The 69992-nt window shown below is 46.8% G+C and overlaps 3 protein-coding genes across 11 annotated transcripts in view; 2 read left to right on the plus strand and 1 right to left on the minus strand.

The window, feature by feature from the left end:
* The first annotated feature begins 12261 nt into the window (after nt 1-12261).
* Nucleotides 12262-34708, plus strand: PRKAA2 (protein kinase AMP-activated catalytic subunit alpha 2). Of its 9 annotated transcripts, none has more exons than XR_014226676.1 (11): nt 12262-12528; nt 18063-18204; nt 20165-20258; nt 21583-21727; nt 22600-22687; nt 25159-25383; nt 26385-26889; nt 28628-28754; nt 28985-33010; nt 33192-33291; nt 33406-34708. XR_014226676.1 is itself a non-coding variant. In XM_082287673.1 (10 exons), the coding sequence occupies exons 1-9, from the start codon at nt 12435-12437 to the stop codon at nt 29221-29223; spliced, it is 1659 nt and encodes a 552-aa protein (XP_082143799.1). In that variant the 5' UTR covers nt 12262-12434; the 3' UTR covers nt 29224-29246; nt 30203-34708. The 9 variants fall into 9 exon arrangements, 4 of the variants coding, with proteins under 4 accessions (XP_082143799.1, XP_082143798.1, XP_082143800.1 ...); XR_014226678.1 differs by having other exon boundaries at nt 28985-32756; nt 32964-33010; nt 33192-34708; XR_014226674.1 differs by having other exon boundaries at nt 28985-33516; nt 33805-34708.
* A 3058-nt stretch (nt 34709-37766) lies between these two features.
* On the minus strand, nt 37767-57701 carry FYB2 (FYN binding protein 2; the record flags this gene model as incomplete). The annotated part of the gene is made up of 19 exons (XM_082287402.1): nt 37767-37804; nt 37932-38088; nt 38503-38587; nt 40355-40447; nt 40983-41043; nt 41789-41817; nt 43057-43140; nt 45002-45071; nt 45367-45410; nt 45521-45647; nt 47446-47599; nt 47901-47985; nt 48816-48847; nt 50030-50058; nt 50810-50898; nt 53444-53477; nt 54540-54734; nt 55684-56416; nt 57684-57701. 19 exons carry the CDS (start codon nt 57699-57701, stop codon nt 37767-37769), a joined length of 2157 nt encoding a protein of 718 aa, XP_082143528.1.
* Nucleotides 57702-66939: 9238 nt separating this feature from the next.
* Nucleotides 66940-69992, plus strand: part of C8A (complement C8 alpha chain) — a gene marked incomplete at both ends in the record, with an annotated part of 18695 nt that continues 15642 nt past the window's right edge. Inside the window, 2 exons of the mRNA XM_082287677.1 lie at nt 66940-67052; nt 69028-69124. Of these exons, the coding sequence (XP_082143803.1) occupies nt 66940-67052; nt 69028-69124 (210 nt within the window). The remainder of the gene's footprint in view (nt 67053-69027; nt 69125-69992) is intronic.

Genomic DNA, 69992 nt, shown 5'->3' on the forward strand with positions numbered 1-69992 from the left:
CCTGCCACAGTAAAGCTTGGCTTAAATTGTTTAGGAATTGTTCTATGATGAAATGAAGCAAAATCTGTCAGAAACAGGTGCATTTATGCACAGTAGCTCTGGGCAGGAAAACAACAGGGCATGGGCAGAGCCAGTCTCACCACTTACATTGGAATGTAAACGTGGTCTCTACAGGGCATGGTTGGAATCCCCAGCCTGAGGGCACAGGAGAAGATCCTAAGGGTGTGCTAGCTGGATCTCCTCTCCAGAGTCAGCTCCCCCTTAGAACAGGGTCCCAAGGCAGCCCCCTGAGCACTGACCTCTCCTTTGGGTGCTGGCTGAGCCCATCTGTGTGACAGCTCAGGAATCGCCCTGAATCAGGAGCAAACCAGCCACCCCCAGATCAAAACGAGCCTAATCTTGTTCTCATAGATTAATTCCATCATTCCTCATTTACAAAAAAAATCTCACTCCTTTTGTTCTCTCACATGAGCCAGCAAGCACAAGCACCATGCTGAAAGGGGTCTCTTTCCTGTTAGGAGTTGTATTTATTAGCTGTGCTTAGTGCATTTGGTGTGTGTGTTGCTGATAAAACACAGGCTGTGGTTTAACAAATCAGTGCAACAGCCCTGTTCACAGCCCCTCTGAGCAAAGGGCTGCTGGATGCTGGATGTTTCCTTATCTAATCTTTCACACTTCAGCATTTCTTCATGTAAAGCATCGATAATTAAAAATGCAGAAGGGGATGATCATGAGGAGAGATTAAAGACCTTGAACAAAATAGTTGTAACAATAATAGCGTTACATTACAGGGAACAATGTCTTCTATTAGCTGACTGCTGTGCAACAGTGCTGAGGGATCCCAAGCTGTGGCTCGAAATCCCTCTGTGTTAGGTGACAAGAGCTGCTATAAAAAGCAGACAAACTCCCTACAGGATGCAAAAGGCAGCCCAGCAGCTGTTTACATCTCCAATTTCTCTGACACAGATCCTTAATTTCTCCTTAGTTTTTTACTGAATTCCAAAGGTTGATAAAAAACTGCCTGAATCAAGATTCCAGGCGCTCTATTCTTCGAGCTACTCTGCGTTTTATGAAATGAATGTGAATCTTAAAAAAGAGATTTACATGAGATGATACATCGGTTAAAAATAACTGGGAAATATCAAGTAATCATCAGTACATGTCCCACAGGTTTGCATATCTTGAATACTGAAATGACTCTCACTGAGCAATGAGTCTCATTTTTGCCCTTGGAAATATCATACACAATTCCTTCTGTTTTCACGGGGGTTTCGTTTTGGAAAGTTGTCTTAATAGACACTGCTCAGTGTTTATGTCAAAGAAGGCAGACCTAAAACCTCTGCTTTGCAGCTGGAGAAGGATGGGATATGAGATCAGTTCTTGTGGGATTTTTCTTAGGATTCTGTGCTGACTTTGGCTGAGGTAGAGTTAATTTTCTTCGTAGGAGCTAGTATGGAGTTGTGTTTCGTATTGTGCTGAAAACTGTGTTGATTATACAGAGCCTCATCCTTCATAAAATCAAGAAAGCCTTGGACTGCAAATGAAAGATATGCAGCAAGGAATCCAGACTTCCAGCGATGAGTTCCACAAAAAAAACCCCACAGGCTTTCTTCAGTAGGGCTCAAGAAGCACCAGAGCTGCCTTAAAAGTAAAAATTGCTCCTACTGCACGTGGAGACCCAAGAACATCCTGCATCATGACCCTGCATAAAAGGTTGGTTACTGTGGACTGAAGAGAGAGATGGAATTCAAAGCCTGTGTAGATGTCACAGCTCTTCTGCAAGACAGAGGAGGTGAGTGGTTTCGTGTGCAGTTCAGAGTGAAGGCCTGGCCATCCAGAGTCATTTCACTGCACAGCTAAGCATGAGAGGGGTCTGGTTTCCATTTCTTCCTTTTAGCCATGATACAGCTAAATCAGTTCACTTAAACCACTGGAATCCCTGTAGAAGAGCCCAAACCTGTCTTAAACTGCATAAGCAGCCCTTAGCCAAAAATCCCATCTACCATGCCTCACCAGAGTAGCTGCAATCACTTTAGAAAGGAGAAAAAGTAGAAGACACCTTTTATTTATCATTTATTATTATGAACACAATTCCTCAACACAATTACACTCCTGGTAAAGAAATGCTTCTCAATGTCCAGTCTAAACTTCCCCTGGCTGAACCATTCCCACATGTTCTATCACTGGATACCAGGGAGAAGAGCTCAGCACCTCCTTCTCCATGCCCCAGCAATCTGAGACAAGCCCAGCATCCTTAGCTGTTCCTCCCAGGATATGCCTTCCAGCTTTGTTACCCTCCTCTGGATGCATTCAAGGACCTTCAGGAGGAGCAGGACAGCTCAAAAAAATAATAATGGAAGAAAAGAGTCAGACTGGGCAGTTTATAAACTGAGAATAAAGACTCACAGCAAATATGGTCAAGAGAATGTAGAGCATGAGCTGGAGGCCAGATGACTGAGATGTAAGAAACAATGAGGAATTCTACAGATAAAACCCCCTCGATGTTAGGATGCATTAATTTGTTCAGCTAATCCCTCTGATTCTACTTGGCCTAACAAACCTAATCCCTAAACCAGAATTTGAGATGCAGGCAGGGCAAGGAAAAGGCACATCAGAAGAGGTGAAAAGGATCAGAAGCAGCATTTTTTCCACTATAGCCCCTCATATTGAGCTCTACCTCATCAGAGCCCATGATCACACGTGGGATAACCTTCAGCAGCCGAGTTTGCAGGTTGTCCTACAAGACATGCTGTCAATCACTATATCAGTCATTGCTCTCTTTATTTTTCTCATGCTTGTATTCCAAATCAGACTTTCTCAGCAAAGCTGCTGCTCAGTCTCAGGGAGGGTTAAATGGTTTTCCAGCTGATCCTTGGCCACAGTTTCTTTCCTCCCCTCTCAAACAAGGGCCAAATCCGAGCTTGGCTCTGCGCCGTCTGCTCTCAGTATTACTTGATAAGTTCCTTTTGTCTGGAAAGCCCTTCAGCTTTATCTCCCACTCCTCCCATGCAGAGATAAGATCCAAATCCCAAGCACCTTTGCTGAACATGTGCGGCTCAGATGGTCAGGGAACACAGCAGGGCTCCATTTCCATGTGCACATTTACAAGGCCCAAAGTCATCTGTTGTTTCCTACTTGTTACACACCCAGCCTGGTCCAGATATGTCACTGAGGGACCCAATGAGACCTCATTTTGTACTAATTGAGCTCTGTCACTGTAATTCCTGCACAGTGATACGTGCTGGTGTAGGGCTCTCAGGGGAAGCCCACGAGATTCCACCTACATCTGCGCCTTCCAGATTTTCCCTCCCGGACCAGCAAACTTGGCAAAAACATTTTGATTTCTACTCAAGTGGGCTGTGAAAAATGAAGATTCTCATCTGAGAGCAGGTCTCCAAAGACTTCTGCAGAGGATGCAAGCACGGCTCCCACGGCCACACCAGCCCCAAGGCTCCCATCCCAGAGGGCATCCTCAGGCTGGAAGCATTCCATGGCCTTAGCAGAGCAGGAGGGATTAAACCAGGATGGCTGACTGACAGAAATGATAAAACCAGATTAGGAGATCTAATCTCGAGGCAGCAGGAGCAACTGATGGGAAGGCCAGCTGTGAAAATCGCTTTCATTTACACAAGGCACGAGAACGGGCCAAAAATGCTACTGTAGGATGATGTCTGGTATCACATGAGCTGGTTAGAAAATATTTGCAGGATTATTCCAATATAGCATTTCTCAAATCAATCAGTAAATTCCTGACACAACATACGCTGAAGTCCATGGGAAAAGCCAACTGCATTCAGCAGGCATTGGGAAAAAAAAGTGGAAAATTATCCTAATGCACAAACTCATAACAGGACACAAGTAAAATGATATCCCTGCTTATAAAAACAGCCATAGCAAGGCTGTAAAATTAAATTAATGCACAAACACACAATACAGCATAAGCAAAATATGATATCCCTGACTACCTAGCACTACTGCTGCACACATCTAGTCAGGGTGTCATGAGGCTGCTGCTTAGGAACACAAAACAGAGACAAAAGATTGTTATTTCTCATGGAAGAGGCTTTGAGTTGTCTGTTTCTAACATGGATGGTTAAATTTAGGTTTATTTTCCCAATACACTGCTGAGTCAGTAAAGAAAGCATGGGATAGAGGTTAACTCAGAAGCCTGGGAAACAGGGAAAAGACCCTTTGATATGCGTGGTTTGTGGTTTATCTTCTGATTGGTAAAATAAGAGTAACGTCCTTTCGGTGACGAGGCTTTGGCCCTTTGGCCCTAACTCTTTATGATTTTTCCATGGCAGTGGGACACACAGGTTGGAGGGGAATTTCCCTTAGGAATGCTGCAAGCTGCTGTCTGCACACACATTTGAGAGGGTTTTGTACATGTCAGGTTGCTGTGCTGTGAAGTGTTCCCCCACTTCAGCTGATGGATCATCACTGCCCATGGAAGAGGTCTCACCTCCCTCTGGAAGCACAGGAATTCCAGGCTACATCGACGCCAGGGAAAACCTGGTTGCACAAAACTCCCAGGGAGCAGCCGAGGGACAACAACAACTTGGACAATGGCAACTTGTGCTGAGGCCTTTAGCAATTATTTCTCATCAGAGCTTCTGGATAATTAAGGCTCCTTTCCAAATGAGCGCGGCAGCTCTCACACATTCCCCACCGCGGCCGTGCCGAGCTCGGTGACCCACATAGACAACGCTGCTGCAGCCTTGGATGAGCCTCCAGCTCACAGCCACCCTGGAATGCCAGTCATGGAATCAAAATCTGTTTAGTGGCAGCCTTTGCACGGCCGTTACAGACATGGAACTTCTCATCCTCAAAGATGATCCTACCAGGATTGATGTGCGATGAGGGAAACATACACTTTCCCTGGCAGTCAACAAAAATCAGAATTTCTGAGTGTATGTCCCGATGCAAAGGCATTGATGGCCCTTTTGGCTAATTTTCCATCTCTAGGAGGCTCTGCAATTTATCTCTGATCTGGTTGGGATTCAGGCTGATGCGGCAGAAGTGGAAAATCTCTACTTCTCCTGCAAATAAACTTGCAAATAAATCGAGCCATCCTGTTGCCACGCCATCCTGATTCATAAGGCAAGATTTGCTCTCAGTTCCACCTCTCCGTGCTGTGCACAGGTCTAGAAATATATGAGAGACCATTCAATGAATGTCTGCAACTTACACCCACTCCATCTTCATGCCACTGCAACCTACACACAGCTAGATTCCACTCCCGGACACATTTTCTTGATTCATGTTCAAAATCTGAGTGAGTGAGATTTTTCATTTGTCCAGACATTTTTCCTTGCCTTGCTGGCTGTCCCATGGCTGGAATACAGATGCACAAAATGTTTGGGAAGGCCCTGATGAGCCCGTGGCCACAGTGTGAGCCCGTTCCCTCCTGGAAGGTGATCCCTCTGTCACTGACTCTGGATATCCAAAGTTATTCAGGCTGCTCTCTCAAAAGTATATTCAGGGGTTGAGGGGGAGGGGGAAAAACTCTGCTGTCAGAAATGGATTTTTAATTTGATTTTTAATCAACCGTCTTGCTAATGCTGCTGTGGTTTCCCACATCTCCTACCAGAACTCATTCCCATGATGGAACCTAAAATGCTTTTCTCAAAAGCTGTAAGATATTCCTATGCACAGAATCGTCTCAATCTTTTTCCCCCAGTAGTTGATTTATTAAAAATACTTAATCTCAACTGGACCAGTTCCTCAAGAACTCACCCCAATGGCTTCTGAAGGAAGGGGAAGCCTCCATAAAATATCAGAGACAGAATTTCACAGCCATAACAGCAAGGGAAGCATCAACTCTAGGGACATAATCACATCGAGTTCCTGATGAGCCTTATAATGTGGGAGATTATTTAAAGTCATACATCTTCCAGATTTTTTTTTCAATTTAATAATATTTGAAAGAAGCCACTCAAGCCTCTCCAACCAAGATTTCTGATGCAAGAACTCCCCACCGCAGACCAAAAATAGCAGAATTATGAGCGCTGAAAGTGTCTAGCAAGGCTTTTAATTTTAATTCATATTTGAGAAAGGTTTCTAGCAGCTGGAGAAAGTAAGTGCTGTATTCATAAAACCTTTGGCTATTTGCCACACAAATGGTGCTTTTATTGAGCGGGGGGCAGTGGGGGGGGGGAGGGGGAATGCGCCTATTCCGCATCAGGAATGTGTTTCTCCGATTCATAAATCCTCCTCCTCTCCCCCAGCTGACTAAAGGAAACCTTTCTCAGTTTGCCACTGTGATGAGAGAGGGCGAGAGCGATTCCCTGAGAGTGCCAGGGCCAGGGAGAGAGAGGCATTTCAGTTGAAACAACACTGTTATTAAAAACACACACACAAACAGGACTATGTGCTGCGGCCCGGCCCAGGGACAACAGTGGGGACAAATCTGTCAAAGGTACAGCCAACCCATCATACTCACAGCCTGCCACCGAGTGTAATGCCCTGCCATAAATACAGACATTTTTCAGAGCAGGTCTGAGAGTTTCCAGCCTAAAATGCCCTCTCAGACACAGGTGGGGAGAAGGAATGAGTTACGAGGATGGGGAACTGAAACATAGACAGATTGAGGGCTAAATAAAAATAATATAATACCTAGTTTTACTTAAAAAATGGTGATTGGAGGTGATATGTTGACATAACTGGAAATGGGAACTAGAACTCCTGATTTCCCCCAGGTAAAGCTTTGTCCTGAACCGCAGCTACCACAAGGCACTAAAGATGCTCCTAAGATGCAGAAGAATATCAGCTCCAAGGGTTATTCTGGGCTTAGTGACCTCACAGCTCAGCCCTGTTAAAAGTGGAGCAGTTTGGGTTAATGAGAGAGGTCTAACGTTTGGCAGATTCCCAGGTGGGGAGCTTGAAAGCAAAAATAAAATAAAAGCCACTTAAACGTTAGGGCTTGGCAGCAGCCAAGTGGTTTGGATGGGGATTTTTCAACTCTAGCTCAGCTCCATCTCTCCTGCTTTGGGCACTCCAACCCTTAACTCCACGGAACCCTTGACAGCTTGCCCAGCATCCCACAGGGGCTGAGCTGAAATCCTGAGGTCCTGGCTGAGACATGAAGCAGGCACTGGACGTGCAGGGACTGAGCTGCAGCATCCCTCCACCCCAGGCAGGAACATCTGCACTCCACAGTCCCGTCCAAATAACAGATTCTGACACTTAAGTAAGCCTCACTTCAAGTATTTCTCTGTCTCATGCCATCTGTGTGTGGTTTAATTTTAGCCCTATTCTTGTCCTGGCCAGTGTGGATGTGGAGAACATGCCATTCCTCCCTGTTTGCTGCAGAGCTCTGGTGCAGGAAATGCTTCAGACGAGGCAAGGGAAGAGAGGACTGAGGCTGCAAGGTCACGGATCTTTAAACAGCATTTCATATCAAGGGCAAAAAAGGTTGGATCTATGCACAGGCAGCAGACCAAAGCCTAAACTCTTCCTCAGTCTGTCCCTGGAATAGATGCTCATGGGTGTAAAGCGAAGGGTGAGGATAAACTTCAAACTCCTCCTCAGCAGCAAGTGCTTTCCCAGTGGAGCTGGGATTATCTCACAGATTATGCCCCAAAAGAAAACATACTCGGCAAGCCACTGGAAAAAATGCTACAAGCTGCTCACAGAGTCACTGATTTTGCCTTCACCCTGCTACAAGTTATCTTCCAGGATTTGCTGCTGAGGCTACAAAGTTTCTGTAGGAAATGTAGTGTGCACAACTTGTAAAGAAAAGGAGGGTAAAACTGCATGAAAATAAAAAAACACCCCCTGACCTTTCCATTTAGGTCACCTCACACCCATATTTGGCTTCATATATGGACAAAGCCTAAAAGATTGATTCTGTGATTGCACAAAAAGGACTAGTGCATGGAGAACCATAGAATTGTTAAGGTTGGAAAAGACCTCAAGGATCATAGAGTCCAACCACAACTATCTGCTTTAAAAATAACCCCCCAACCAAACCATCACACTAATCACAGAGCAAATAAAAAGATAGCAGGAATTCATTACTGTTACATTCTAATGGCTTGAGGAATCCAATTACTCATTTGTGCCCTTAATAAAATCTTATCCAGAAGTCTCATTCTCGTGTAGGAGTAATCCTCTCAGAAATAATGTTCTTCTCTAGGTGCTGGGTAGTGCTGTGCACCCAGTGCTGGCACCGGCAGGTGGTCTCTCCTCAGCAGCCTCCTCATGAAATGGATGTTTATCATGTGCATGCTTAAAATGTTCTGTTTTCAGTGCAAGAAATACCACACTCCTTCCCCACTCTCATTCAGAGTTTTCAGCTCACATCCCCACCTAAGCATCACATATTGCCACACAGGTTTTCACCCAATACCAACAAGAGGCCGTAATAGCCTCTGGACCCACACCCATTACATTTTTGGAATTACGCTTCTTGTTGTTCCATTACATTGCACTCACAAGATTGTATTTGAATAACTAATAATTTTAATAACCCCAGAAAAGTTAATTTCCAGCTCTGTAGCACAAATGGTTCAACATCTGCTCTTAGCCGCTACGTGGAGTTTGATAAATGGCATCACTTACATAATATAAATGGGAATTGCTTGGTTACAAATCTAATGTGCATAAGCTGCCTCTGATGCATGCAGTTTCTCCAGCATTCAAAAAAACCCATTTCACATGTCATGGTTTACCCGCTGCTGCATTATCTCATTAACTATATCCTCCCAAAACAAACAGAATGCAAATCCTGCTGGAAATCCACAGATTTAGGGTACTTACAAGGGTTGGATAGCACGCCCCAGAAGTTGAGCTTTTGTGTTAACAGATGCACAGCATCTCTGGCATTTTTTTTGTCACTTTGAACTGGAAAAATACAGCACCCAAATGTGGTGAAAGGGGCAGGGTGCTGAGGTGGGAGGCTGGACACAACTTGAGATGTTCAGCTGCAAACCCTTCTGTAGGTTCATGATGGCGACTGAAGCCAGCGTGGCAACAGGCAGCACCCAGCTTTTCTTTGCTGCCGTCCCAGCCCTTCAGCATCCTGCTGCTTTTCCAAAAAAAATCCCTTTGAATATCCAGAGAAGGCAGCTTGGTGCCTGAGAGGAGCACCAGCAAAATGTGAGCATGTGGCAAAGCCTCTGAGGGAGCTGCAAGGGACCCGTGTTTCTGCCCAGGACTCCTGCATCCCACAAAAGGGTGCAAAAATATTCCACACGATTTTAGCACTCAGACTGAATTCCTCCTGTAAATCCAGCCCTGGAAGCACACCAGGGAGGGTGAAGGTATTCCATGGCAGCTTTCCCCGTGCCATCACACAGTCCCTGCCCATGAGGAGGGTGAACGTGCAGCCAGCTCGGATGGCGGGGTCCTGGCTGGCACTGGGGTGTAAAAGAGGCACAGGCAGCAAATCAAGAGAGAACAAGTCCTGGCAGGATGTATTGAATAAGCTCAAACCCAGAAAAACTGACTGCTAATTCGCAGTGTCTGAAAAAACAAGGGACAACTGGCCACAGAAGAACCTGAGGCATGTGAGGATGCCCTCCCCTAAAGAGAGACAGATATCCTGCTGCTCAGACAGGGCATTTCTCAATGAGCAGGGAAAAAGAAATAGAAAGAGAAAAAATTCTTGGAGATTGCAAACACCCAGCCTCCAGCTGGACTGAACAACACACAGTCTACACTTGATTTGTGTTTTAAATAAGCTGCAATGCTACTACAAAACCAGATCATTCAGAGACGAATGTAAGCAGGGAGAAGAGATTTCTACCCTGCTTCACAATCAAATACCATTTTGTGTGATCTGCACCAAAAATAAAAACGCCACTTTGCCAGACACCGGAGTCTCCATCTCCTAGCAACACGCCCCACCCAGCCTTTTCCTTGAGACCCTTCAGCTCCTGCCTGCCAGCACAGCTCCCTTCCCCCGTGTCTGCAAATGAGGTACCCATAATAGAGATACACACACATATATGCGTATTCTTTAAAGCCAGAGGGAAATTAAGTAAACATTCTCAAGCCTGAGCCCTGGCACTGCTTTCCAGGAGCATCCCAGACTCTGCTCTCAGCTCTCACCAACAGTGGGGAGGGTGGAAGGCATTCACCCACCCGGGGACATCCCTGCTGCCAAGGAAAGGGCTTTCCATGAGTCTCCTGTAAGCCTTAGGCCCCCAGAATATACCCTGTAAGTGAAAAACCTGATTAATATTAATTTGATGTTTCTAGTAGACAGCTCCTCTGTGTCAACAGGCAGTGGAAACACTCATGACATCAGCTTGCTCTGAGATTTAGTGACCAGCTTTCAGGAAACGAGCACGACAGCAAAAGGGTGCATCTCCATACAGCAGCTCTTGTTCAACATATTAGTTTAACCATTAAACAAACACCACTCGAGTTCACACCTCTTTGTGTTTCATTCAGGCAGAGCCGGGGCTTGCCAGGACTGGAAGTGGAGATCAAACAAACCCCAAAGACAGAGCAGAGCTGCCCAGAGCTTGCAGGGTAAAGGCTTGCATGGGCTGACAACTTTGCAGCTGCCTGAAGAAGGCAGAGCTTTCTCAGGCGTTCCAGGAGATTGTAGCTTTGCTGTCTTATCCAAAGTTTACTGTTTGTAAGGGCTGTTTCTCTTATGTCTTCACGTACATCAATAGTTCTGGTTGAACAGAGATGGTTTCATTACACTACAAACGGTTTTGTGTTACAGCAACCTTCCCGTTCTACCCCCAGCTTGTTATTTTAGTTATTTATGTTATTGGATTTCTTGAATTAAGTTGCCACTTTATTATTTATGATAGCACAGTTGCATAGGCTGGCCATTATTTTATCAGGGACCTTGTGTTTACGCACACTGTTCCAGCTTCCCAAACAGCTCTTTATTACCTTGGAGCACAGATTGCATTTGTGACTGCCTTCTGCTACTTCGTGCAGCTGAATGAGGAGCAAAGAGCTACAAATTAATGCTACTAAAACGTGGCAGGACCACTTTTCAGCTATGCTAGGTGCCAATTTTGGTGCTCAGCTGTGCTCCTTCTTTGGGATGAGCATCCATTCTTTTTTTTTTTTTTTTTTTTTTTTTTTTTTTTTTTTTTTAATGTGAACAGTTCATGAGGTCCAGACAAAGTTTATGTTCTACTTAGATGAGGGAGAACATCCTGCTTTTACTATGAAATCTTTTGGAATTCTGGCTGAAACTGTCCACTGAGTGCACCTTGTCTCCCAGCCCGAGGCACAGCTGGGCCTCAGGGGGTGCATTTGGGGTCCTGCCTCTCATGCCCAGCATCCCTCCTGTGGGGATGTGCTCTTTGTGCCGAAAGCAACTCCCCTGGCTCGTGAACAGTGTCACCCAAAGGAGGGATCAACCCAAGGAACCAGCATCAAAAGCAGGGCATACCCCAAGGACAGTGCCACCCTCTGACGGGTGCATCCCCGGGCAGGTGTGACATCCCTCACAGGCAGAGCAGGGTGTGCCTCAAGGACAGTGTGAGCCTCGGGTGGGTGTCACTCCAAGGAGGGTACCACCAGCACCCCTCTGACATGTGCCACCCCAAGCCAGGCACACCACAAGGAGGGTGCCCCAAAAGGCGGGTGCGCTCTAAGGACCGTGTCCCCACATCAGACAGGTGTACCCCGAAGGAGGGCGGAGCCTAAGGGTGGCACCACCCCGAGAAGGATGTCACTGCAGGCAGGGAGGGTGTACCCCGAGGACAGTGCCACCAGAGGAGGCTGTCACCCCCAGGCATGGCAACCGAGGGTGAACCCGGCGGAAAGTGCCACCGGAGAACCATGTCCCTTGTGACAGATGCTGCTCCGAAGGGGTGTCACCCCCCGGCAGGTGCATGGCAACAGAGAATGTACGCTCCAAACAGTGTCACTGGGGGAGGATGTCACCCTGGCAGGCGCATGGCAATAGAGAATACACCCCTGACCAGTGTCACTGGGGGAGGTATCACCCCGGCAGGTGCATGGCAATAGAGAATATACCCCTGACCAGTGTCACTGGGGGAGGTATCACCCCGGCAGGTGCATGGCAATAGAGAATACACCCCTGACCAGTGTCACTGGGGGAGGTATCACCCCGGCAGGTGCATGGCAATAGAGAATACACCCCTGACCAGTGTCACTGGGGGAGGATGTCACCCCGGCAGGCGCATGGCAATAGAGAACATACCCCTGACCCGTGTCACTGGGGGAGGGCGTCCCCCCGGCAGGTGCCGCCCCCAGGGGGTGTGCCCCGCAGGTGTACCCGCGCCGGAGCGGTGTCCCCACCCCGCCGGTCCCCACCTGGCGGCGGCGGGCGCCGCTCCCGCTCCCCGCCCCTCGGCGGCCGGGCCCGCTCCCTCCGCTCCTCCGCTCCCTCCGCTCCTCCGCTCCCTCCGCTCCTCCGCTCCCTCCGCTCCTCCGCTCCCCGCCCCGCCGGCCCGGCCCTGTGCATTGTGGTCCGGCGGCGGGGGGCGAACATGGCCGAGAAGCAGAAGCACGATGGGCGGGTGAAGATCGGCCACTACGTGCTGGGGGACACGCTGGGGGTCGGCACCTTCGGCAAAGTCAAGAGCTGAGTACCGCGGCCGCGGGCGGGGCCGGGCCGGGCCGGGTGCGCCCCTCGCCGCCGCCTCCCTCCTCCCTCTCCCGCGGCCTCCGCGCCGGCATCCCCTCCCTTCCCTCCGCTGCCGCTCCCTCGGCGGCTCCTCTCAGCATCCCCGGGGGATGAGAGCGGCTGGCGGAGCCGTGTCCGGGGCACACGGGCGGGGAGGCGGCCGCTGCCCGCGGCGGGGATGCGGCGGTGGCGGGCGGCTGGTGGGAGATGCGGCGCTTGCCCCTCGGTGGTCCGGGCTGCCACAGCCCCCGGAGTCCGTGCCGCGAGCAGGACCCACCAAAACTTTGCTCCCGCGCTCGCAGAGAGGCGATGGGGAGGCTGAGGCGCGCACCGCATCCTGCCCCTCGGTGCGGGGCTGCGCTCCTCGCCCCTTCCCTTCCCGAGGGGCGGCAGGTGCTCCGGGCGGCTCCTGGAGCCGGGAGCGAAGGGGCTTCGCTCTGCCGCCCCTCCGAGCATCGCCCCGCGGAGCCGAGCGCGCCCCGCAGCCCCGCAGCGGCTCCCGCGGGGATGGAGGGGCCGGGGCGGGCAGGGAGGAGCGAGCTGCGGCTTCACCTGGGGAAGGGAGGGCTCCAAAGCGACATTAGAGCACCTTCCAGTGCCTAAAGGGGCTGCAAGAGAGCTGGAGAGAGACTTTTGGCAGGGCGTGGAGTGGTGGGACGAGGGGGAATGGCTTCACACTGACACAGGGCAGGGTTAGATGGGATATTGGGAAGAAAATCCTTCCCTGTGAGGGTGGGAGGCCCTGGCACAAGTTGCCCAGAGAAGCTGTGGCTGCCCCATCCCTGGAAGTGTCCGTGGCCAGGTTGGATAGAGCTTGGAGCAACCTGGGATAGTGGAAAGTGTCCCTGTCCATGGCAGGGGGTGGAATGGGATGAGCTTTAAGGTCTCCTCCAACCCAAACTGTTCCAGGATTGCAGCATGGGGGAGATTGTGTCAGGTTGGGGTTCCAGACAGGGATTCCTTGGCCAGTCATGCCAGAGCAGCCAACTGACATCCTGAAGGCACCACCTTTGCTTTACCTGGCTGTGAGGTTTGCAAATATTTGTATTTCTTTTCCCTGTGAATTCTGCCATTACATGGAAATTTCATTTTTTAAACAAGATACTAAAAAACCAAAAAACCCAACAAAATTCAGTGTGTTAGCTGTGTTTACCAGTAGGAAATAGGTTTAGCTTGAGCTGGGGGAGCAGCTGCCCCACCCCACTAGGATGCGGCCGGGCAAAGGGGTACTGTGCCTGGCCTCAGCACCTGGAGTTTTAAAATAAACCCAAATTGACAGCAGATGAGGGAAACCACCACAACCACTGCAGCGAAGTCCACCTGTGACCATTAATCACGCCCCTAAAAATATATTGCTGTGTTTAATTCCAAACCACAAATTTACTGTCTAAAGAATTATCAGAATAAATACTTCTAACAGTAAGGACCATTTAAATCACTCATGTATACTAGCAGGCCTCAAAAACTGCTCTAAAGGCAGGGTCTTTTTTCCTTGCAGACCAATTTAAACCTTCCAACAATAGTGTTTTTTTCCTTAACTAGCACAAATACCCCCTGCCCCACCTATGACCTGACTTTGGTAAAAATGGACATTTTCCAAAGAAATATTTCAAATAACATAAAAGAGGTTTCCTAGCTCAAAAATCCTTTATAGATGACTAGTACCCTTTATATGGTTTTTTTTTTTCCTTAATATTTTGCCTACAACTGACAGGTTGAAGTTTGTTCTTGAGACTGGGACCTGGAATGAAGAAATGGAATCTCCCATTTATAAAGAATTACAGCATTTTGATCGAATTGAGCTTTAGAAAAACTTGTATTCACATGAGAAAAGTAAAGAGGTTTTTGTCAGTTGATTCAAGCATGGTGTGTTGGGTACAATAATTGCTTTTCCAGGGAGAAGTCAGGTGCCATCAGTGACATTTCTTGCTGCTGATGTGTTTTCTTCAAACTCTGCCTTGCACAAGGCTTTGGTTTTGGCACTTTTTCCTGCCTTACTCCTCAAAGTTAAGAAATCGTAATTTACAGTTGCTCAGGATTATTGTTATTAAGGAAATAAGAAAATGGCAATGAAAGGGAGGATTTAGTGACATGGGGGTACGAAGCAGAGCTTGAACTCACGGCTGGAGCTGAGTAGTCATTTTGAGCCATCAGAAGCCAGAGACATGAAGAAAAAGTCCCTGACTCGCTGGGTCATCAGAGAACTGATCTTCCTAAAAAGTGGCTGAACACTGCAAGAAACTGTTTTATTCTAAGCCCATTCAGTTTCTTGATCTCATTTGCAGGAAGTACACACAAGGCACAGAGGGGAGTAAATAGGTTGGCAGATGAGGGCAGGATTTTGGTGATAGTACTGAAATCCCATCTGGAAATGGTGATGAGGACACAGCATCTGTTGGAAGAGAGGAAGGTGGCAGGAGCTGAGGTGGTGGATGGATAGGAGGTGTCATGTCAAGGCTTGAAGTTACCACACAGCATTTTTACCAAATATAGTTATTTTCCCTGTCCCCCAGGCCAAAGGTAAGAATAATTTGCGGAAATAGAACTGTGGAGAAGATCTTGGATTTGGAGTTTAGCAGAGCCTTGGAGGAAGGAGGTGGCATGTTCTTCCCTGAGGGTTGGTAAGAACAGATTAGACAGACTGTGTTTTCCATGGGCACGTCCCACCCTGTGGGTCCCCAAAAGCTCTCCTGTGACCACAGCCCTCACAGCTAGGTTCACAGTGGGTGCAGCCTGGAGAGCTTCAGTCAAAATCCAGCAGAGTAACCCCAATATTTTTTTCCATGTGATGCCACCCATGGCATCCCTGGGGGCCTTGGTGGCTTCTTTCCCACCAAAGTGACCGATCTGTGGTCCCTCAGTGCTTGGGTTGTGGTTATGTTGGTTGTGGTGGCACCTCCACGGGCTCCAGTCGGGATCAGATCCCATTTTTCCCAGGCACTAAATTGCTGCTGAAAGGCAAACTTTGTGTCAGAGGGAGGAGGAACCAAAGGAGACTGAGCAGATGAAGGAGAGGGAAAGGCAAGTGCCACCGGGGCAGCATTAATACAGCATTGCTAAATATATGCTTTGGATGGATTTCATTTTTAACTTTGGGCTGAGATAAGGGCCAGCAGAGCTGATAGGAAAGGAGTTTCCTCTCCCCTCCATAAGCTTCTACATTGCCCTGAAGCATTTGCAAAAGTGTTAACTGCTTGTGCTGCCTGAGCTGGTAGGATAAAGAAAGTGAGGTAAAAAACCCATGGTGTCACGGGGTTTTAATTGTTATCTGTGCTCAGGGTGCTAGAATCATTATTCTTCCTCATTTTTTTTTTCCTTTTATAAAAGTAAGTAAATGAGAAGTGTCTTCTTTCTGCTTTTTTAACCTGAGAAGGAAGGAGGAGGTGTCCTCTCCACCAGGCAAGGCCACCACTGCCCACACTTGGGGTGAGGATCCTCGTCCATACCTATGGGAGACATGGGACCTGCCCCTCACTTCTGGGATGATCCTGGGGGGTCAGAGATGGTGACTCTGTGAGCAGAGGGAGGGTTGTCCTTACTGCCCATGTCAAAATGCCTGCAGCTACAGAGAGCCCTCAAAGGCTTAAAAGTCTCCCACCACATATAAAATTTTGTTCCCTCTTTGTCTCTCTCTCACCGAGTTCAAGGAGGCTTAACAAGTCACTGGGGACAGAAACAATAATATCTCTGTATCTAATGCTTACTGTAAGCAGAAGATGGATTACAAAATAGGCTGTTTATTTTTAATTATTAATGTGTTTGTGCTAGGAAACCTTCGCAGAGTTACACATTGTTTGTCACGGATGGGAAAGGGGATGAACTATTTGGCAACAGTATTAAAAACAATAATTATTCATTCTGGGCATGGCCTTTTTTTTTCCCCCAAGTGTATAATAAAAATTTTTCAAAGCATATGCTGAGGCAAGGCCAGAAAGTGTTGTCCTGAAACAAAGGGTGGCAGAAATCACTCCTGGTTCAATGAAAAAACTTCGCTTTACCTCCCTGCAGCACTGCCCTGCTCTCCTCTCCCCAAGGATTCACCAGGGAAAATGCCTCCCTGGATGATTTACAGCACTCTCCTTGCACTGCACAAGGGGAATTATCTGCCTCCTCCTGCCCTCAGTTAATCCCTAAATTGCATCTCTGCTGCAAAGCTGAGTTTATTTTCATTCCATCATCCAGTAGTTTTAAGTATTACGAGGAATAAAATGGACATGCAAAGTGGTGCTTTAATTTTCAAGGGCAGTAAAGTGTTTTATTTTTAGGATGCTCTTATTGAGGAAAGAATCTCTGGCAGGTCTTATCTGGAGGCTAATAATAGTGACCTGGTGTGCCCTGAGTGCTGCTGCCCTGCCCTTCTCACGCCTCCTGCTTACCCTGGGTGCTTCTGATCAGCTCATTAGGGCTGCCCAAATTACAGGCTCTAATAATGTAATAACAGGGTTTGCTCGCAGTAATTAACTCCTTGCACCGTGTGTTAGTACTGGAAGGGCGACGTTCCTAATTAGAGAGCACAAATATTTAATGCGAGCAGGTTTTCCTGTGCAGGCTTTAGGAGCCCATCCATGTGTCACCCTGTTGAATATCCCATTAGGAAACGCTGAGAAGGGGCAGCTCATGGTCTGAGAACCATTTTTGGATATAAACACCCCATTTTCAAGCAGTTTCTGCTCTCAACTTCAATACAAATCTTGCTTCCTGGGAGCTTTTTATTTTTTGCGTGGTCTGTTTATTGATAACAAATGGAGCCCCACGCTGGATTCGTTTCACATCATTAAGTGCAATTCCCCCAGTGGCAGTGGGGCTGCTCCCAGTTTGTGGTTATGGGTTTTTCCCTGAACACAGGAGACAAACATCAGCGTCTCAATGCACCAAGTGCATTTAAAAAAAACACCTCGTATTGAAGTTTGTATCTTTGCTAAAAGCAGAATTTGCTCCTGCAGTCCAGCAGTGTTCCTGCAGCTTCTCATCAAAGCAAGAAGCACGCTGGAGGGAGTATAAATAGACATTCATTTTAGTAATGCAAATCCTGCAGTCCTATTTTGGGCAGGGAAGATCCTTATACCGTTTTTTAAAAAAAGAAGTGTGATGGTCCAGTTTTAAGACTGGATTTATGGGGAATTTTGCCAACCAGTGTGTTATGGTGGAGATTCTCCTCTGCCATTTAAATATATCTGTTTCTGATTAATCTAGTTTTTACATGCTATAAATCCTTGCAAATTAGCTTGGGGTACGACCTCCTCCAGCAACTCACTTTGTTTTATTTAGTGGAGTGGTTTTGGCAGATAAGTCCCCTCTCTTCTGCCTCTATGACTCCTCTGGGAAAACACTGAAGAGAAAAAAATTTAGAAATATTTCACACCCCCATCTTTTGCTTTTTTCCCTTCAGAAGTGGCTTTTTGCTTATAGTGTCCTACACTGCTTGAGTGAATCCTGCTGCACTGTTTAGTGACTTTGCAATGCTTTCTCTCTCTCTCTGTCTCTCTAATAGTTGGTGAACACCAGCTGACGGGGCACAAAGTAGCAGTAAAAATACTGAACAGGCAGAAAATCCGCAGCCTGGATGTGGTGGGGAAGATCAAACGAGAAATTCAAAACCTGAAACTCTTCCGGCACCCTCACATTATCAAACTGTGAGTACCCTCCCTGCCACATGTTCAGCTGCTCCTCTGTGCACAAAGACCTCTCATACACACTTAACTGGGTTGCAGGAGATGGATTAGAGCAGTAAAAAATGTGTTTGGCCAAGATTTTTTGTGTTGGAACATCCACTGGCACAGGTTGCCCAGAGGAGCTGTGGCTTCCCCATCCTTGGAAGTGTCCCAGGCCAGGGTGGATGGGGCTTGGAGCAACCTGGGATAGTGGAAGGTCTCCCTGCCCATGGCAGGGGGTGGAACTGGATGGGCTTTAATGTCCCATCCAACCCAAACCATTCTGTGATTCCATGAATTGCAGCATGGTCAGGCTCTGAGAGCGAAACCTTGGCCTCCAGTCAATAGGATTTATGTTTTAATGCACTGATTATCCAGAGCTTAAAAGAACTTTTTTTTTTTTTTGAAATTTATTATTCAGACATAAGTTTTCAAAGTTGCCACTTTGATGAACCTGAGTTTGGGTCGTAAATCAGCACCTGCACTGCAGCCTCTGGGATTCCTGCTCAATCCCCAGTTTGTGCAGCCAGCCCACATTAATGAGGCACTCGATAATATCTTTGGCATTCCTATAAAAGAAAGCTGTTGAATGGTAACTGCAAGGGTAAGTTGACATTTAGGTCAGCCTTAAAGCTGGCATGAGATATAGCAAATACCTGGGACTTAGAGGCAAGGGAAAACAAATTCTCTCTACAGTTAAATAACTAACCATGCAGCAGCTGTTGACTTTAGAGTAACTTCACAGTTCCATGGATTTATTGGAGAACAGATTGGTATTATTTCATGAAAAAAGCACCAGCAAGGCTCCTCAGCTGTGTGCCCAGCATCCTGCAAGTCAAATCCTGTTCACACATTTGTCAAAGCAATTAAAATTAAATCCAGTTTGACAATACCTGTGTCCTATGGTGCATGTTGCACTCATGAAATACTGTGATAAAGATGTGAGAAGACTGGGGCACACAAACCTCTTTCAATAAGTTTTTAAATGTATGTAAAAGAAATATTGGGGCAATTAACTGTAACTTAGATGTCTGGGTTCAAAGCTCTTCAGAAAATTGAGGTTGATGCTATTGGTCTTTATGGGACTATCCCATGTTCCCTTGCCAACCTCTGAAAATTGCTGAAATCTCTTTGTTTCAAATTACAACCCAGCTGTAAAAATTCAAGAAATTCATCTGCGAAAGAAAGGAGAAAAAAAAAAAAAAAGAAGGAGCAAACAACAACAAAACAATGAATCTGTAATAAAAGTGAGGGAGGTCCCAGCTGGTGCTGCTGTGAGTTCCTGGGGCTGCATTGACCTCAGCTGATCACTGGCAGTTTATTCCAGCTGGGACACTGAAATGCCTTTGCAGCAGTCAGGGATCATTTTGAAAGAAAATGGGGAATAAATCTGCAAGTTGAAGGTGATACTCTGGGGTTTTTTTCTCCCCATTCTAGAACACAGAGGGTTTTAATATTTGAAAAATAATTTTGGAGGGAGTGGCACCCTTTTTGTTTCTGTACCTATTCAGAAGAAGCTCTCTTTAGTGCCTAGAGTTCTTCATGTTCTTTTTTCTTGACTGAGGGAAACCAGATGGATCCTCTCCTTGCCCCCAGCTAACCAAGCATTCATTTCTAAAGCTGTTGTTGCAGATTTTACCCAAAATGGAAATTTGAAAGTCAGGGCAGTCCTAAATGTGATAAGATTGCCTGGCAGATATTTCAGAGGATTATTTAATAGGCTGAAGGAAGATCATAGGTCTGGAAGAGAGGTCCTTTCACAGACAAGTGAAAGATTATACTGGAAACAAGAGACAGCTTTCCAGAAGTGGAAAGCAGTTACAAATGCAAGATCCAAACAAATTCTTGTTTGTAGCACTGATGTGGAATTAACAATCTGTTTAAAAGCCTTTCCCTGTTCTTAGTTAGGTATTTTTTCTAAATCTGCTTGTGTTTTTTGAAGGTACCAGGTCATCAGCACACCAACAGACTTCTTCATGGTCATGGAGTACGTGTCCGGCGGGGAACTGTTTGATTACATCTGTAAGCATGGACGTGTAAGTGCCAGTCCCAAGTCAGCCCAGACACTTGTGTGGGAAGAGGATGGTGTTCAGGAGCAAAATGACTGCTCAAGGGAGCACAGTTAAGGTTAAGGCCCAAAATAGAAGTTGCTTCACAGCAACCCCATCTGGGGTGTCTCGTCCTGGCTCGCACGAAACTTGTGTGTGATTTTTAGCAACGTTCTCAGACATATCCCCAAACCAAAATATCCAAGGTAATGTGTTTCTTAGGGCAAATATTTGGAAGACTGGCTTATTTTTGTGATTTTTAGTGATGGGTGGCCTGTCAAAAGCCCCATGTTTCGGCAGTAGATTTATGGTATGGGAGGGGAAGACCACTCAGTGTGGGCTCTGCCCCAGTCATTCACCTCTCCCAGACCCCCCCTTGGCTCCACACCAGGTTCTTTGAAGACTTTTCAAGGATGTGGCTTATCTGAGCAGCATTGTCAAATGCCAGCAGTCCCTCTGGGTATAGATCACCTGAGGTGTGGGTTGAGCCTGTGAAATGGGAGATTTTGGTTACAAAGAAAATCACTGATGTCTGCCCCATGAAGGAGTTGCAGGCAAGGAGGTAAAAATGGGCCAAAGTGGACATCCAGAATAAGGGTTCAGGTGAAGGATCAGCCCATCACATGTTCCCTCTCTGTGCTACAAAATCAATACATTTACAGTAAATTGCGTTAGAGTAGTGCCATGGTCAATGGAGCTGACTCAATTTTCTTTTCTATGTTCTGATTTCTCACACATTTTAGCCATCTAGATCTTTTCAGAGACTAATTTGGATCCTTTCTGACCCTCTGCATTTATAAACTCAGTTTTTCATGAAGAGAGTCTTTTGGAATTTGTCACTAAAAATAGTAATTTTAAATATAGTTTCTCTAATATGGCTCATACAACCTTACAGCTATACAGGTAATTAAAATCACCACAGTATTCCAGCTTCACCTGTTGCTTCCAGAGGAAGTCCATGAGGAATTGCTCCCAGCAACATCCTCTGTGGTGTTTTGTCCATTCTGGATCTGTACCAGTCCCATTGGGACAGCAGGCCATTGTCTGATAGGTGGCACCTTTAAATACTTGTCGACAGCTCAGCCGAATTGAGGTCTCACCTTTCATCTCTGGGCTGCATCATTTGCAAACACTGGCACATTTTAAATGCAAGGGTGAGAAATCTGCTTTATTTGCTGCTTCTGGTCGCAGGCACACAGGGATCTTCTCTCTGCACCCTGCAAGCTTTTAGCTCCTTGCTAAGCCAAACCTTCCCTCGCCAGCTCTGCATGCACACCACCCTGCAGGGCTGCTCTCTTTGCTGTTCCCACAGGTGGAGGAGGCAGAAGCTCGACGCCTTTTCCAGCAGATCCTCTCTGCGGTGGATTACTGCCACAGGCACATGGTTGTGCACAGGGACCTGAAGCCAGAGAACGTGCTGCTGGATGCACACATGAATGCAAAGATAGCTGATTTTGGTACGTGACCCCAGCAGCATTCCAGAGGCGCAGCCAGCGCCGCTGGAGCGTGGCCGTGGAGCTGCCCTACAAAACCCAGAGCCTGCTGCCCCAGCCACCACCAGCTGGAAAGCCCACACTTACAGACACTGCCCTTCCTGCAGCAGCAGGGATTGTTTGTTGCAGGCTGCTTCTGTGCTGGCACTGAGAATGGAGCAGCGAAGTAATTTGTAAATCTCTGCTGTGTTTTAGTGTAATCACCCGACGTAAAATTTACCTCATTTATTTTTGAGGCAGACTCGGTGCAGCTAATTTGGGGTGAGCTGGCTGTGTGTGTTTATTTTGGTGCATGTTCTCCCTCTGTTTGGCCATGTGCTCTTGGCCTCAGTTCATTTTACAACAAGCAGTAACAGGAGTCTTTAAGTGGCATTATGGATTGAAATCCATTAAAATACCCGGGCTACCAAGTCTGTCCTGGTGAGTCCTTTCTAGCAATGTAAATCCTTCTGAAGACTTACTCATGTCACAGCCCCACCCAATTCCCATGTGAAGTAAGAGCACTGGGATGAATTATGTTTCTTTTCTTCCATGCTCTGGGATTTGCAACTTGGAGGAGCAAAGTTAGCCAGGAGTGAATATTTCTTGGTTGGGTATGAAAAAAAACCAACCAAACAACAACAAACCCAACAACAACAAAAAACCCAACAACAATAGTAATAACAACAACAATAATAGTTTTCAAATCAGCTCAGAGGGGTCTATCTAAATTGTATCAACAGTTCTCTTCCAAATATCCCACTCCACTTGCCTGCCTCTCCTCTGTGTGACACAGAAGAGTCCATGGCTGGACTTTCAAATCAAAAATCAGTATGTAATAAACATTTTCTTTGTAGGACTGTCCAACATGATGTCAGATGGTGAATTTCTACGCACCAGCTGTGGCTCCCCAAATTATGCAGCCCCTGAAGTCATCTCTGGAAGGTAACACATTCCATTTCTAATCAGACTCTATGTGAGCACATGGGCTTTAAATTTGTTCTTAGTATTGGAAACAGCTTTGCACATCTAGTAAAAGCAACTGCATCCTTCCAACCTGGATTTTATGTTTGGGTGAATCTGTTGGCAAAGATCTGAAGGTTTTCTTGGTTATTTTACTTCCTAGTAGCTGTAATAGCAAACCGTGTTTTGCTACAGGTGTTTACATTGGAGGAATTATTAATACCAGATGTTGACTGTTTATATTGCTAATTAAAGAGGGTGAAAATGACTCTTTGGATGCAAATAGTGAGGTTCCAGGTGGAAAGGCTTTTCCAGGCCACCCCCTCCTCTCCTGCCCACCTGCAATATAAAACACAGTGTTAATGAGGAAAACCATTCACTAACAAAAGGACCAGGAAGATCTTTAATCACTTCACAACACTTGTACTGAAAATACTTGTCTTCTGGTTCCTTAGGCTTGAGGTTTTGGCTATGGCAGTAGGTTCAACATTCAGAGCTTTATTTTGAACTGATTCGTTGACAAACCTCCTGTATGGTTGCATCTCTCAGCATGAAACATCTGTACAGCACATGGAGTGTTGAACACACTCCACAAGGTTGGACTGGACTTCCACGTGTTGATACAGAAGTGTTGCCTCCTATATTTTACTGTCAGGAACAGAAATTACATAGAAAGTACATTTTCCCCTAATTCTCTCTGTAATAGCTTAGCAAGGATTGCAAATATAGGTTTTCAAATTTTTGGTCCTCTATATGGTCCTTCAAACTTCCCATCTCATTATCTGCCCCCTTTTTTTTTGAATCTTCCTTTATTTTTCCTAATCCAATGTCTTTTTGCCTATAAGCGTAGCTTTTAAATAGAACATTTTGTTCAGGATGTGTTTGCTGTGATTATGGTTATTTTATCCTTGTTTACACCAGAGCAAGTGTTGGCAGAGCATCCTAGGAATTAGACTAACATCCAAAAACCCTGTTGTGGCTACAGCTCTGTGTGTGAAATGAAGTAAATCCTCATTGACAAGAAGGGGACAAAGCCAGAAACTACTGGGATTCCAAGAAAATAGTCATAGTATTTCCATTTCAGTGAAGGCCAGACACATGTTTTTCAGTTTTTGTAGGAGACAAGGCACACGGCAGACCAGCAAGAAGGATTTAGTCCCTGAGTGTTCCAAGGGTACAGGCAGTGCAGCTTAGTAGCAACAAAAGTAAGCAGGAAAACCAAAACTGAGCCCCCATGTTGCCCATTTTCACTGGCTGCAGCTGCATCCCTCCCTCATCACTCCCACCTACAGTCTCAGGGCTGCCTGAGTTTCATGCCCCTGCTCCATGTGCCAAGCTGGCCTCTTCTCAGAACTGTAGCAGCGTGTGAGAGCTGCATTTGAGGGGAGCAGGCACAATCCACCCTCCCTGCCTTGCTGGTGGGTGTGTGGGGCAGGGGGGAGCTGACTCCTGGCTCCTGCTGCCTTCCCTGCTAGAGCACAGAAGCAGTAGAGTGTGACAGCTCAGGCTTCAGGGCCATGAAAGTGCATCTCATTTGGACTTAAAAATCAAAAAAAATGATCAGGCAGTGCAGTTATCAGCAAAAGAATCAGGCTTCTGATCTGTGGGAGCTGGGCATGGAGGCAGGGCTCAGGGGGCATCCAGCTGATCCTCTGCCTTTCCAAAATGACTTTGCTGCTGTCCCTGGCCTCAGCAGGAAGAGCCTCACCCTTGGACAAGCAGACCAAGTGTTTTGGGGGTGTTCAGACAATGGCCACGTGCATGACCAGCATGGTTTCTACACTGATGTGTCTGCGGTGATGCTTTTCAGGGGGAGCATGTGCAGGATGCTGAGGTTTCACCAAGAGACTTCTGTGTTTGCATTTCAACCTCTGTATTTTGGCAGGGCCTCACAGCCCAAGGGGAAGTGTTGCCTCCCAAAATCTCTGGGGAAGCATCAGTTGTAGCAAAAAGAGATAAGCACACCAAACAAGGAGCAGCAGAACTGTATATCTGGGGTGTCCTGGGTTGGTGATGGCAGAGAGCACATTTGGCAGCTTGTCAGAAGCAGGAGCACTTAGATACCAGCAGACCAAAAATAAACACTCAGAGACAGAGTATCTGCTGCTGTTTGATCTGCCTCGTTCAGTGAACAGAAATTTCTGGCTGAGCCCTCGGGGCAGAGGAGCAAACAGCCTGGCAGGGCTCTTGGAAATGTTGGGTTTGGCCTTTTCAAGAGTTTGGTGGAGGCAGGGTTGTACACAGGAGTGTGGGCAGCCAGTGCTGGCTCTGCCATTCATTTCCCTGAGCAGTTTTGGCTGAGGCAGATTTGGTTTGAGGGGAACCACATGAGCATCCCTGTTGTGGGCTGGAGCTTCTCCCCTGGTGGAGCTGGCAGGGGGGTCCCCCCACCTGCACCCTGACAGAGGAGAGGATGGTGGTGACACATTTCTCCTGTCCTTGCCCTCGTGCAGGCTCTATGCTGGCCCAGAGGTGGACATCTGGAGCTGTGGTGTCATCCTCTACGCCCTCCTGTGTGGCACTCTGCCTTTTGACGACGAGCACGTCCCCACCCTGTTCAAGAAGATCCGTGGCGGGGTGTTTTACATCCCAGAATACCTCAACCGCTCCGTGGCCACGCTGCTCATGCACATGCTGCAGGTGGACCCCCTCAAGCGAGCCACCATCAAGGACATCAGGTGGGCTGGAGTGGGCTGTGCCTGTGGGGGTCTCTGGTGTCCTGGTGACTGTCCTGAGGGTCACCTGCTGGCAGGTGGGCAGGGTGGTTTTCAGGAGTAGTCAGCTAATCCGGATGGTTTTTGTCCCAAGTGATTCAAGGAGCAGCCCTGCGCTCTTCTGTGCTGGCTGGATGATGATGGAGATGATGAACAGGATGAGGATTTTATATATATTTTATACCTATTTAAAATTCTATTTTATTCCATTATAAAATAGCCTCAAAAATCTCTTAACAGCACTTAGCAAAACCAGCTATAGCATCCAATAATTCTAAGAACTTAATATCCACCAGCCCTTTTTCATTACTTTATTTCAAGACCACGTCCCTCTGGGTACCAGATAAAGAGGGTAATCATGGTACTCACTGTATATCCAATAGAAAAGGAGGAGACACCCAAGAATTTCTAATTTAATATGTAAATATTGGATGTATTCCATCTAGCTGGTGTGCTAAGCATAAACATAAATATTACTAGGACTTCCAGGACTTCTCAGGTTTTTAATGCATTTTCAATGGACAGCCTTAACTTTACCCTTCAAGTAAACCCATGCAGACTTCCTTTTTAATTTCTTAATTCCTTAGGATTAGAGGACTTAATTACATGTTAGAGCAGCAGCACATGTGGTGAGATTACAGTCAATACACAGAACCTATAGACAAGGCACTGTATGAGTTTTAGACACTTAATTAAGATTCACCTCATTGTAAATCGGTGGGAATTGGGTACCTGGGTAGCTTGGATGTTCTGATCTCCATCAGGCCCATGGGAATCCCAAAGTGTGAAAATCTTGGAAGTGCTGAGGTCTTACTTCCAAGCCCAGTGTGCCGAGTGTCATCGCTGTCCCAGTACCGGGCTGCGCTTTGCTCCCAGTTCCTCAGCTGGGCTTTATTCTTGGCCGCTCGTGGTTTCCCCGCCTTGCCCCGCACAGAGCTCACGGTGCTCCCCTCTGCCTTGCCCAGGGAACACGAGTGGTTCAAGGAGGAGCTGCCCAGTTACCTGTTCCCAGAGGACCCTTCCTACGACGCCACGGTCATCGACGACGACGCGGTGCGGGAGGTGTGCGAGAAGTTCGAGTGCACGGAGTCGGAGGTGATGAACAGCCTGTACAGCGGCGACCCGCAGGACCAGCTGGCCGTGGCCTATCACCTGGTCATCGACAACCGCCGCATCATGAACCAGGCCAGCGAGTTCTACCTGGCCTCCAGCCCCCCCACCGGCTCCTTCATGGACGACAGCACCCTGCACATCCCTCCGGGCGTGAAGCCGCACCCCGAGCGGATGCCGCCGCTCATCGCCGACAGCCCCAAAGCCCGCTGTCCCTTGGATGCCCTCAACACCACCAAGCCAAAGCCCCTGACTGTCAAAAAGGCCAAGTGGCACCTGGGGATCCGCAGCCAGAGCAAACCCTATGACATTATGGCCGAGGTGTACCGGGCTATGAAGCAGCTGGACTTCGAGTGGAAGGTAGGGAGTGCTGGTGCTCTGGGGTGGGTTTCCAGCATCCTTTTCCCTGTAAGCTCAGGGAGGTTTGTAAGCGTGGTTTCAGCCTCACCTGTTTCCAGATAAGTGCCCCCACCTTGCCATCATCTCTTGCTATTCCTTGTTAATGCAAACTCTCAATGAAGGTGCCAGCTGTGCTTCGGTGTCTGTGGTGTTTGTTTATGGCGTGAAATAAGGGGTTTCTTTCTGAGTGCTCCGAGCCTTTGGCTGGAAAGATGATTCTTCCTCGTTTAGCTGCAGGGTTAAGAGGAGCTGTTCACATTTCTAATTTTAGTGGCTAATTCCTTGCGAGGTCATCTCGAGTGCTCCTGAGCAGAGGAACTCTCATTATTTCTGCCTGGTCCTGTCAGGACTGAAATGCTGAAATGGCACAGTATGCATTGTCCTGAAGGATGCACGGATGAGGGGCAGGGGGCCTTGAGAGCAGGATTTGTACCATGAGTATGATGGCCTTGTCCTTGATGGAGATGCTGCAGTGCTCGTGGATCAGATGTGTTTTCAGACACTTGTTGCTTCCTCAGTTTAGGGCTCAGCTTCTTGATTTAAACCCAGATGTTTTAGTTGACAGTACTCACTGCAGGTATTTCTCCAGGGCTGTGCAACATTTAGTCACAGTCTTTTTCAAAGTTGGAATAATAAATCCCTAAGTTAGCCCTGGATCTCTGCTGCCGTGCCTGACTCCCTAAATCCTGGTGCAGGCCCTGAGGTGAGCCCTCCTAACTTGTGGCCTCCTGACTTGTGGCAGCAGCGTCGTGTGAGCATTGGGAGTGAGGTAAGGAGAATTTCAGCCCAGATCTTCATCACCAGGGGAGTTCCCCTCCTCCCTCCAGGTCCCAAGGGTTGTACTGTGTGAATTTCACTGTGCTGCTTTTTAAAAACCTCCTGGCTCCGCCTTATTTTTGATAATATTACGTCTTGAAAGCCAAGTAGCTTCCAGAAACCCAATTTCCCTGCACCAGCCAGGAGATGGACCGTGGCCAGGTGCATTTGCCCACACCAGCCAGACATTTGTTAGCTGCATGGTTTTGCAGAGAGTGAACAAATCTGCTGTACTTCTGGTACAGCCTCACAAACCAACTCAACCCAACGTCTTTGTGTGGGCAGTGGAGCTTATTTCGTACGAGGAGATTTCACAATAGTCTTTCCCACCCTAAGAATAACTTCAGATGTGACTCTTCGTCAGAATTAACTCTCTCATCCACGCAGTTGCTTCATAAATATAGTGCAGAGAGAAGATCTCATCGTAAATGAGATGCAGCAGATTGTCAGGTGGGAGGCAGCAAGGGGAAATACACAGCTCGAGGCTGAGCCACAAACACTGGGTTTAGCTGTGCTGGTGGAAGAGGTTGCCCTGCCCAGCTTGCCCTGGTTTCATGGACGCTGTCCTTCTATGTGGGTCCACGAGTGGATTTTTTGGCTCATATGGCCATGGCTGCTGGTGAGGGAGGAGCAAACATCAGTTTTGTGCCTGGCAGATGGGTCACTGCAGCTTCCTCTGCCGGCAGCTGGTGAATCAGAGCCTTAAGAAGAATGTTTAAAGATAGGAGGAAATGAAGCCATTTGCTTAAGCTTACAAGCATTGTCCTTTTGAGAAGCTGTTTTTCCCAGAAGATGTCTTGCTCATATTTAAAAAAAAATAAGGAAAGAAGTGTTCCTGTTGCTGCCTGGAATCTCCCTGCTGAGGGCAGGCTTCCCGTTGCAGGTGGTGAACGCCTACCACCTGCGGGTGCGCCGCAAGAACCCCGTGACCGGCAACTACGTGAAGATGAGCCTGCAGCTCTACCAGGTGGACAACCGCAGCTATCTGCTGGACTTCAAAAGCATCGACGGTGAGTAGGAGATGGAGACACATAGAAGGGTGAGGCTGGAGGGTTAAGAACCATCCTCTGCATTTTGAAGCGCTTATGTGGCTGTGTCAAGTTGGTAAAAGTCCTTTCAAGCCGTTCGCCTTCGCCGCTGTTCCCATTTCCTTACCACACCCTCATTGCAGCTGCCAAACTAATCCCATTTTTTCTCTTTCCTTTCTTTTTTTTTTTTTTTTGTTGTTTGGCTTGTCAAGACGAGGTGATGGAGCAGAGGTCTGGCTCCTCCACGCCCCAGCGCTCCTGCTCGGCCGCGGGCTTGCACCGGCCACGCCTGAGCATCGACGCGGCCGCGGCCACCGAGTGCCAGTCGCTGATGGGCTCCCTGAGCGGCTCCTTCGTTGGCAGCATCCCCTCGGTGCCCCCACGCCTGGGCAGCCACACCATGGACTTCTTTGAGATGTGTGCCAGCCTCATCATGGCCCTGGCCCGCTGATGGCACCGGCCCCGCCGTGCACTGTGAGGATCTGCGCCGGCTCGTCCGCCCCTTGTTCCTTTTGCTTCGTTGTTCTTCCTCCTCCTCTCCTGACCACCCCACAGCCCGTGGCACAGAGCCAAGCCCAGACCCAAAACATCCTCCCCTCTGACAAGGCAACGAGGAGATTAACTTGGTTTCTCTCCTTGTGCCTGGTGAAATGTATCCAATACCCTTTTTTTTACCTAGTGAACCCCATGGGAAATGTCGAGGCTGTAAAGCAACAAACCTATCACCAAGTTTTTGGAAAGCACCTTCCCCTGGTTCATCCTGAGTTAATGGAGGCATAGCCAAACTTCCTGCAGGGAGGTTGATGTCTCCCCATTGCTGTGCAGAGCAGGGGCAGGATGGGCTGAGCCAGGTGGAAGGTGTTGACCAGGAGCTCCATGAAATGGAGTGGAGGGTGATGAAGCAGCTCTGCAGTATTCACACCCAGGTACTGGCCTCTCTAACACCTTTGTCCCCAAAGCAGCAGCTGCTTAGATGCTTCTGCTCTAGTGCAATATGACCTCCCTCCCCTCTCTTTTTCCCTCTGCTGGAGATGGGGAGGGAAGGTGGGATGTGCAAAGGTCCTGTTGCAAACCTGCTGTGGGGAGGCCTCCCCGTGTCCAGTCTTTGCAGAGGAGTGTCCCTAAGGTGCTTTACCTCCTCCCGAGAGCTCCGGACAGCACTGACCTGCTCGCCACGTTCGGAGCTGAAGGCAGATTGCCTTTTTTCCAGCCCTTAATCGCCACCTCCCTCCAACCTGCTCCCCCTCCCCTGCCTCACCACGGGCTCCAGGGGCTGAATCCCAAGCAGGGTTCAGGTGAGCAGGGGACAGGATCCGGATCACCCCCCTGAAAACCCAGCGCTTCACCTGAGGGTTGGGATCATCACTGAGCCATCAAGAGCCATCAGCACCGCACAGCTCCGGAGTGCTCACCTCTCACCTTTCCCCTAGGAAGCTCTGCCTGTTGTCACCTCCCTCAAATCACTGCCAAATCTGCCTTCCCTGCTGCTGGAGACTCACTTCCCGTGCCCAAGGGCTCTCCCGTCCTGCTGCTGCCCACTGGACTGTGACCCTCGCCGCTCCGCTGACCAGGCAGGGATATCCCAACCCAGAATTTTACTGTTCCTTTGCTACTGGCTATCTGAAGGATGGGATTTTATTTTTTAAGACAAACTGCGGGGATTTTTAATGTTAAATTCTTGTTACCTGAGGGTAAACCCTACTGCATGTGTGACTTCTTTGTTTAAAAGAGTTATTATTTTTTATGACACAGGATTAATCTAATGGGCAGCGTTGGCATCTTGCTTGGGTTTGACATGGTGTTTAATTCCATTTACTTGATTAAGAAGTAATAGTCTAATCAAGGAACAAATGCTTTATGAAAACCTTGCCAAAAAAATCCTGAGGGGGGGGGGTTTGTTTTGGGTTTTTTTTTCTTTGTGTTCTGTTTTAAGAAACAAAGCAAAGAACTTTTGCTGGTCCCAGGTATGCAGTCATTCAACTTGAAAAAAAATGTAATCTGTCTTTTTGATAGCTTCTTATGACCCCTTGAGGTTTTTTCCTAGGGTTTTGGGGTTTTTTTTTTGGTACAGTTGCACTTTAATTTATACTTTCTGCAAGTTTCTATGAGAAGCAAGGAAGAGAACAACACATTACGCCTTTTTTACTGATCATTTAAGGTAAGACAAACACGGGATATTTTTGCCATCTACTGGCAGTTAAATGGACCTTTTCAGCTTGAAGTCCCTTTTTTTTTTAAAAAACCACAGAATTGCCTTACTTTTGTTACAGATTGTGCTTGGATCCTCACTAACGTGACTTTACAGCTCCAGTTTTTCCAGAAGCCGCACAAAGTAGAAAGCTTCCCAGAAAATAGAAAAAAAAAAAGAAAAAATCAGTTTTGTTGTTAAGCTCTTGAACACTAAATCCAACACAGCAGTGGTTGGACTATAAACCCACAGCAGAACAGCTTTGTTTTTAAAAGAAATACTGGAAATATTTGTAGTGCTCCTAGGTTTTGTAATGAGCCTTTTATTATATTATGATTTTTAAATAAATACTCTGGGGTGGAGGATGGCTTTGGTGCTGTGCCTGGTGGCTGCCAGGTGATTTGTGTCCCCAGTGCTGTGGTGTGAGTTTGGATGGAGAATCCAAACTCCTGCATGCAAAAAAAAAAAAAACCCAAACCCCACCCCAGAGTCAAAGGTGAGCAGCACCCAGCCCTTCAGCAGCTTTTGGATCAAGGCTGAGACACAAGCAAAGAGCCCTGAATGGTTTTGGGCAATGGAGAGAAACCCCTTTGGAAAGGAGCAGGAGCAGCTGTAGGGGCAGGCATTAATTCCCATCCAGGAAACAGCAATGTGTGACATGTATTTGAAATGTTGAAGGCTTTTCAAATCTTCACTCCCAGCTGAGCATCTTGCCAAATCCTGGAAGCCCCTGTAGCCCTCTTGGTAAGGGGCTGGTGTGTTACAATCTGGGGCTCAGGAGCAGGTAGATGTACTGATGTCTTTTTTAAAATTGACTCTTGTCCTCTGAGATTTCCTACCCAGCAGAACTAATAGTACTAAGCAGCAGCACATGCCCTTGGGAGGAAATATTTGCTTCCTGGAGGCGGGTGGGATTTCTAGGCTGTAAAATAAGCCCCTTGTGGCACTTGGCATCTTCTCAGACCAGTGCAAACATTAACTGCTATGTGGATCTGCAAAACCAGTCCTGCCTGGAAGGCAGTCAGAGTTACTCAGCTTTCCATATGGGCAGACACAGAGATGAAGCAACTTCCGTGCTCAGGCTCAGCAGAGGCAGTGGAGGGAGCAGGACTGGTGGAAGCACCTCCTCAGTGACCACAGCAGATTGAACAGTCCATCACAGCCTTACCCAAATCCGTGCTGCACTTTGAAATACTCTGAGGACTTTCACTTCTTTTTATTATTTATTTTACCTTCAAATAGGCTGTGTTCTGTTTCCCAGCTGCAGAGGAGCTGCTGACCTCCAGTTACATTTGCCAGAGGAAGAGTTTAACTTTCACACTGTGGTCAGCTCTTTTTGAGTTATGCTGGTACATGCACAAGTGTCGGGAAAAGCAGGGTAGACAATATTTGAACTACAGAAACTTGAATTACTCCAAGTGCAATTCTTCAGAAGCCACTGGACAGCTGTGCTTTGCAAGCCACAAACTCACCCAGACGTTGCCTCAGCCTGAGGGAAGGGAGAGAGAAAATGCAAAGGATAAAGTGTTCAGATAGGCTCCAACAGCAACGTCCAGCTCCTGGATGAGTTAATTCAGAAACACCTTGTGCTGTTCTTGTTGGAAGCTATACATATGTAAATATTATATATGCATACATGCATATATATAAAACATAGATGGCACCCCTGTCATTGGCCTCTCAGCTTTTTTCTTCCAGTAGGGCAGGAGTGTGCCCTGGACACTGCCACTGCACTCTAATCCCGGCCTCTGAGAGGAGCTGGACAAAGGGGATGCTATTTTTACACCCTCTTTTAGGTAAAGCCCATGAGTAGCTTAGCTGACCCCATCAGGCTCAGCATGGCCTTGGCCAGGGATGGGAGGAGAAGTGGCATCAGGAGCTGTGAGAATTCTGCCCTTCCATCCACTCTGGCCAAAGCCCTGGTGACGATGGGGTTTGGGGCAGGTTTATTTTCAGGAGCTGGAGCTGGTGAAGGCAGCAGGGTATTTTTTTCCCTTTAACAGGTCAGAAATGCATCTTCAGCTGTGTGTCCCGTTTAGCATTTCATGAGGTGTGTACAAGCACAGGGGAGTATACGGGCAGTGTTGTAAAAACGTGAGCCGGCTGGTTAGTGTGTGATGTGTGTGCGTTTTTGTGTGTGATTATAGCGGCGTTCGTGTTGGAATAGATGAGGTTTGAACAAAATAACCCTTCTGGCTACTCCTTTTCATTTCACTGCTCTTTACTGTCAGTGTGCACCCCTGTAGGAGAAGAGGGACCTGTGTGCAGGACATGAACTCGTGCCTTCGCTGTGCGTCGGGACTGCTGGAAGTGGCAGCTCTGTTTCACGAGGTGCACAATTTCCCCAGCTCATGCAGAATCCCCCCGCTGAGACATGCAGGCCATGTTTCTAAATACTTGAAGTACCATTTGTTGTGCAATTATTTGGCTTCACCCTTTTATTAGCTGAGAGGAGAGAGGGAAGAAGAATCGCACATCTGGATGAGCCAAACCAACCCCCGCTCAAGCTCCTGCTGTTTCTTTCCTGGAAAGTTTTAGGATCTGGTTTTGTTCCAGGTATATGATGTACCTTACTAGAATCACCTTTCTTAAGGTCTTACTTTGGTATGGACTTTTCATTTCGTGCTTTCCTTTGGCTTCCTTAGCCCTCCCCTTATATATCCCTTTTTCATCATTCACTTACAAAAAAAACCCAACAGCTTCTTGTAATTCTGAGCTCCCAGTCTGCCTCCTGGCCATGGAGTTAATGATTCAGCCAGAGGTACCTCACTCCCATGCCTGAGAGACAAACTGGGTCTCAGAGTTCCCACGTTACACCTACTGATGGAACACTGACTTTTGCAGAGAGCACACCTGGTATTCGATGCACAGATCTTTGCCCGTTTTAATCGTCAAAATTAGGAGAACTGGACTGTGAATCAGAGCTCTACCTGCAAGCACGAGTACACTTTTGGTGTTATAACAAGTCTGTTTTCAACAAAAGCCTTGAAGTTCCTGCTGAAGCTGCCTTAATTTAAAAATCAAAGTTTATTTGTAAGACTCATCTCTGGTTATTATTTTTTTTTTTCAAGTTTGGAAATAGTTTATTTATCCTCATCTCACAAAGCTGTGAAGTAGATCCTGTAGCCATGGTAATATTTATTCTTGTTGCTGAAAGCATGTTCATGTGTTCTGTATCATGTTATACCCACGTGGTTTGTACTTCAATGCATTTGTTTTGGTTTTTTTTCTTTTAGAGCACAAAGGAAAACTGCATCCCAGGATATCTGTGGTGTCCATGGCCCAGCATCTTTGGGCAGACAGACCTCAGCTCTGTGAGAGAGGTGAATGGACTTGTCCACTGCAATTTTTAAATTCATACTCTAAGGAGTATTTATGATTTATAATATTATGTATTTATGATTTTTAAAAAAAAAAGATACTGAACTTTAAAAAGTTCTGAGTAGAAGCATCCCTTCAAATGTATCAATAACATGAAGCTCAGGAAAAAAACCCAAAACCCTGAGCTCTATGAACACTCCATCCTTCTTGATATTTTCTTATTTTGTCAAATGAGGGCCTGAAGAGGGTTTTGTTTTCCAATTCATGGCTTTAGTACTTTCTGTTATGGAAGGGCACAGAGCCCTGGTTCAGTTTTGTCCTTTGTGCATTAGATAATCACAACAAAGCCTTTTTCCTTCCATTTATGGTGTGGAAAGTGTTTCTCGGTGTACTGCACTGCATGTGATAGCTGTCTCCATGGTTGACATTTGCACTTTAATAAACTCAGAGATGAAAAGAGATAAAAACAACAAATCCTTCGAATTTCCTTGTTGCACAGTCCCCTTTCTGCAGGCTGGGGTTGGCTGGTGGAATTTCCCTCTGGAGGTCCTTGCACGTTCCAGCTGTGGGACCACGGATGCCCTCCGTGGTGGGGGGCGTGGTGGGGGGCAAAGGGGTGGGAAGGGGAGGTAAAATTTCCATGTGGATAATTTAAACAGCTTCTCCAACCCAAAATCCATGCCAGGAGCCAGGCCCATGTATTTACATGTGCTGGCTCAGATCTTCACTCCTTACACCAAGGAGTAAAGAGAGAGAAGCATTTTAAAGACATCATGCAAAAATAACCTTTCCCTGCAGAAGAAGTGTTGGGGACAAAGCTGGGGACCCGTTTCCTCTGTGCCTGTGATGCAGGAGGATGTAAATCCAGTTAAAGCACACAGCTGCAGGGAGTGCTCCACATTTGTCCCCATCCTCTCCCCTCTTGACACAATTTCAGTTCTCCCTCAGACTCGTCACCTCACAACTGTTATCATGATTATTTCCCCTTTGAGGGGAAACGTGGAGGAACAGGTTTTAACACTCAGATGAGAAGTGGTTTAGGTTTTGATGTGGTTAGGATGTATCAATGAGATTATATATAAAAGAAAAAAAAAAAAAAGGATGAGTTTAATTTCCTGACCAATCTCTTGACCTAAATACAGCCAACCTGTGGTTTAATTGAGGAAGTCTAAGTTGCTGTATCTACAGCATTTTTGTATTGTCTGGAGTCAGCCCATAGCAAGCTCATTTCTTCTGTGCATGCATTGGAATGTGTCCATGAGGAAAAAAACCATTTCTAAGGGTATTGCAAGGCATCCTTGCATTAAATCAGCTGCCACTGGCAGTGCAGAAGTTTGTGTTTCACAGGGATTTAGGGCAAAACCCCACAAGGACTGTGTGTCACCGCAGCGGGATCGGGGCCGGATCACGTCTGTCACAGGATATAGGGGGAAGATTCCTAAAAAAACTTAGCATAAAATAAGAAAAACTTGTTAAGTAACTTCCTTGGGAGGCAAAAAAGAGCTTGCACATGTGGCTAATACAGGATTTGCCCGCAGTGCTTACACAGGGGGTGATGAATAGACCTCATGACTTGTGAACGAGCGCTGGCCGGGGAGGAGGATGAGGAAGGAGTGGAGGAAGGGGGCGTTTTCTTCAAGGTATTAATCCTAAACATCACCATGGAAAAAAACAAACGTGGAGAAACCATCTCCAGCACTTCCCTGGGGCCGATTCCCTGCAAAGGGATGGAGGTGAAGGGCACAGAGCACATCCCAGCCTGTGCCAAAGCCAAACACGCACTCCAGCTCCCCAAACTCTCCATCCCCACCAGAAAAATCCAAATATTTGGGCTGGCAGGGCTGCAAAGCTGCGCATGCTTACAGGGGAGTGCTTTATTTTTATTTTTTTTTTTGCTGCAAGGATGGATGCAGGCCAATGCACTTAATAGTGACCACATGGTAAAATAAATAAGAATGCCTGTATAGACTTAAAAGTAAATGTTAAATATTTGCTCTGGTTTTTTTACTGATGTCTCCTATGCTTTGAAATGGCCCTGTGGAAAACAGCACTTTTATTTTTCTTAAGCATGGAACATTTAATAATTTCTAATTAAAACATCTTACATTTTTAGGATATTTATGAGAAAACTGATATGGGCTCTTAAAATGTGCCAGGCAGGGGTAAAAGCTGTACACTACAGTCAGGTTTTAAGGGTTTTCTTTTCTTTCAAAGCCATGTAAAAACTTTATCCCCATTTTTTTTGCTTTTGAAAAGGTATCTACAGAATACACAGAGGAGAAGCCATTAGCAATTTCTATTTCTCTTCCTACAGTTAGGAGCATTTTTCTTAAAAGAAGTAATCATCCTCCAGGCCCACAGTGGAGATGGAACAGCCTGAACACAGGGGCAACTGTTGGGTAACTCCCTGTAGCTGCGAGCCCCTGGGAGCCAGGAGTCGGCCTTTACATATGTGGGATGCCTAAGTTAGCTTACAAAAATAAAGCAAATTTTGACTGAGTGCTTTATTTACTCTTTCTTCTCCCCCTTTTTTTTTTTTTTCTCAGAGAAATGAGTCAACTTTTCCACTGTTTTATGTATTTAACACAGCAAGAGTGGTGATACGTAGTACTTCTCCCAACACTTTTAAGACCAAAACCAGTTCAAATATATATGGTTTGCTTTTTAAAGAGAAAATCTTTTGGGGAAACTTGCAATTCTGACAACAATGAGATGGAGCAACTGAACTGCACTATTTTTTTTTTTTTTTTCTTATGCAAATGCAGAAATGTAATGGCTATTTCAGAGCTGACCAACAGGGTACTCCAAAAAGTGAGAAATACTGAAAATAACTAATAATCACTGAAGACGTGCTCTAAATGGGAGGGGGAAAAAAGGAGAAGGAAACATCTCTTGCACATTAAATGGTGTAAAAAACCCCAGCTTTATTTACATTCCCATCACCACTCCACAGCTGACCAATGTGGGCTGTCATGGATGCAGGAAGCACAAAAAGAGACCTTCAGGGATGCTCCAGGGGAGAGCAGCTCTCAGGGCAGTTAGTACTGTCTGTCTCAAAGAAAAAAAAAGAAATTTTTCCAGCAAGGGCCACCTGGGTAAGAGGAGGCTCATTTGTGTGAATTATGCATGAGCATGCAAGGAAACGCTGCAGCAGGGAATTTCAGGGTGTGTTTTGGCAAGGCAAGGCACACTGAGTGGCCCATGTTTGCAGCAGATGTGAATTAATATGGCATATCTGAAGGCAAGTCAGGAATCTCCAATTTATACAAGTCATGACTGGACAGGGCTTTTTTTAGCTGCAGTTGGACTGGAAACTTGTACAGCAGCAGAGCAAGACTGGAAATACTTATTTAATATTTAATATTTAATAGTGGCTGTTGACATTAACTCCCCCTGCCTTCAGAAGTTTTAAGTAGGTTTCTCCTGCTATCCCCACACAGGAAAGAGAGGAAAATGTGCATCATAATAAATAAAAAAATCTGAGTTTACCTGAAGTTCAAGTGCTCCACTAGAACATACCCATCTGAGGCAAGAGGAAAAAGGAAGGGAATTAGTTAAAACCGAGCAAATGCAGCCAGAGTGGCTGAGCACGAAGCACATGCTGTGCTTTGGGAGCTGATTTGCCCCCCAAAGCTGGGCTGCAGACTCACATCTGCCCTGGGAGTTGCGGCAGATCACGGCGTGGCCCTGCACGGCATCGATCACGTCCAGCTGTTCCCCAGCTGTGAGCGGGAGGTCAGCGCGCCTCTGGCTGGGCACCGAGCACGCGGCAGCGGCCGTGGCGAGGACACGGATCTCCTTATGGTACTGCAGGACAGGAAGGAACCAGCAATTGCTCTCTATTTGTGGGCAATCTCTGTAAGGGCAGTGGGGAGGGAGGAAGGGAGAGATTTCAGGATGGGTTGCGAGGCTTTGGGGAGAAGGAGGGAGGAAAAACCCCTGCAACGTCTCTGATGAAGATCCCAAATTAGGGGAGAAGGCAACAGGTCAGGGGACAACTTTCCCAGCATAGCTGAGGACCAAGAAGGTTCCACCAGCTGTCTTTTACGCAAACCATGGAGCTGCTTTTCTCCTCTGGAAATCCCAGATTAGGGGAGAAGGCAACAGGTCGGTGGGACAACTTTCCCAGCATTACTGGGGACCAACAACATTGCAGCACGTGTCTTTTGGACAAGCCACAGAGCTGCTTTCCTCCCCTGACACAGCTACAAGGACACGCACCATAAATGTCTCTCTAAATAACTTCTCTTCTTTTTCCATCTTCTTGCTCTTTTCTTCACTGCTCTTCTTGAGTTTGAAGATATTTCTGCAAGAAGAGATGAACACACACACACACACACTTCTGAGCTCCATGTAAATAACCCCTGGCACATCTGGAGTTGCAACCCAAAGTCTAATTCCAGCCTTGTCTGCAAGGAACCCTTGGAAGAGGAAAGCAAACTGTTCACATCCCTGTTTCTCAAAAAAGGGTGAATAGACAACTCGAATTTCTTAGTGAGGCACAACTTGAGCCATTTTGTATCTCCATTTGGGATAATTTTTGGGGTTTTTTCGGTCTGTAAGCAGCGTGGGAACAAATAAACTCTCTATTGAGTGTTTCAAATCAGCCCCGTTTTTATGGAAGTCAACAATTCGCTTTTCCCCCAGCAGTCTGTCTCCTTCTGGTTTTATTTATGTTCAGAAATAAAGGGTCCCCAGATAACTCTCATCCTGAATCACTTATGGAACTGGGGTTGGACGCAGCTCTCCAGATTTTCTTTGGGTTTTTTAGCACATGGAGGAGAAAGTCCCCCAAGCAGACATTTATATGGCACTGTAAAGTGGAAAACAAGTTCTTATAACCCACTTAAAGGGAATGGGGCATTCCCTGCATATGGGGATGCCACTCTTTCTGGTACATGAAATTACAGCTGTAACACTCATTTTAAAACCAAGACAGGAAACAAACACCAAGCCAAAAACCCCCACCCATTTGTAATAAATTATTCATCCTTGGCTCATTTTGATGCACTTAAAATTAAAGAGGAGGCGAAACAAGAGCTGAAATTAGGGACTTTTAAGGTGTGAAGAGATTCCTCCTTGGCAGTCTCAGCCTGCAGGACCTGTGATCTCCGAGGAAGGGATGGAATTGCCTGGGCTCCCTGATGTCTGTGAAGTTATACCTGTGACTTTGCACAGCACAACCAGTGGTGTTTGAGCAACCCCATGCAGGAACTCTGTGGTGAGAACCTGAAAAATGGGTCTGTGTTTTGTATTTGTTTGAAGGTATTGGGTCATGAAAAAGGTTGTTGTGATGCACATTTTTGTGATCTGAAAGGGAAAGGAAATCTCCCACTTCATGGCGAATCTTTGTAGCACCAGTAACAAAAAAACCAAAACCAAAACAAAAACGCCCAAACAACAACAACCCCCAAAAAACCAACCAAACAAAAAAGCCCCGAACAAACAAAAAAAATTTTCCTTTTATGCACAAATGGCACACCAAGAGTCCAATATAATCAAGACTTTAGCCCAAATAATCAAGACTTTAAAATACAAGGCTCTTGCCAAAATCATAAAATCTTAGAATCATGTAATGGTTTCACCCCCTGCCATGGGCAGGGACACCTTCCACTAGCCCAGGTTGCTCCAAGCCCTGCCCAGCCTGGCCTTGGACACTTCCAGGGATGAGGCAGCCACAACTTCTCTAGGGCAGGCTGTGCCAGGGCCTCACCACCCTCACAGGGAGGGATTCCTTCCTAAAATCTAATCTAAACCTACTAAAATAGCAAAAAAGGAGCCAAATATACAGTAAGTAACAGCTTTTTGTCTCAGCTCAGTGGAAAGTCATGACAAGACTTCAGGATAAGACCTCTGGGTATCCCCCCCTTGTGCTCAGTTCAGATCCAAGAGTTTGTTTCACCCTTGAGATATTTTCTGCAAAGATTCCTGAAATCTGGCTTTAAAGGAAAAGGACCCTGGACTAGCAGCCAACACAAAATGTCTGTGCAATCAGGGACATCCCACTCCTGAAACCACTCAGGAGACGTGCACAAAGTGAGACAGAACAGGAACACAGAATGGAAATCAAGACCTTTCCACATCGTCGATGCTTTTCCTTTTGTCCTTGTACTCTCTCACCATCCGAAGTTTTGGCATCCGGACTTTGTACTTCTCATCCTTCCCTCTGAGAGGAACAGACACACAGGAATTCAGGTTTTTCCCAGCAGATCATGTCCCCTCCCCAGACCCATGTACCTACAGAGCCGGGCTGTTTCTCCGTCTCCCCCACACCCTGCACTGAAATCAAACACTTGCTGTGATTTACACCAGCACGCGCAGCCACCGCAATCATCTGGCAGCAAGACACCAGGACATGCTGTTCCTATTAAAAGTAATTTTTCTGACAAGGAACTGCCAGGACAAGGCTGATAATCGGGTCTGGGAGCCTGAGTTTTCCTTCCTTAGGAAAAAGATCTGATTTCTCATGTGTTTCAGGGAGCCGCTCCCTCCTTTTCACGTCTCTGGCACTAAATGGGTAACAGCGAGGAAACATCCTGCCAAATTAAACACACACAGGGAGGGCACCTGGATTGTCTCCAGAGGACTGAATCCCAGCCAGCTCATGACCCTCAGTGGGCTACAGTACCAGGCATAGGTTTGTGCCAAGAGGAAAATCTCCTTGGGCTGAGGACAACCCCAGGACAGGGCACCCTCCTCACCTGGTCTCTCTCTGCCCCACGTCGACATCGTCGTACACGTTGTCCTCCTGGGAGACAGCTGCTGTCAATCAAAATGCAGGAAAGAAAATCATTAGGAGATGTCATTTTGAGCCTGGTACTCCAAATAATGTATTGCAGAGGAAAATTTGGGCTGCTCTCATCACTTGACCCAAGGGGGACAAAGAAATGCAAAAGGAGACTCAGGACTTCCAACACCCAACAAAGGTCCAGCACAAGGAATGATGCTTGGGCTGGTTAGTTGGGTGTATGGGCAGTTTTCTGGGTGGGTTTGGCCACCCAGCTCCACAGATGGAGCAGGAGCAGCAGCAAAGCCCCAGCTTTGCACTGCAGCCAGCCTAGGCAGGGCTCCTATCCCAAGGACATGGGCATGTTCACTCCAGCACATCCTCAAGGTTGAGGTTGTATCCACCCCATTTATGTAAAGGATGAACTCGACCCTCCAGCAGGCAGGAATAAAGATTTTACAGAGAGCTGCCAGAGGGCCACGGGCTCACACACCACGTCCAGCCTGGGAGCAGTGGTTCAGCACGGACTGCTTCGCACATTACCTCCCTGAATATATCCAGATCTGCTGGAGGAATGCTCTTCTTTAAAGCAAAACCACCCAAAAATGAGCGAAACCCTCATGCTTGAGTGAAGCACAGATTTCTATCAAGTCTTCAAAGCTACTGCTGCCACATTACGTGATTTTTGGAAAGGCAGGATGCACCAAGCTGACTGTACAAAACATATGCCCTTTCAAACACACACAAATCCCCTGGAGTCAGGTACAGGTATGTGCTTACCTAAATTTGGTGCTGAAATGGAAACCAATCTGTGGATAGAAAAAAGGCTTTTAGAAACAGATCTGCACATCAGCATTGCCCAAAAAGCCACAAGCCCCAACAGGTTGCCAGTGATGGAGACAGGTCGAGGTGCATGGGCTCCATGGTACCAACAGCATGTGCCAAAATGACATTCCTTGCTAAATAGGCATTTCCATCCTGATAGAAGCAACAGCCATGTGTTCATCAAGCAGAAAATATCTACATTGCATCCAAAGAACAGCCCAAACTCCTGCTGCCCTTCCCAACAGCAAGAGTGTTGCTGGACAGTTGGCAATTGTAGTCAGTAGTAATCCCCTCCTGTAAATCTGCAGTGCCAGGGGTTGGCTAGGAATTCAAATGTGTCAATGTCTAAGATGATTTCAGGAGTTTTAAGGGTTCTTTGAGACAGGAGAATGGCACAAAACCTGGTGGGTGGCTCCCTATAGTGACATTTCTATCTAAAGGAGCCACTGACACAGCAGAGCATCTCTTGTGAAGAGGTTTGTAAGGAAAACAAACCTCCCTAACATAAAAGAGGAAATATTTAACCTGGATTTTCCAAAGAAGTAAGAAAAGGCAGCGTTTTCCTGGAGTTCAGGCACTGTGCACAGGGTGAGGCACTCGCTGGCAGCAGTGGAGGAGGGGTTCTGCAGGCAGGTACTGCACACTTGAGGAAAAGGCAATTTCCCTGGAAACTTATCCAGGGTTTTGAATATTAGAGTACCCAAAAAGGCACTGTAGGAAGTTATACAATATCCTCTACCGTGTTAGACTAAAGACTCACTGGCAAACTTCTTCAGCAGATGCTGTTGCCAGCTTGGCTCTGAATGGGACTTGGAATAAAACCCCTCAACCCTCAAGTGCCACATCAGCAAGGCCGACCCTAATCCTGGCTCACAGGTCAAGGCAGCAGGTATCACATTCCTACATTCCCTTGTGCACCTCGTGTCATGCTGAGGCATCAGAAAGGTACCAGAGGGAGCAGAAAATCTATGGAAACCTGGAAACGGCTGTAGGACCAGCTCCTGTAGATTCCTGATGCCAGAGGTTCTGGAGAAGCTGCACAGATGGACCACTGGCCACACATGCCATAGCAGCTCCTAGTGAGTTGATAGAAGTACTTTTGGCCTAAGTTTCCCCAAAAAAGCTGTATTCCTTACTCCTAGAACCTCCTGCTCTCTAATTATTGCCAGAAAGAGTCCTCAGGCTTGAAGGGGGAAGGGGTGAGACCATCAACATTTTCTTACCTTAGGTTGTCCTTGAGCCTGAAATTGTTCAGCTTCAACTTTTCTATCTTAAACAGGTTTCCAAATCTCTTCTGTTTTTCTGTTCTGTCCAAAAGAGAAACAGGTTTTAAATTAAAAGAGACACGAGGTGCAGAAGCAGCCCCAGAGATCCTGAGGCAGGGAAAGGAAGGTCAGCAGACCCTGGACCTCAGCTCAGAAGAGGAATTTAAGCCTTAACAGCATCATATGAATGATAGACTCACTGGGATAAGCACCAGCACAGCAAAAGGTGCTTAATTATTAAGTCCAAGATCAAATCCTTGCTTAGCTTCAAACTTTTCTGTGTTAATTGAACTTGTTCTCCTCTGACCCAAAAACTAGAGGGTGATCCAAGTTTATTTGGAGTGAAAACCTCTGAGGAAAGGGCAGCATTACCTAGAAGTGTTGCAGCGACGATTAAAGGAGCCACCAGGGGCACCTTCTGAGCCACCCTCCAGCACACACTTCTGTTGTGTGTGTCCTTGAGGAGCATGGTGCATGGCACACACTTCCTCCTGAAGTTTGAGAAGGGATGCAAATCTACACAGCAATTTTCTAGTAAAGTATCTGCAAGCAACCCAGATCCTCCCCTGGGGGTTGTTACCCCTGCACAAGGACTATTAAAAACCCTTTATGTGTATCAGCACACTTAATCCTGCACGCGGGATCAATAGAAGGATCACAGGAAGGCTGGTTTGGGGATTAAGACCCTGACCTCTGAAACCTGTAAATTTGGTCCCAAATGGTCTTCAAATTCCTCTGCAGCCCCAGCAAGATGCACTGCTCCTCTGTGAATCAGCAGGAGAGTTTCATTTCTGCCACTGCTCTGCACCTGTGTGCAGAGGGGCAAAAAAGAGGCACGGATGTGCTTCCCAGGGGGTGGGGATGTGCATGATCCATCTAGGAACACGCTTCCCTTGGGGTTGGAGAAGATGGTACACCCCCACCACACAACTCCCACGGACAAATTGCAGAGAAGTGACACTTCCTTCTTTTAATAACCATCCTGTCACCTCCAGGGTTTCAGCTTTCCCCTTTTTCCTCCCTCTCTGACACACACAGGCTCTACATCCACATGGAAGCTGGACTGGGATCCAGATGCAGGCCAGTGCAAGCCCCCCATCCGTAAGGGAAAAGCAGATGTACAGCAACACCTTGTTATCCCTCCCACACCGCTCCTCAGGAGAGAGCCACCAGATGCTCTCCAAGCTATTGTGTGCCACATATGCCTTCCCCAAGGGCTGTCTCTGTTCACTACCAAGGCAACTTTTTACTGCATGAGGGTAGGGAACCACACAAAACCCAACTAAACTTCACGTTTCACCTCTTAATCCATTTGGGAAGCTCAGGCAACATATAAACCCGAGGCTGCAAAACTCATTGGTTTTAAAACACACCCTGTGGAAGCAAACATCTTGAGAGGCTATATAAAAAAGAGCAGGTTGCAAGTTAGTTACAGCACATCAGGTTCTTTTCCAGCCTTCTGTGATCTCAAATGTGAGCACTTTGTCCTGTTTTATGGGGACAATGTGTCCCTTGAGCATCACATCTTTTGGCACACACAAAAAAGGTGGCAATTCTCAGTTACAGCCGAGCAACGCTTTTAATCAAGAGAAGGCAAGTGAGACTGTCCTGTGTGTTGGATGCAGGGAGAGGTCTGGAAGGGCAGTACTTCCAAAGGATGGAAGGTGTTACAGGAAAAAGGATCCCCCTCACTGCTTCAGGATTTAGTTTTGGTAGTGACTTTTTTCTCCCTAAGTGTCAGCCAGAAGGGAAAGAGGGAGGAGGAAGGGAAGAAACCCACCCATGCAACAACTTCTCTGCAGTTGAGTCAGGAAGAAAAAAGGCTTCCAGCCAGTACCTGGCATGTGAGATCAAGGCTGCATGGCCAGAATTTCAAAATACAGGCTAAGAAATTGCAGCTTACCCTGGTTTTGCTGGATTATCACCCCCAATCTCAACATCTTCATATGTTTCCTCGTAGCTGTTTCCTGAAACTTAAAACCAAGGCATGCCATTAAGACAAGCCCTGTTCAGTAGCAATAAGGTGAGGTTTGCTGGACAAATTGCACCCAGACCTTTTACATTTTACTCCCACAGAGGCTTCAGGGCTGCTCAGATGAGTTCCATGCTAGACATGTATACTACTCCCCACTGGTTTTAATGGGAATTCAGAGCAACCCGCCCAGAAGGAGACACTGTAGATGCTGACAGCGAAATGAAACCATTCCCAGCATCTCCCAGGGACCAGCCCAAATTAAAAGCAGCTCCTGTTTGAGCTTCCCCACTTACTGCTGTCTGAAGTGAAGGAACTTGAGGCATCTGAGCCGTGGCTGCTGGAAGACACAAGTGTGACATGGGGGTTTGCTGCAGCAGAGATTTTAAATGCCATTTTAAATGACATTTCATAGTCACAGGCGCTGCAAGAGCCCAGGCCCACACTCACAGTCTGTCCTGCAACTCCTCAACGTCGTCATAGATGTCCTCTGGTGCCTGCAGAGACTGCCAAGGGTTTTGGTCCAAGGCTGTTCCTTCCACCCCTGGCTTTGGAGCACCAACACCCTCGCTGTGCCCTGGAAATGAGAAAGGATCTTTGCTTTTGGAGCTTTTCTGAGGAACTTCCCTCGGGGCAAGGACACCTGTTAAGGGTAACACAACAAATAAGAGCCTGCAGATATATTTTCCATTCCAGGAGTCCAGTAAATTCTCTGCTCTGAGACACTTCAAGAAACAAAAGTGAACAATTTTCAAAGTTTTTAGCTTTAAAAATTTTAAAAGTCATAGAAATATTTTAGGTTTAAAAAAATTAAAATGTCCATCGATATTCTCAATTTTGGCAGCTCTGACCCAAACCTTCCTCACCTAAAAACATCCAAGAGGTTATTCTTGGGTCTCCAGAGAAGTGATTGGAGGGAAAGCTTGGCATGGTTGGTGGAAATGTTAAGATCCAAATAATGAACCAGACCTTTGGAATACACCTGTAAATCAACATCTTGGAAAGGACCCAAAGAGGATGAGTATCCCAAAGTTGGATTTCACTGAGGGCTGGAAGCAAGCCTGGGAGTTGGGTTAGAAAAAGATTATTACTGGAGAACTCTTAAGTGTCAATGTTAAAACTTTAAAACTGATTAAAGAGAGTTGGAGCAACACAGAAATGCAGCCACACAAATAAAAGCAGATAGTGTTGGTAAGTAAACATGGGAAGTGTCCAAGGCCAGGCTGGACAGGGCTTGGAGCAACCTGGAATTGTGGAAGGTGTCCCTGCCCATGGCAAGGGGTGGAATGAGAGGATCTTTTAGGTCCCTCCAAAACCCAAACCATTCTGATTCCTGCAGTAGGTCTTGCTGGACACAGGTGCCACCTCAATCTGGTCCAGCTAAAGACCAAAATTTCTGCGAAACATTCAAATTCCACCAAGAAGAAAAGCAGGCAGGGGTGGGACCCAACAATTCTCCAAATCAGCCTCTCTGTTTAAGCAGGAGGGTCACTGGGAGCACTTTGAAAAAAAAAGTCCCAACAGAAATTACCTCCAGCTGTTCAAAGGCCAAGCAAACCAGCAGGATTTTTTACAGAAACAGACACCAACCAAACCAGAAAATTATTATGAGGTGATTTAAAATATTAATAAAAAAAAAAAATACCTGAGAACCACACCAATAAAAATAACCACGGTCACAGTCAATTTACACTTTCTCCTTCACACTCCTGGTCTGTCCACAGGGCCCTTAACAGAGCTACTTTTCTCTCTCTCATCTTTGAAATGCTGCCATATCACACCAGTGGCTTGCAGAGCCTTTGCAGAATAGGACCCATGAACATTTATAGCTTAAGCTGCAAAACTTTGCTTACAGAGGGAATGTAATTTGGTTTAATTGTGCAGCTGAGGTGCCTATCAGCAGCTCTGGTCACTGTCTCAGAGTATCCTGGCAGAAGGAGCCCAAAGCCAGCCTGGCACCACAAGGAGATGGAGCAAGGAGCCATCACCCATCTCACTGAGGGACAGAGGGAGACTTCAGGCTCTCATCCTGCTCACGTGTGCTCTGCCCCAACCCCTTTCCTGAGACTCCATAAATTATAAGGAGCAGAGGAGATGGATTTCAGCTCTCACGGATAAGGGCAATCTGCTAGAAAAACAAACACCTCGGCCGGAGTTACGCAGATGGTTAACCAACTTAGGAAGCTATTTGCACAGCCAAAATAAATGATTCAGACCAGAATACAAATGCTCATGCAACCTTTTGCCCTGGTTTAACTAAATTGGTTCAAGAGTTGCATCCAAATTTAACGTTTTTTCCCATATGGAAGAGACATTTGGGCAGCAGATGGGGCTGGGGATGGAGGAAACACTCAGCGGCGCAACGAGATACTCACGGAGCTCTGCTCTGTCTTTTGCCAGCCCTGGTGGGGTTGGATACGTTGCAGTTTGGGGACTGGTCACATCCTGCTTCCCTTGCAGAACCTTCAGCCCACCTCTGCCATCTCCCTTGGCTTGGCTGGTGGGAGACATATATTCATTTGCACCTGTCTGGAATCAAGCGTTTGGTTTGGTCAACGCAGTCCTTAGAAACGGCTTCCTAATATATAATTCTATGATACATCTATGTATCCATAAGAATATAGGTTATCTGTGGACTTAAAAGAGTTTCACACCCTTCTCCATCAGCTTCTTAGGCTGAAGCAGGTGAGTGATGAACAGGCAAAAGAGAAGGCAGAAAATCCCCTGGGATTAAGGGCTCAAGCTTCAACTGTTTCCCAAAGAGAGGGAGGACAGAAGGAGAAGAGACACCCCATAATAATTATTAAAATGAATCTCAAGGATACAATACCTGGAAAATTTTGTACACTTCCAGTTTCGTTCTCCCATGACTTGGCTTTCCCTCTTTTTCATCCTCTATTATAGCTCTTTCTGGACTGAAATGTTCAGAAATGAGAGACATCTCAGCAGGCAGACACTTCAGCAAAGCCACAGAAAATCACACTGCCATATGACAGTGCCCAAGGAGGCAGCTCATTCTCCCTCTGATAAGGGAGATGCCCAAGTGACCACCAGTAAAGTAAGGGCAAATCCAAATCTAAAGGCCAGTGGTCACTCGGGGATAATACAAATCATTCTTGGAAGAGAGATAAACTAATATGATTGTTTCCTCATAGCAGGAATGGACAAATTAGATCCATTTGTAGTGGCACCTGGATCACATGGTGTGCCTCTCACCACACTCTATCAAGATTTAGGGAAGAAGATACAGCAACAGGGTGCAGGACTTGATAACTTTTGTTCCATCATCACATTTCCCACAAAAATTACCCCATTTTATCACATAACTCTTCAATCCCCATCAAAAAACTCCAGCCTTCAGACAGTGACCATGAATACACACCACGAGGAGCTTGGAGTGTGACATTTGTAGGGTGAAATTCAGTGTAGACTTTGCCTTGCCTTGGACCTAGAACCAGGTGCCCCAGCTTGAGAGGCTCATAACTCTCCCTGCTTACACTGGAAGAGTTCAGGTTCCAGTAGAAACAGACAGTGTAATTTTTTACAATCTCCCCTCCAGATATGCTTTAGAATGAAAACCATCTTAGCAACCGTGAGTGCTGGCATAGAAAAGCACCATCTATGCTGTCTTGGTCATGAAATATATGAAATATATTTCTTTCTATTTACTGAGTGTTGCAATATTCAATTCCTAACCTGAGTCAGTTGTGGGGCGAGAAGTTTGAGAGAGAGGAAAGGAAATTACCTGGATTTGGCAAAGGGGAAAATCTTCTGTTTCTAGAATAAAGAAGAGGAAAGCCTTCAGCCACTGTGTTTTCTCAGCAGTCAAGCTTTCACACAAGGCCTCAACTGTCAACTAGCATTTAAAGAAATATTTCTTTAGAAAGCCCAGAAGTATTTTGTGTTTGGAATAGTCATCAGGCAAGGATATTTCATCTATGTTGCAGGACAGGGCATACACATATTGACAAACTACATGGGGATAATGAAACAGTGCTAGGGTTGGACCAATGAAGCTACTGGTCAGCAAGGAAGCTATTTCAGACTGGAGAGATCGCAGAGGAGGAGGAAGTTTTTTAAATTTAAATAAAGATTTCCCAGCCTACCATAAAATGAGACTCTGTCCAAGCCAGAGAACCTCTCTGCAAATCACACACAGACAATTATGTTTGGAAAGCTGTGCTATTTCCCAGGCAGTTTGATGGCTTTGCAAGCCAGGACTTGAAAGTAGAGTTTGACATTTTACAAAGAGTAGTTTCCCCTGTTTCAGCAGGGCCAGAACTGATAGCCAGGACCTGGACATCCCCTGGCACGAGGTGATGTGTGCTCTCAGCCCAGCTGCCCCCTGAGCTCAGCCAAGCAGGGCTTCTCTAGGAGCAGCTTCAGCAATTCCTGCCCCGTGCCATGCAGGATCCTGCCTTCCCTGCAGGATATCCCCACTGCCAAGGGGAACTGCCACCTCTGCAGCCAGGGGGAAGCAAAAAGAATGATCTGCAGCAGAGATATCCCTGCACCAGGGGATGAAAACCCCTCCAGTTGTGCCCACCAAACTTGTTCTCCCTTATGAGCCAGGACTTCAAGGGTGCTGCCATGCCAAGCAGCCTGGCTCAATTTTGCTATTGCATCTTCACAAAGGGATTACCAGCACCAGCTCACCCTTGCCAGGAATTTCCAGAACATTTAATTGGATTTGTCTTTCAAAAATTCACATTCTTGATATTTGTGCCTAACATCTACTTGGTCTGCTACCAACATCCAGCTGGTGTTATCACTTCCTTACATTTCTGCAGTGGAAGTCAAGGGAACTGACTCTTCCCACTGGTGTGTTTGGGAATCTCATTAGTCTTTGTGTCCCCTCTGCAATTTCTTATTTATTTTTCGAGAGTCTTCACAGAGAACACACAGAGAAATTCTTGGAAGGTAAGAAATACAGATATTAAAAGTTTTCAAGACACTCACCTTGTGTTTTTGAGGCTCTGCCTTAGGTACTAGGAAAGATATTTATGAACAGATATTAATTTTTAGTCCATGTTAAAGTCACTACATTTTTAGTTGCAAAACTCAGTTTCAGCTGGGATGCTCAGCATCCAGGCACACATTCACCATGGACATTCACCATGTCCTGCAGGTCCCTCCCTTTGCTATTTGAACATTGGTTTACATGCAGGGAGCTGCAGCACCAAGCCTGAGTGGCCAGAGTTTTCAGGGATCTATGAAATCCCAGAGGGCTGTGGCAGTTCCCCCCAAGGGAGTTGCTTGGCTCCCTTCCCAGTGGGAGAGAAAATCAGTGCAACATGGCAGAAATAACCTCCCCAAAAGAGGCAACGCTGGAAAATGTAAAAGCAGAGCAGTGGCACCTTTCATAGAGAAAATCATACTGGGAAAAAATATTGATGGAGGTGGAAAAGTCTTGTGCTCTGTGTCCTTCTGCTCCCAAGAAGATGCTGAGGTTTGCCTCACTATCTTCTTTTTATTCTCTTCTACATGGGTGATGTCTTGTGATATTCCCCACTGCAGTTTTACTATAAGCATCATCTCACCCCCAAAATGTCTTTTTGTCTGTGCCTCAGAATCCTGACACTGCACAGAAGGATAGGACAGAGAATCACGCTTGTTATCCCAGACCACTGTGCAGCTGCTTTTCTCAACTTGAAGAAGCTGTATTATTTCCTGTTTTAAAGGTTTTTTTTTTTCCCAGCTAGCATGTAATTCACCTCATAGTCCTGACTTTCAAAGTACCTTCAATGACACACAAGGTTGTGGTGTCCCCAGACTGATTCAGGTACATCGGGGTTTCTTCATAATTATTCCACTCTTCAAGTTGAGCACTGAGAAGATGAAAAAGAGAGAAAAGATTTTCTTTTTCCTGTCCCTTTTAGTAGTATGAAAAAAAAAAATTCATCTTAAGGACAAGGAAATCAAGCACTTTGATAGTGAAGCTACAAAAAAAGCAAAGTGAAATCAGGAATTCCTCAGAGGGAGAGGAGACCTGTGGCAGATGCAGGGCTCAGCTGAACCTTCCCCCCGACTCCACTCTCCCACTGCTGGTCCTTTGGGAGGCCAGGCTGCATTTAGAGGGCTCAAAGCACATCAGGGTTAGAGTCTCCTGCCTACAGCAATCCCTCAAGGAGGAACAGAACAACAAAAAAAAAAAATCCAAGGAAATCGGAGTGCGGTGTTTTTCAGGCCTACTCAGGTACTTTGATAACAATTCCCAGCTGCGCTGTTTGGCACGTGGCTTCTCGTGGAAGGGAACAAAAGGGAAACAGAGATAGCAGAGGGGATGTTTAAAGGTCCTGCTCCTGGGCTTATCAAGCCACCCACTCCATGCCAACCCCGTGAGTGGCACATGCCAGCCACAGGAGGAGGGAAAGCACCACAGCTCCAGCACCATGCAGCCTCGAGTGTTGGGCTCCCCAGTCCAGTTCCCATCTCCCCATTCTCCTTCTTCCTTTCCTTCTCCAGAAATTCCCTTTAGTGTCATCTGGGAGGAGATGCACAGGGGGAAAACCCAGCATTCCTGAATTACCCAGGCGAATCCCTGAGTGTTCCCCTCCGCCCACAGCAGCAGTTTTGGGCATTTTAGGAATGTACCAGGAAGCAGCAAAGGTGCAAAACACAGCTTGTAACACACATGGGGGGACAGGGTAAGGTGGAGAAAGACCACCAGGAGGAATTCTAGAGGGAACTTCCTTCTTCTAACTGGAAGTCTGTAAAAAACCCCAGGGAGGGTCTGTTTTTCCTGGAATCACCTCACTGTCACAACTCGGCCTCGACAGAGCAAGGACTAAGGGCAAACCAGAACTCAAGGAACAAGAAGCTCAAGGTGCACTTTGACAGCAGTGAAATCAGAGAAAGAAACAATCCTTAAGTCAAGCAGGAGGCTGTGCTGATACCAGAGGCTGTCCCAGCCCCCTGCAGCCCCCCAGCACTGGGGACACTGCCTGGCTGGTCCCACAGCGTGTTTATCCCCAAACAAGCGATCAGAGCTCAAGATTAGTCAGCACATGAAACTATGTCAAGGTCTCTAAGAGACCAGACCTCATTCCAGGTGAGGCTTCGAGGAGGGGAATTCCATCCCCAGACTGCTGTTATTCTGCTTTTATGACAGAGTTAATTAATTCATTTTCCCCGTTATCACAGGGTTAATATTTAACAAGTGACCTATTGTAAAGACCATATCACAAGTGTTGGAGCAAGACAGCTAATCCTGCTGCATTGCATTGCTAGAACAGCTTCTTGTAGTGCAGAACAGCTTGGAGGAGGTTATTTTTTGACCCATTCTCTTCTGACACGTACAGGTTAAAAGTTAACACCAGCCCACACTGTCAGGAGCACCTCATGATGTCAAGAACAACTTGCTGTCGATAGCTGGAGGAGTTGTTTGGGCACAGAAAGTATTTTAAGAATTCCCCTCTCTTTGCTTTGGTTCAGCTGTTCCATTTCCCCTTTACACAAGTAGAACAAAACATGCATATGAGTATTTTCCTCCACTTTTGCTGTTCTTGTTGTACAAAACCCAGGCTGCTGCACAACCACTCATGCCAAGCCAGAGACCAGAAAAAGCCAGGATACCAAAGAATTGTGTCTGCAAGATTTTTGAGCTCTTTCAGACAAACTCGAGTGATTTTGGACCACCACTCAATAAAAACCTCACTTCAGCACGTGGAGACAGCTGAAGGGCTGGGATGGTGAGGGAGGGCAGTGACTCCTGTGCCCTGGTTGTGTTGGCTGCACAAACACAGGATCACAGAATCATGCTGGAGTACAAACTCCTTTACTGCTGGCAAAGAAACCCCCAACACCTGCGGGTTATGCCACAGCTTTGTTTCAACAACAGTTCTCAAAAGCATCTCTTTTCTAAAAACACAAACCTTGAGTACACAGCAAACAGGAAGCAAAAACCACACGGGGGGTGATGACTGTGCAATTAAAGCACTGCCAGTGTTCTCCTTCCCACCAGCTAAACCAGACCAAAAGACACATGGATATGGCTCTCCATGAGGCTTTAAGAGCTCACAGGAGGAAACAGGGATGAAGATTTCTCCATTAGGAGAAGGCCATCCCAACCAGCTTTGAGCTTCCCATCTAGGTCCACACAATCACAGAATCCCAGCGTGGGTTGGGTTGGAAGGAACCTTAAAGATGATCCAGTTCCAAACCCTCCCTCTCCCACAAGCAGGGACACTTTTCACTTGACCAGGTTGCTCAGGGCCCCATCCAACCTGGCCTTGCACACTTCCACTTCCTTGAACAACCCCCAGAGCAAGTTGCTGCCTCCAGGAGCGGGATGTTCCCCCCAGGCTGAATGGGAAATGGGATGGAGATGTTCCTGCCACCTGTGAGCCACACCTTGCCTCTCCCCAGGCTCACCTTTCAGGGGTCAGGTAATCCTCTTCTCCAGCAGCTGCACACAAACACACAGAGGGTTAGTGTTGGAAGGCAAGCCCAGGCTTCCACAGAGCATGTGGGAGGTGTGACAGGGGCAGCCCTTCCTGGCTGCACACAAAGGCAGGCGTGACACAGGATTGTCAGCAGAAACTGGGGACGTGGCTCTGGCAATATGTCATTATTTCATGTTTCCAGGAAACAACCCCAGGTTTCTAGAGACAGATAACCCAGCAATATTGGGAGGGCATGGAGATGACGGCATGTAAATATAACTAGTTCCCTCCTTCAAATTAACATATTTAGAAAAGGCAACTAGGCTAGAAGAGTTTCAGTGAAAAACCCTTTTTCCCTCTCATTCTTATCAAAGCCAGGGCACACCAATAAGCACTGGCACTGTAAAGCCAAAGAGACTTTAGCAGAGCCCTTCTTAGAAAAGCAGCTCCTTTTGAATTCATCAAAAGTTGTGCCTAAAGATCTGGCTATAATTAAGCCTGTATCTATAAAGAAACACCACTTAGCAGCTTAATAAGTGGTCCAGAATATTCTATTATGCAACATCAATAGAGTTTTATTATGGGAAACTGAACTTTTGCATTTCTTGATGCCGGAACACTTAATGACATTGTCCTCTGTTGTATTTAAAACAGAAGTGGGGGGGATTAGCAGACTATTTTCTAACAATTTTATTGTGCCTTCCCACAGTCGTGCACTCCAGAATCAAGGCATTTCCCATTGAAGAGGAGTGATAAAGATCAGCTCAGCTCATAGCCAGCTGCTGCTGCTTTACAGCCAGCTGTAAACTGCTCTCAACACGCTGCAGTTGGGAGGGAAGCGGGTTTCTGAGCATGGGATGGCGTCCAGCCTGGAAAACCAGACCCCTTTTCCAGATTAAGAGCGAAAATCGGCCCCACTGGAGCTGCTGGGCTCTTATTAATGTTTGAGGAAGAAGCTATAAACAAGTAACAACGTCTTTTTTCTGTGCACTTGAAATCACAGCCTCACAGATGTCAATAAAGTGCACATTTTAATTCATTTTCTACGGAACAGATCTGGGGAAAAAAGACTGAGTATCTCTTACTTGTTTCATTTCCTCTGTGGACCAAAGGCATGGTGCTTTGGAAAGCACTGAGATCAAACTTTGGGGGTCTTGGAGGCTTCTCAGGGGCAGGACCCAGGGATTCAGCTGAAGGGAGAGGTTTAATTCTTGGCCACTTGCTCCCCGGGCTGTAAGACCATTTTCCTGCTCCAGGCTGGCAGGAGGGAGGCTCCAATTCTGCTCCAGAGAAGCACAAGGACAGGCAGCAATTAGCCCTGATTTAAGCAAAAATCCATGCAGGATCATTAGTTGTTACACTGACATTTCTAACCAGCTCTGCCTCCTCCCAATTTCAGCATCCCCATCACACAGGGGGTCTCTCACCACGTTACCAGAATGGCAGAACAAATGGAAATGTCCATTTTTACAGATTTGTACCACACGAACCATGTTGGGCTCTCAGCTCTCGACAGCTCCCTTCCTCTGGATTATAAAATACCAGCCCAATTTTCTGTGCTGATAACACTTTAATCCGCCAGGATTTAGGGCCATGGCTGTTTGCAGTGCTCAGCCCAGGCGAGGTGGCTTTCCAGGGTAAACACAGACTTAAGGCTTTCAGGGCCCCATCACCCAGTGTGACGTCAGCAAGGGGACCTTCACAGCCTCTGAGTTTCCTAGCACCAGATTCTCTAAGAAATATATTCTCAGATCTTAAATATGACCTTTTGCAAAGCTGGGAGGGTGCAGAGTGGGGAGATTCAGGTTTAAGCTATTTTAATTAGAATTAAACTGTCTTTGCAGACCAGTCAAGCCTTTCACATCTGTGTGCAGTCACATTTACCTTGAGATTGCAAACGACCAAAGCACACCAAAACTAAGATAGTCTCCTGTCCTCAGTCTTCATCCTACTCTCAAAATGCAGACAATTACTTAGAGTGAGTTTTAAAAAGTTGTTGGATATGGGGAATCCTCCCCTTACCCAAGCTGAGCAGCAGTTTGAGCCCAATTTCTTATCTCCAGGACTCCCAGAGAAAGAACAGAGCATTCCAATGGGCCAGTTTGGCCTCTTGTTTGAGGGTCCCAACTCTTAGGAGCTTTTCTCTCCAGCTGCTGTATCCTGCACTTCCAGAGCACCTATATACTCACATATTTCTATATTCAGTGTTAAGAATACACCTTACCATACCTGTCTGGTGCTGAGCTGGCTCTCTTGATGCACGATAACCCAACTGGCAGAATGCAGATGCCACCACACCCTCAGCACCTGCTCCATCAGAGCTCCTGTGTCCCCCAGGACCCTGAGGAAGAGCTATCCCACTGCCATGCAGAGCATCCTTCCTCTGGGCACACCAGTCCAGCAAAGGGGACCTTCCAGAAGGTCGCATCCTGTCACTGCCTGATGCAGCAGGAGCTGAGTTTGCTGCCCGCTGGGTTGGGAGCTTTGGACTTGTTTTCTCATTGCGGGATAAAGTCTCTTCCCAGATCTGTAAGACATGCTGGAAAGAATCTGGGAGCCAAGGGTCCTCTGGAGTTGTTTGGCTTGATCCTTGCTGGTCAGCACCACAGGACAGCAGAGGCTTTTCTGAGCTGCTCTTGGGAGAACTCAGCCCTTTCTCCGAGGGGTTGCCCTTGTGCTCTTTGCTGTGCCCAATACGCTCCCTGTAACCCAGCCCGGCTTGAGGCTGTGCCAAGGGGTTGTGCTGGGTGGGCACAGAGGGTTGGGAGGTGGGGTGGGCAGGTTTTGATACTTTCAGCTCTCTCTCAGTCAGGGGCAGAGGGCTGGATGGGGTGTTCCCTGCAGAGCCGGGCTTGGGGGCGATCTCCGTGGGAGGTTTCTGGCGGGGCTGCCCCAGCTTTTGGGCCAAGTCGGAGCCATTCTGAAATTTCGCTCGGAGGGCTTTGAAATCAGTCACTTCTTCCTGGGTGAGGGGAGAGAGCAGAGCACAGAACAGCTGCTTACAGGGGTGGCGATGGGCAATTTAAACAATCACACTGTTTTCAGAGAGAAAGGGGCTGCACACTCAACCCTGGTCACCAAGGATGTGCCGATCCTGGTGAAAATTTAAAAGCAGTGGAGGAGAATTCACTCTTTCAAAGGATCCTCCAAAGGCTCACAAATCACTTCTGGTGAAGACAAAAGAGCTGAAAATGGGGGAAATGCAGGAGCAAAGCATGGAAGCCAAGCAGAATCAGTGAGGCCAGCACCTCCTTCTCCCCACTGTCACCCAGTGATGGAGAATTTCCCTCGGGAGGATCTGGCAAACACTGAATTCAGTGTTAGAGCTTCCTGGCAGAGGTGCTGCAATGCTGTTGATACACCTGCTGGCTATGAAAGCTGCACTTTATTTTCAGTACACAAGCACCAAACAGGGGAGAGGCCAGTGCTGCTCCAGAGATGTCCAGTCCATCTCCACCCTCCTGGAGAAAACTCCACCATGGGAAGAGATGCACTAAATATCCTCCTCGATGGTGCATTGCTAATGACCCTGGGGACCAAATGCTCTTCCTCCATGGTGCTGGTTCAGCTCAGGGACCCCAGGGCTCTTTGGATGCTTCTCCCCTTGCCTTTAATCCCACCCCAGGAAGCAGAGGACACGCAACCCAAACGTAGCACACAGAGACAACAAGAGCACCTCCCAATGCAGGTGATGGATACTGGCTCTGACACTCAATTCCTCCCCCACACAGTTAGCACACTCCAGGTTCTTGAAGAAAGGGAGCTAATCAGTGACAGTGCAGCTTAAAAGGGCACTTAAAGAACATTTTGTTTCAGTCCCTCACTCCCCTGAGTCCCACCATCCCACGCTGGAGAGAAGGGACCACAATTTTTGCCTGCAGTGCCGTGGCTTAAATTCAGCCCTGAACTGAACTAGGGAGAAAGTATGAAGAAAAATTTATGAGCTACTTAAGTCCTTGAACTGCTCTATAACTTTTTATATGCCATGATTACATTAGGTGCTCTGCTCTGGCAGCTTAGTTCAGTGCAAGGCTTCACGAGAACCTGTCTAATGAGGAAATTGGAAAAAATTATCTAGGACAGAACTTCGTTATTCTGAAAAAAGCCCCAGCCTTAAGTGTTAAGACAGAACAGATGAATAGCATACTGAGGTTTTATTGCATTTAATTGCACGATTTATTAAACACTGACAATTTCTCTTGAATAACCCCTTTCACTGACTTTATTACTTTCACAGGGTAGTACATGATGTAAAGAACCAGCCCTTGGGGGAGAGGTTTGAATTGCTCCAATTATATTTCATATTAGTGGTCAGCAGCCTGATGCCGTGTGAGCTGCCCAGACAGGCTAATCTAGCGGCGAGCCACGGGAATGGGAGCTTCCAGAGGCACACGGAGGATGAATCAGGAAAAAAAATGCCACATGCACCCGATCCCTCCAGCGATGCCGGACAGGAAACAAAGCAGTGAGGTACCCTAATGCAATTGCAGGGAGCTGCAATTAAGTGTATCACTGCTGCACATGCTGCAGCAGCAGTTGAAGAGTTCAGCGCTGTTTCCCTCCCCTTGCTGATTTTCCTTATTGTAGCAAAGAGTTCCTCATCAGCACCCTCAGAGACAAAGGAAAGAGAAAGGAAAAGGTACCTGCTTGTCTCAGTGTGCCCCAGGCGAGGCAGACACAGGGGTTTTTGGTCAGGCCTCTCCCTGGCACAGCCGTGGCAGAAATGGGCTGCGACAATCCCGAGTTTGGCACTATTAATTACAGAGGGATGGATACAAGCTTCCCTTTCCCTCCCTCAGATGGCTATTCCTCTTGCCTTGAAATGCCAGCTTCAACTGATTTGCCTAATTAAGTGGGAGATTATCTTGCTCGATGCACTCTCAGCGCCCCTCACTAGGATAGCGTTCCCCCAAAGTGCAGCCTGATGGGATGCTCATGGGAAGGAGGGACAAGTCTGGCCCTCAGCCAGCTGCAAGGAACTGCTGGGGTGGATGGGGTTAAATCGCATCCCATGGCCGCCTCCTGCACACCCACACCCAGCTGGGCAATCCATCCCTCCCCAGAAAGCTCCAGCAAATGCTGTTTCCTTGCACACGGCCGAGCTTTGCCAGACCCTCCAAAGTGCAACGAGTTCTCCCCGTCTCTGCAGGGATAATTTTCCATCAGAGCTCGGACTGTTTCAAAACCACAAACCCATCCAAGCAGCTCTGCTGTTCGACTCACACACCTTCAGCTGGCTCAGGGAGATGCTCAGCCTGAACAGAGTGCTGGGCAGGTCATACGCAGGACACACGTGGAGTCCCGGTCCCAGGAGCCCAGCGAGGGCTCAGGTCCCCTGAAAATCAGACCAGCTGACACGCCGGGAGAATACACTAATAAATTTAAAGGGCTGCCAAAAGCTCACAACGTGTATTACAGCTACATCTGGCCAAATAATTGACTGTGAATAATAAAACACTTGGCAAAAGCCCACGCAAGGATGAGAGGGGAAGAGAGCAAAAAGGAAACAAACTTCCACTGGCCGGAAAGCTGTGAGCATTAAGGAGTCAGGAGACAGAAGCATTACAGAGTCAGGGGGCAGCAAAACTTTCCATATTTTCTCCCTATAAATAAAATGCTCTTCAACATCAAGATCAGTCTAGGAAGCGAATAAAGCTCAGCTTAAGCCTCTGATAAAGGTGCCTTTCAGAAGGAGCATCAGCAGGAGGTTTGTGCTGATACCTTGGACTAATGAAAAGGAATCTGAATTATAGAATCTAGGAATGGCTTGGATTGCAAGGCACCTTAGAGATCAACTCATTCCAACCCCTGACCAGGTTGTTCAGAGTCCCATGAACCTGGCCTTGGACACCTCCAGGGATGGGGCAGCCACAGCTTCTCTGGGCAACCAGGGCCTCCCCACCCTCTAAGTGAAGAATTTCTTCCTAATATCTGATCTAACCCTGCCCCCTTTGAAGTCTTATCCTGTCCTTCCATGGCTTTGTCAAACATCTCTTTCCAGCTCCCCTGTAGCCCCTTCAGGTACTGAAATGCTGCAATAAGGTCACCCCAGAGCTTCTCTTTTCCATTAACTAACTAAATTGAACTAATTCTCATTAGTTTCCTGAAGTCGCTTCCCTAAAATGAATCAACACAGGAAGATAAACCCCATTCAAGATGTGGCAGGCCAAACAGCTGAGAGGAAGCACTGCCTGTTCCCCTCTTGGAATTTTTCTGGCTTACTCCATTCTTTATCTCGATTCCCAAGGGAGCTCTGGTGGGTAAATATTTAATCTCTGTTGCCCTCTGCCCTGGCGTGGGACTGCTGGAGCCAAGCCCAGGCACCCCGGGCAGGCTGACGAGAGTGCACTGCAGATATCATCGACTCATTAACCCGCCGGCTTCTGCCAGAACCCGAATAAATAAATAAAACCCAACTCTCGTTTTTGTTACACTAAGAGGCACAACTGCAGCTCATGTCAGAGTGAGAGGAGAAGAAAGCAGGCACTGGGAGCCCCTGCTTTGGGGCAGCAAAGCAGCATCTGTGTGGTCTCCACACAGAGCAGGAGCGGTGATAAGAGTGTGCACCTCACTCCCAGGATGAACTGCTCCTGGCACTCCATGGAGAGAACAGCCCCAAGCTATGAATCGGCAGCAGAAAACCAAGCAGAAATCCTTCCCCCAGGCCAGGTACAGAGGAGACAGAGCCCCAGCAGTTACCAGCTCCATCCCTCGCTGCTCCGGGCCGGTTCCAGCGGTTCAGCCCAGCATGTTCCTTGCCCTGTCCCCCACAGCTGCTCTCGCTCCCGTGCCCGTCCTGCAGCCACGCCAGGCGAGGCGGAGCGAGTCCTGAACACACCTGGGCTGAGGCTGGGTCTGCCCCCGGGGCGGGGAGAGCCTCACCTGGGCAGGGCTGAGCCTGCCCAGCAGCCCTTGACCTGACCCACGTTCCCTGAACCACAAATGTCAGCACTGCGGCAGGCTTGGGGTGGGAAAGGGAGAGATCAAGATTAGATTGCTTTGTGAGCGAAAGAATGGCACTTGCCCTCAGCAAGGGTGTCCCCACAGCACCCATGTGTCCATATGATGTCTATATCCGTGGAAGTTTATAGAATCTTAGAGTGGTTTGGGAAGAAGAGACTGTAAAGATCATCCAGCTCCAATCCCCCCACTGTGTTCTCAGGTCCCTTCTCACAGCTGGGGCCAGCAAAACCGAGGAGAGATGAGGAGCCCCACCGTGTCCAGCAGTAATTCCTGCCCCAGTTTTTAGGTCTCCCCATAGGTGACACCCACCCTTCTGCAGCAGCCCAGCCTGCACCAGGCTCTTCCCCACAGGGAAGCCAGAGACCTCAGAGTGCTTAAACCAGACATTTCCCCAGAGGAACAGTGTTTCCTTCATCTCTGGACAGCAGAGCCCAGCAAAACCATTGCATCCTTGCTGCAGCTCACGCATACTCCCTGCTGAAGCAGCTCCTTTCCATGGTAAGCTGTGCCTCAGGGTCCTAAGTTCAGGCCAGTGAAATTAGGGCAAACAAGACTTCTCCTATCACTGGGTATTTCTGCCCTGAAGAACAGACTGAAAGGATCTGTCCAAACACCGAGCCCATGTTTTTACAGAGCATGTCTCCCAGGAAAAGCAAGGCTGGTTAGCTTGGCAAGAAGAGAGATGAGAGCCCCAGGACTTCCTTTCTCCCTCCATAACTGATCAAATATTATTTCATCTATCTCTTCAGGAGGGCTTGGTGTTTTCCTTGGAGCAGAGGCAGCTGCTGCACGGAGCTGGGGTGCTGCTGGCACTCAGAGGTGGCTGCTGATGGGCAGGCAGGAAGCCACGAGCAGCCTGAGCAATACCCATGAGCTGACCCTAATCCCATACAACCAGACTCAGCCCCTCTCCTATAGGTCATTCCCAATAAGATGCCTGGAAAAGAAACCACAAAGAGACTTTAAAAGTCATCCAATTCCAACCCCCTGCTGTGGTCAGGGACACCTTCCACTATCCCAGGTCGCTCCAAGCCCCATCCAACCCAGCCTTGAACACTTCCAGGGATGGGGCAGCCACGGCTTCTCTGGGCAACCTATGCCAGGGCCTCACCACCCTCACAGGGAAGATTTTTTTTCCTAATATCTGATCTAACCCTGTTCTCTTTCAGTTTGAAGCCATTCCCCTCTGTCCTAGCCCCCTCTGCACACAGGCATCGAGCAAATCCTTGCCCCAAGCATCCTTAATGCCTTCAGGAGTGGGACTGATGCTCTCACAGCCTAAACTCCCCCTGCTTTCTAGAGCCAAAGTTGAGGGGAGCTGAAAAATAACAGGAAGAGAAACTGAGGAAAAGAAAAAGGCTTATTTGTCAGAGACCTGGCTCAAAGCATGAGTCTGGCTCCTCACCACATGAAAAGCCCTGCTGCTGCCTGGAGGTCTTGGAGAAGAAAGGGGGGTCCTGCCGAGCTGGGAGCTGGCAGGGAAGTCTCCCAAGCCAGTGCTGGAGTCGCAGTGTGATGGGAATCAATGCCAGCTTTGTGTACAGGTAGCTGGGGAGGATTTATGACCCGCCCAGTGGTATGAACACAGGCCATGAATTACAGCACTGTTGGAGGATCAGGAAGTTCTGACTTCAGAGCCGCAGTCCTGAGGAAAAGGACAGGGCAGATTCCTCTATGTGCACTCTAAAAATTAAAGTAAAATGCCAAAATTTCTTTAAAACATGCATTTTTGTGAGTGCCAGCCCTGTGGGACCCCACTAGCCTCGCCAGTGCTGCCATAAATCACATTGGGCTACAACAACTGCACGGGGAGCACGGGGCAGCCACGGTGTTGTGAACATCAAGCACTGCACAAGGGGATTTTGGGGCAATCCAGCCTTTTTTTGGACCATAACAAAATTTAGACATAATTGGTGATAACATTAGCCCAGTGTCAAGATATTTTAGTTTGGGGATAGTCTGACCAGTTGTTTTTCTTTGTCACAGCTACTGGCCCCACATGTGGGACAACACTGGGAAAAGGCAATAAGGTACATATCTCAAAAAAAACCCCCTGAAAACTCTCCAAAAATGGGGGAAATGGAAAGCCTTGTGCTAGGGAAGGTTTGGGCTCTGTTTTAATGCCTTATCCTGTTTCCAGGAAGGCCAGGACACTCTCCCCAACCTGATTCCTTGCACATCTCATAGAATTCTTGAATGGTTTGGGTTGGAAGAGACACTAAAGATCCTCTAATACCAACCCCTCACCATGGGCAGGGACGAGCATGGCTGGAATCTCATCCTTTTCCTGCCAGGAGGTCATATCGTGGCTTTCCAGCAGAGGGGGAAATAGGATCACTTGTTCCACCACCGAGCCGCTTCCTCTGTCTTGCATTACTGGCAGGAACGAGGGATTTAGGAAAATGCAGTATTATTGATCCCTGCATTCCAAAAGCCAACACTTGCTGTGACTGGCCAGGACAAGCATTGTTTAGGAGCCCGTGTAGGTACCCACACAGCTCCATCAGAAGTTTTATGATCAGCCCCATCAAAGCACTGTAGGACTCAAGAAAATTAATTTAGAAGCCTTGCAAAGTGTCAGGTATTTTATCTGTCCAAGCCACACGCCTGTCTCTGCAGTATGGCCCTGATCCCACAATTAAGTGCACACTTTTTTTCAACAATATGGCCAATATAATCCCTTGTGTTTAAAGCTAAGTCTTTACTCTGGTGGAAGATGCATTATCAGAGCTGTTCTGGGTTCAGTGGCACCAAATGGGGACTGGCAGGTCCAGCACTAGGGCTGTGGTCATCTTCTGGTCCTCAGGTGGACCTTTACCACCTCTTTCCACAGCCAGTCTCAGTAAATGAGAGACAAGCACAATATTGCATGGACAATTTAAGGTGGGGATGAAAACCAGATGCACGTGAGGAAAGGAGATGCAGAGGTGGTGCACAGAGGAAAAGGATGGTGCTCAGAGGCTGATGAGCAGTGTTTGCTGTCCCCTCTCTGATGCCAGTGATGAGCAGGGTCAGGCACAGCCTGCAGCAGCCTTTCCTTGCTGTAATGCAGCACACGTGGACACAGGGCCCTCCAGACTGCAGAAACATCATCCAGCACGCAGCATCTGCTCTGCAGGGTGAGCTATAGCAAACACCTTGCCCTTCTTCATGCTTCTGCTCAGGTCTCCTACTTGATCTACAATATAAAGCCATCTCTGAATCCTTCTCCTGATGACATCTGCACTGGGATTCTGATTTTTGAAGCTCAGAGATGAAGACCTTGGTAGTCAGCTTGGCTTCCTTGGCAAAACAGAAGTGCTTCTACCAAGCTGCTGTGCAGAGAGAGAGGATGAGCTGAGAAAAGCCCATGTGGGCTGCAAAAGCACGTGTGAAACAGCAAACATTCCAAAGGCAGAGCTCCAACTGCGAGGCACGGCTTCTCGATCTCGCCATAGCTCTGTGCATAGCTCTCTATAACCTCTGCACACTGCAACAACCTCTACATTGTTTAAAAAATCCCCACCACCCCTGAATGAAGGACTGTCTGCTCTGCCCTTTTCCCTGGTGAGCCACGAGAGGGCAAACAGCACATGGCAGGTGTCAGCCACGTCACAACTTTGTGGGTAGGATGGATGGAATAGAACAAAATAGAACTGCCTTTAGATGTCCATGGTCTTCAAGCCAGGAACAAAATTCAGATTCACAGTATTGCATGAATAATGTACTACAAAGAATATAAATAGAATATTGGCATAAAAAAAAAGATGAATTTTTTTATATAACTGTATCCCTTGCAGCAAAAGCTACATGAATATACTAAAAATAAAAATCCAGATATGGGGAAGGAACAAGTGCAAATTGCTGGATGACAGTAACATTATGTTATATACATTTCAACTTCACCCTGGGGCTAAGCTTGTGCAGCCAGCCATGTTACCCACAGGCTGCTCAGGTGATAAAAGATCAATGCACTCTTCAGGCAGAAATTAATTCCCTTTGTTGGGCCAAACACATTTGAAGTGGAGACTTTTTTGAAGAGGAACAAAATCCTGTGTTGCTATCACGGAGTTTGTTCACACTGAGATAATCTGCCCCTGATTTTAGGTATGTAAGGGTTGTGAGTGAGGAGTTGTGTGTCTTTTAATTAAAGAGTTCTTCAGTGTCAGGGAAAGAGCTCTGTGGTGACAATAGCCACAAAGTGATGATGCAAGCTCACTGCCCACCCCTGCGAGTTCACAGCCCTTTTTCCATGCTCCTGAAGACTTCATGGCTCATCCTCCTGAAGGTGACTGCATCACCATGGCCAGCATGGCCAGCACTGCAAGCCAGAGGTCCAGAGACTTAATTCAGGTTTGGAGTCAAGGATCCAACACAAACATTTTAGACACATTCAATTCACAACGTTCTAAATGGAACCATAGCTTTTATATATATTTATATACACATCACTTTTGGAACATAACACATCTGAGAAAGGTTCTTTAATTTCACCTCTAACGTGGAGTGCCTTGCTGGCTGCTTAAATCTCTCCTTCACACCTCTCCCCCAGACAGCCTCACCTATCAGTGAGAAATTGGTGTTGTGCCTGATTGCACAAACCAGCCCAGCCTTTTACCTGGGAGATGCACCACAAATAACTTCCATTATATATAGGGGGTGTTTCTGATGCTGCTATCAGAAAAGAGAAGATATAATGCTTCGACAGCCTTGCTTAGAATGCTGAGGAGGCACCTGGCTGTTCAAAGCAGCCATTTGTATCACAGGACAGGCCAGGTTTGGATGGAAGGCAGTGGGGTGCATCCCCACCAGACCTTTATAAGCACAGCTAGAACCTTTTTATGTCGTTCTGTCTTAACAGCCACCTGCAGAGAGGCTGTGATGCGTAATGGGGAGGTGACGAGGGGGATCGCCTCAGGCCAGTCACATTTGCCTACTTTTTCTCCCAGGCAAAAGCAATTTAGGTTTAATAGTATATTAAAAAAATATTAAACCCCTTATTGGAGTTCTTCCTGCACAGGCAAAGAGAGGAGAAGGACTTTCTGAGCCCATCTGCAGTGCATTAGCAGGTAAAGGATTGCATTAACGTACTCCCGAAGGTCACAGAAGGGCACTTCTCATTTCATTTCAATACTGAGTTTACCCCCGTGCTACACTTCTCAGTGTTTAGCAAAGACAAGCCCCAGGGTCACTCTGAACTTTAATTACATGAAAATAACCTGCTAAGAGGTCCTTTCATTTTGATAATTTACAATACCAGCTATTGAAAAGAGCTTTGCAATTGATTTGGGAAATACACGAAATGATGCTTCCAGCCCAGCCCTTTGTGGACACAGGACAATTCACTGTCTGCTTAACAGCTATAATAGCCCAAGACCAGACCTTCCTACAATAATTACACTTTCTCTTTAATTTATTGAGGTTCAAATTTCCAGTTGTCTGCTGGGAACACTTCATTTATGCATGAAGCATCTCAGCCCACTTATGCAGAAGAAAAAGCAGGGAGAAGCAGGCACTTGTTGGAACACACAAGTCTCCATAGATCTCTCACTCTTTTTTTTTTAACTGATACCTAATGAAGGTACAGTTTCCTTGTACTTTTTTGTGCCTGCCCAGGGCCCTTAGGGGCATTTTGGAGGCTGTGAAAGCTTGAGGAAACAGCTATGAGGCAACTTGGGCTGTGACCAAGTACGCTTCCCATGGCCGTTTTTATTTTCTTCCAACACAACAGAACTAAATATTGTCATCTTGTGACTATCATCTTAAAAATAAATAACCTGTGGTGTTCTTGATTGCTGTGGTATTGCTTTCCTACACTTGTGCACATCCACTAAGATGCCACCCAGCTAAAAGCACTAGAGCCACCACGAGCATATGGGTTTGCACGTGGTATGGCCACAACAATTTCAGACGCAGGGGACATCTTTCTCCCCCCAAATCACTTTAGAGAACAAGGAATTCAATTTTCATGTTGCAGTGGCTGTGTAGGGCCATCAAAAAGCCAGGTGATAACTCACATCAGCTTTAGAGGTGGGAAACTGCCTCATGGGGCTGGCAAGGGGAGGAAGCTGAACTGACATTTCCTTCACGTATCTGGAAGGTACATGTTCCTCATAACACAGTTTTGTGTTAATCTTCAATTTTCTGTACTGGGAAGCTTTTCCCTGGTCAGCAACCAGACACATCAAAATTACAGGGAAGTCACTGCGGGAAATAACATGAGTTTCCTCCTCCTTCAAATTAAAAGGAGGGTGCAGGCTGGACAAGAAACACACTGCTGCAATAGGACTTGATTGACTTTAATGTGGAAACAGTTGCACAGTTTAATATATTTCCTTGCCAGAAAACAGGGAATTTGTTTCCAAAAGGGCAAAGGCCTCTGGGATGTGTCCTGATTCTTTGTGATTCGATCTGTGCTGCTGTCAATGATTTACCGCAGCATTTCGGAGCCCGGTGGGCTCTGTGCTCCTTCCAGCAGTCCTGAAAACTTAAAAGCTTTGGTTTGCAGTTGATCTATAGCAAACATTTACATATGGCAAAGCAATGTGGAGGAGCCTGGGTCAGCTCTGTCCCTTGATCCTGTCTATGTGCTCACTGGTTTTATCACCAGGCCAGGCCACGGCGTGCAGGGAGCTTCAGGCACTGCCTTCCCAAAGGTAAGTCTGCTCCCCTTCCCAGATTTCCATACAGGAATTACCAGCACGTCAGTCAGCCCATCAGTTTTGTCCCAACTTGAGGCATGTGCACAAAGCTACCAGGGAAAAAAAATAAAAAATTGGCAGTTGTCCAAAGCCCAAGCCAGGCATCATAATTCCTTCTTAAAGGAACTGTTTGCACAACAGTTTTTCTTTTACACATGACTATTAAGCCTTCTTAAACTTCCTCACCAAAATTACCATGCTGGGTTTGGGCCCTTGAAATGAGTTCTCTATACAGGATGATTTATGAGTTAATATTTTTCATATTCTTTTGCATTATAATTATTTTACATTTGACAACACGAAGCTAACAAATGCATGTGAGCAACCCAGTTTCAGTCCAAGCCAGATCCTCATACCTCAGTTTTTTTCCATGAACAGTATTATTAACCTATCCGAGTGTCACTTGGGCTTTGAAGGAAAGGAATAAACAAGTTACATTCTTTCTAAAGCTATAGTGTCATGATAGGGAAATGGGTGGATTTTTTTTTTTCTACAGCTATTAATTTCAGGCTTGTTGTAAAGGCAAATATGATTTAGAAGGATCAAAAAAAGGTATCAGTGATAATTGGAACATGGAGACAAGGAGAAGGCAGAAAGGAAAAAAACTGTGGCAGTGATACACTTAATTATGAAGGCTTATTCCGATAATCCCTTTTGAAAATGAACAAAGACGAGATTTTTGATGTTTGATGAACTTATCAAACAAGGCAGAATAATGAAGAGGTAAATGTAAAATCCAATCGAAGGTGAGCCAATTAAGTACTTTGCGAAGTGCTGAAGGAGGCAGCCCACAAATCCTCCTGTCAGAGCAAAAAGGCATCAATACCTGTGTGTCCTCCAGCTCTAGGCTCCTCTGCAGGCTCCTGGGTTTTCATCTCACACACGGATCTGCACCCACAGGCTCCCTTACTGAGATGCCGTGGCTTTCCTTTAGTAAATCTCTCTTCCCCAGCCTCTGATGAATCCCCCATGAGCTCCGTACCTCCCCTAATTACCAATATTTCTCTCTGGACTGCAGTCTTGTAAGTAAAACAGACTGCTCATTAGTTAATCACCAAAATAATAATAAAAATAATAATGTTCTGACTCAGAACAAACCCTCAAAATGCTTTGAAGGCTGTGGCAAGTGCAGGGTTGCATTTGCACGCCACAGATTGCTCCTCAAGACAAAGAAATGGCTCATACAAAGGAAGGTTTTAGGAGTAGGGACAGAACTAGAGATTGTAATGACTGGGCTGGGAGACAGGAGAAGTATTTTCCATTTTCTCCTTTTATAATATCCCTTTAATTATTTTCTTCTTCTCAGAGTTTATGTATTTTGCTTCAGAAGCACTCAACCAACAAATTCTTAGTCAGCATCCTTTGTACCTCACTCTCTCAGCACTGCTGGCGTAGCCATTCCCAGAATTCCACAAAGCCCATGGAAACCAGGATCTCTTTTCATACTTGCCAGGAAAAATCCCAATCATGAGCTCACATTGCTGTAAAGAAAGTGATGTCAAAACAGGCTCAGTAGTGATAAGCATCCCTGCTCCTGGAGATTGTGATGTGCTTCTGAAAAGGCAAAAAATCAACTTTTCTTTAAAACCTGTCTCTTCACAACATTCCTTCTCTTTTCTCAGGATGTTCGGTCTTATGTATATATTTTGTATATATATTTTTAATTGTAATCTACCTATTGGAATGGGTGAGGATCTCTTGGCAGACCATGAAACCCAAGACAAAATCCCCAGGTACTGCACCTGCAGCATCTGATCAATTCTGATGGTGAATACTTGGATGGGGCACCTTGGGATGCTTCCCATTTCCTACAAAACAGCTTCCTGGTGGAAAAACACACACACACAGATAATTTTCCCTCTTCCAGCCTCCATCCCCTCTCAAAACACTGCTTCAAAGACCTTAGACCGCTCTCTCTTCCCCTCCCTAGAAGAAGCAGCAGAGATGTTAATTCTCCAGCTCCTGTTGACTGTCAGCTGAGCCAGTGGTCAGGATGGACTGATTGCTTCCCTTGCCAAGAGAAAAAAGTAAGGATCCACTGTAATGTATTCATTTATCTTCAGATGTGTCTGTGATGAGGATGTACACACATTAATTATATATATTATACATATTCATCATTCTGAAGCATCCAGTAAACTCATCCAAATATGATGGAAATGTTCCTCTGCTTGAGAGGCTCTTACTTACCCTGGTGTAAACTGGGGAATAAATTCATCCGAGGCAGCAGAGCAGGAGAAGCAAAATCAAGGCAAATGGTGGAAGAATCATGCCAGAATATTTGCCCAAGACTTTCTTCCTTTTCTATCTCAGATTTAATTAAGTATCCCCTGCTTCTTAATGCAAATAGTCCAGTGAGAAGAGATTAGAGGCAGCCTTCATGCATCAGCTTCTGTTCTCATATTTTTATATCATTTCACATATGTCTTCATAGCTTGAGAATTTATTTTCAAATACCTGACATAATTCTGCTTTCTACTGAGTTTATGTTATCCCTGCATTTTTTGTTCCTGTTCTTATAGGCAGTATATTATCAGTAAATAACATGGCTCTATGGCTCTTCTCCCTTTCCTTACTTTCTTTTCCCTTCCTAGTTTAAAGAGCAGCAATTCTCATTAATAATCCATCAGAAATGTTGCAGGATCAGTGTTGTAATTAGTGTCTGTGTCCATCTGAGCCTGGTGCATTGCAGGACAAAGCATATGCAGCTGGAAAAATGCCATATTTTTCCAAGGTATAAAGCAGAGATATTTTTTAAACTCCCATTCCAGTCCCCTCTAAGTTCACGTGTATGAACTCCAGCCAACCTGAGCTCCAAACTCTCTGCTGACTCTCCTCCACGTATCATGCACAAAGTCTTTAAGCAACACACACACACAAAAAACCAAGAATATA

Source organism: Coloeus monedula (genome assembly GCF_965178545.1).
Source record: "Coloeus monedula genome assembly, chromosome: 9".
Taxonomy (NCBI): Eukaryota; Metazoa; Chordata; class Aves; order Passeriformes; family Corvidae; genus Coloeus; species Coloeus monedula.

Bases quoted from the DNA above. Each gene is read 5' to 3' on its own strand.
- PRKAA2 (XM_082287672.1), top strand. From the start codon at position 12,435: ATGGCCGAGAAGCAGAAGCACGATGGGCGGGTGAAGATCGGCCACTAC. The intron at 22,688-25,158 runs GTAACACATTCC...GCCCTCGTGCAG, and splicing joins CCTGAAGTCATCTCTGGAAG to GCTCTATGCTGGCCCAGAGG. The intron at 25,384-26,384 runs GTGGGCTGGAGT...TGCCTTGCCCAG, and splicing joins GCCACCATCAAGGACATCAG to GGAACACGAGTGGTTCAAGG.